This window comes from Grampus griseus (assembly GCF_964374135.1).
Source record: "Grampus griseus genome assembly, chromosome: 16".
Lineage (NCBI taxonomy): Eukaryota > Metazoa > Chordata > Mammalia > Artiodactyla > Delphinidae > Grampus > Grampus griseus.
In genome coordinates, this window is record NC_139010.1 from 74,521,431 (window position 1) to 74,593,519 (window position 72,089).

At 43.3% G+C, this 72,089-nt stretch overlaps 2 protein-coding genes, 1 long non-coding RNA gene and 1 pseudogene across 5 annotated transcripts; 1 reads left to right on the top strand and 3 right to left on the bottom strand.

Moving 5' to 3' along the window:
- Positions 1–16,559: 16,559 nt before the first annotated feature.
- Positions 16,560–19,891, bottom strand: LOC309834549. Of its 2 annotated transcripts, none has more exons than XR_014297866.1 (4): positions 19,753–19,891; positions 18,830–18,963; positions 17,528–17,633; positions 16,560–16,605 (listed from the first exon to the last, which is right to left on the bottom strand). It is a non-coding gene; the product is annotated as an uncharacterized lncRNA (long non-coding RNA). The 2 variants fall into 2 exon arrangements; XR_014297867.1 differs by lacking the exon at positions 16,560–16,605 and adding an exon at positions 17,373–17,402.
- Positions 19,892–20,621: 730 nt separating this feature from the next.
- Positions 20,622–22,643, top strand: NANOS1 (nanos C2HC-type zinc finger 1; the record flags this gene model as incomplete). The annotated part of the gene is made up of 1 exon (XM_082673477.1): positions 20,622–22,643. One exon carries the CDS (start codon positions 20,622–20,624, stop codon positions 21,495–21,497), a length of 876 nt encoding a protein of 291 aa, XP_082529603.1. The 3' UTR covers positions 21,498–22,643.
- A 2,522-nt stretch (positions 22,644–25,165) lies between these two features.
- LOC309834652 (non-selective voltage-gated ion channel VDAC2-like) lies at positions 25,166–26,048 on the bottom strand (annotated as a pseudogene). Its single transcript has one exon. The product of its transcript is annotated as a non-selective voltage-gated ion channel VDAC2-like (transcript).
- A 601-nt stretch (positions 26,049–26,649) lies between these two features.
- On the bottom strand, positions 26,650–60,177 carry EIF3A (eukaryotic translation initiation factor 3 subunit A). Its single transcript, XM_082673614.1, has 22 exons — positions 59,995–60,177; positions 53,118–53,308; positions 52,827–52,963; positions 52,266–52,429; positions 50,519–50,718; positions 49,112–49,320; positions 47,444–47,615; positions 43,763–43,867; positions 43,290–43,388; positions 41,674–41,790; positions 41,243–41,428; positions 40,276–40,623; positions 39,522–39,626; positions 39,322–39,435; positions 37,708–37,830; positions 37,011–37,164; positions 36,021–36,205; positions 33,529–33,617; positions 32,227–32,942; positions 29,640–29,841; positions 28,744–28,925; positions 26,650–27,886 (listed from the first exon to the last, which is right to left on the bottom strand). Exons 1-22 carry the CDS (start codon positions 60,041–60,043, stop codon positions 27,657–27,659), a joined length of 4,077 nt encoding a protein of 1,358 aa, XP_082529740.1. The 5' UTR covers positions 60,044–60,177; the 3' UTR covers positions 26,650–27,656.
- Between the last annotated feature and the right edge of the window lie 11,912 nt (positions 60,178–72,089).

Here is a 72,089-nt window from a genome sequence, read left to right on the forward strand (position 1 = left end):
TCTTAGGAAGTCACTACCCCTCAGCTCCAGCAGTGAGCCCATGTCCAAGCTCCGGTCCACCAGGGTGTCCAACTGTCTGGCCACAGTGATTGGTTCAGGGATGGGCACATGACCTAAGTCAGACCAGTGAGCTTCAGTCCTGGGATCTGTGATGAAACTGTCACAAAAGAGGTATTATCTTCCCACTGGGGCTCTAAAGCTGATTGGATGGAAGCTCGGATCCGCAGCTGGCCATTTCTGCTGTGAACAGGACGCATGTGCCTGAGGTTGCAGCCAGCTCAGAGGACAGCGGTGCTGAGAAGGGCAATGCAGAGAAGGGCAAAGTCCTGATGCTCTGGTTTGAAGCTCTGGATCCAGCCATATCTGAAGACAGCGTCCCAGGTTCATCAGCCAATCAAGCCCCATTTTGTTTGAGCCAGTCTGAGATGGGCTTCTGTCACTTGCAGCCAAGAGTCCTGGATAAAACTCCCAGATTCCTAACTTCCTTCTGGTTGACTGAGTACCTTAAAAATGCCACATACTGGGCTTCCCTGGTGGCGCAGTGGTTGAGAGTCCGCCTGCCGATGCAGGGGACACGGGTTCGTGCCCCGGTCCGGGAAGATCCCACATGCCGCGGGGCGGCTGAGCCCGTGAGCCATGGCCGCTGAGCCTGCGCGTCCGGAGCCTGTGCTCCGCAACGGGAGAGGCCACACAGTGAGAGGCCCGCGTACCGCAAAAAAAAAAAGCCACATACTGGGCTTCAAGGCAGCAGGCAGTGACGTGCTTAAGGTTATGCAGCTGCTTAGTGAGAGGGCTGAGACCAGAATTCAGGCTGCCTGACTCTTAGACCGTTCTCCATCTGACACATTGCCTCACCTTCTCCTCCACCTGGGGCCAGTTTGGACCAAACCCAAAGCCACCCTAAAGCCAACATATGGAGTGAGATGCTCATTCAACAATATCCCACCCCATTCTCAAGGACTGACAGTGTCTAGACCACAGACAAAGGTAAGAATAGAGCCACCCCCATAGCACTCAGGGCAGAGGCTGCTTCCAGCCTAAAGGTGGGCTTTTCATCCAGACATGAGTCCGGAGTCAGTGGGCAACCAGGGAGATAGCCAAAGATAAGACCCCTGAGGTGTCATCTCCAGTCTGTCCCTTGACTCAGTTGCTGCTGCTGCTGCACGGTCAGCCTCAAAGACTAACACGCCAGCTAATGCACCTGCTCAGTTACGTTGACAACGCACTCTTTGTCCTTGGACACACACACCAGCCCGGGCAGGGATGGTCTGCCTGATAATAACAGAGGGTATCAGCCCATAGCAGTAACTACCAGCCCAGCTCCCATGCCCGAAGTCATGATGTTGTGAGTGTGGCTGGAAATCCTGAGAATAATCTTTCTCCTTTTTTGGCTAACTTTTCACTATTGATTTGTAATTTTCTTGGTTGTGGCTTGCGAATGTGGTCTCTGGGATGGTAGTTCTTTGGTATTTGTTGAGATTTACTTTGGGTTAGTATGTGATCAATTTTTGTAAATGTTCCATATTTGCATGAAAATATGTATTTAAATGATAAATACAGGGTTCTCGATGTATTCATCCAATCAAGATTGATAAAGATGTTATTCTAAACTTCTATATCATTACTAATTGTTTTGTCTACCAGAGCTCTCATTTTCCAGAAAGCTGTGTTAAAATCTCCAAGACCGTAAAGGTTTCCATTTCTTCTCATAATTCTGTCTACTTTCTATATATATTGGAAATAACGTTGGTAGGGGATACTCATCCAAGTATATCTTCCTGGTGAATTGTCCCTTTTGCATGAGGTGTAAGGCCCTCTTTTTCATTAATTTTGCCTGATAATAACATTGCTACACTGGCTTTCTTTGGGTTAGTGGTTGTAGGATGTGTCTTTTTCCACCTCTTTCTACCCTTCAAGTCTCCTCACATTTTGGATGCGCCACTGATAGATGCTGGATTCAAGCAGCTGTTGTTTTACATTTTAATCCAGTTGGAGAATTTCTTTGAGATGTCAAGTGCAATCTGTTTACCTGTGTTGTGGTGACTAAAATATTCAAGATTTCCTACTGTCATCCTATTTTGTGTTTTCTATTTACTCCTCTTTTTCTTTGCTTCTTTTTCCTCCTTTCCTGCTTTCTATTGGATTAATCACATTTTCTTAAAGATTTAATTTTTTAAATTTATTTTTGGCTATGTTGGGTTTTCATTGCTGCACGCGGGCTTTTCTCTAGTTGCGGCAAGTGGGGGCTGCTTTTCCTCGCGGTGCACGGGCTTCTTGCGGCGGCTTCTCTTGTGGCGGAACACGGGATCTAGGTGCGCGGGCTTCAGTAGTTGTGGCACGCGGGCTCAGTAGTTGTGGCTCGCGGACTCTAGAGCGCAGGCTCAGTACTTGTGGTACACGGGCTTAGTTGCTCCGTGGCATGTGGGATCTTCCCAGACCAGAGATCAAACCTGTGTCCCCTGCACTGGCGGGCAGATTATTATCTACTGCACCACCAGGGAAGTCCCTCACCTTTTTTTTTTTTAGATTCCTTTTCTACTGATTTCAAAGGCATACCTGTTATTTTACTATTGTAGCTAGTTTCTATCATATTTTAATATGAATACTTAACAAGGTTTCAAGTTAAGCCACATCAGTATCCTCCACCTTAACGACACAAAGACCTTAGAACACTTTGCCTCCAGTCTCACCACTGTTTCTTCAGCTTGTTGTGATCTAGTACTTTTGTTCCAACTGTTTCTGAACCCCCAAAACTTGTTGCTATTTAATTGCCGGTTTTTATACAATCAAGGCTTATTTAGACTTATGTATGTAATTATCAACTTATTGTCTTACAATTACTTCCTACATCCTAACCTTTCCCTCCTGGGCTTAAACCCCTTAATGTAATCCACAGGTACAGAGGTCCAACTGTATTCATCACATGACACCATTTTATACGAGCATCTGCAGATTTTGGTATCCATGAGGGGTTCCTGGAACCAGTACTCCACAGATACCACAGGACAACTGTACATCCTGTAATCATCCTTTTAGCAAGGGTCTATGAGTGTTAAGAGTCTCACACTTTGTCTGAATTATGTCTCTCTCTTCTTTGTTTTTTTTCGTTTTTTTTTTTTTGCTCTCACTCTTAGTTGGCTACAGAATTTTTGACTGACAAGTATTTGTAGTGGCATCTTTATTATAAAGCTCCATTGTCTTCTGGTTTCTATTGCTACTAAATCTGCTGTCAGCCCGATCTTTCGTAGGTTTTTAAGTAGGTAATTAATTCTTTTGTAGGTAATTAAGTCTGGTTACTTTAAAGATTTCTCTTTGTTCTGGTTGTCTACAATTTTACTCATTGTATATAAGAGTAGAGTTCCTTGTTTTACCTTCACAGGACTCCTTGTCCATTTTCAACATGAAGATTCCAACCTAGGCAGGATTCCTACCTTAGTGCAGTAGGCAGCATGTCAGTCTCATAATATGAAGATTCTTAGCTTTCATCAATACTAGAAAATGCTCAGCCGTTGTCCCTGTGAATATTCTCTCTTATTCTCCCCGCATTATACATCCTGGAAGGCCTATTAGATGTATGTCGGACTTTCTCGTCCTATCTTCCATGTCTCCCAACCTCTCTTTCCTTCTCTTTATCATTTTGTATCGCATTTGAGATAATAACCTATCCACTGAGTATCTTTATTTCAATGGCTTCTTTTCACTTCTGTATTGTTCAATGCAGCTCTTTTCCAAATCTTCTTTTTCTCTTATTATATTCTGTTCTATCCTTATTGCCTTTTCTCATTTTTTTCTTTCTTTAGTATGCTCACATTTTCTCAGATTCTTACAATACGAATCCTGTACGCTGTCTCTTCCCCAGAATGATTCTTCACGTCATTTGTGATTCTGGATTCTGAGTTTATCTTCAGTGGGCCCATGGACCCTGAATTATGAAAGAATGTCTATGAAAAGTCTTATATTTGCTTCCACGAAGTGTCCCAGAGGGACTATATTCTACATTAATACCTCAACTTGGAAAGTCCTCTACCATATATTTAAATGCAGATTCTACACTGAAAAGTGTCATAGGCACAGGGCTTCAGTTTTTCATCGACTTGCTTGGTTGACTGAATCCTAGACCCAAATATGTGTATGTTGAAGGAGGCTGAGATGCCGAAACTTCCTTTGGATACTGTAGAGGAAGGTGTCAAAGGCTCGGGAGGTTGGAATACCCGCGTGGACCTGCTGTGTAAGACTTGCTCCCTCACCCCTGGGAGGATGACCGTGATCCCTCGGAGGATCCAGAGGACACTCCCCTCACCAAGGCTTTGAGAAATATTGTGGTGGGGACTGCACGGCATCTTTGAAGGTCTCTACAGTGGATATTCTCTACAGACTGGGAATGATAGCGGCATCAAACTGGGCTTCCTCAGTTCAGTAGAGAAGATGCAATCCTAGAGAAGCAGAAGCCAAGTGACGGTATTTAATTGCCAGAGACAAGGTTGGCATGATTTCTGTAATAAGCAACAGAACCAAGTGTTCCTGGTCTGACGAGCAGAGATCTTTGGTATTGGCTGAAGATCGTGGTGACCTTAGAGATGGTGAAAGAGATGGGCACTCTGCAACTTACTTGATTTGTATAAACAGAGATGTTCTAGATCAGGCGAGCAAAGGTTTCCCTTGAATGAGCACAAAAGAGTCACAGCCCTTCAACTCATTCCCATAGTTGAGCCAGTCCACAGACCTAGACCCTATAAATGATGCTGCTTACAAGCCATCCCAGAACTCAGGGCTTAAGACAACGTCGTGTATTCTGCTCATAAGTCTGCATTTTGTGTGGGGCTCGGTAAGAACAACTGATCTCTATTCTACTTGGTGTCGTCTGGGACAACTCAAAGGCTGGGGGCTGGTCATCTGAAGACTCATCCAGACGTCTGGCATTAAAGCTCAGAGGACTCAGACCTGAGACTGGAACAGCTGGAGCCCCCCAGCCACCTCTCTCTATCTTTGTTTGGCCTCCATGTGTGGTCTCTCCAGGATGGCAGCTTCAGAGTAGCCAGACTTCTTGTATGTTGGCTTAGGATTCCCAAGACACATGGGGGGAGGGACAGAGACAGAGGACACCAGACAGAAACTGGATCGTTTTTTATAGCCTAGGCTCAGATGCCAAGTAGCACCATTACTGCCATTGTATTAGTCAGGGTTCTCCAGAGAAACAGAACCAATAGGATATAGATAGATATAAAAGGAGATTTATTATAGGAATTGTATCACACAGTTATGGAGGCCAAGAAGTCCCATAATCTGCCATCCACAAGCTGGAGAACCACGGAAGCTGGTGGTATAATTCAGCCTCAGTCCAAAGGCCTGAGAATCGGGGCTGGGGTGGGGGGTTAGGAGGGGGGAGCTCACGGTGTAAGTCCAGATATGAGTCTGAAAGTCCAAGAACCAGGAACACTGTTGTCTGAGGGCAAGAGAAGATGGACATCTCAGCTCAAGCAGAATGAATTCACCCTTCCTCAGCCTTTTTGTTCTGTTCAGGCCCTCAACAGACCGGATGATGCCCACCTACACTGGGGAGGGCCATCTGCTTTGCTCAGGTCAACAATTCAAATGCTAATCTCTTCCAGAGACACCCTCACAGACACACCCAGAAATAATGTTTCACCAGCTCTCTAGGCACCCCTTAGCACAGTCAAATTGACACGTAATATGAACGATCACAGCCATGTTCTGTGTTTTAGAACTAAGACCAGACCATATTCAAGGGAAGAGAGCACAGACCCTACCACTCAGTGGAGAAGTCTCAACATCATACCATAAAAAGAGCATGTGAGATGGACCATATTCAACACAGCCATGTTTGGAAAACACGATCTGTTGCAGTCTCTTGAGAAAGAACTCTGCTCCTCCAACATAGCAGGTGACCATGTTCCTGTGCACTGGATAGGAGAAAATATCTATACTTTTTAGGAGTTACTGGGCATTGGCTCTGAACCTACACCAAAGTGGCCACGACACCACGGCTCAGCAATAGACATCCCCTCCTCAAGGCTACAGACACATCACCACCCCGCAAGAGGCCCAGCCAGTGATCTGATGGCAAGTTGATTACATTGAATCACTTCCATCAGAGGAGGGGCAGCACTTGTTTCTCATTAGAATTGAATCTCTAAATATGGATTTGCCTCCACCGACAGGTGACGGGTAAAGAAGATGTGGTACATACATACAATGGAATATTACTCAGCCATAAAAAAAGAATGAAATAATGCCATTTGCAGCAACATGGCTGGACCTAGAGATTATCATACAAAGTGAAGTAAGTCAGAAAGAGAAAAACAAATACCACGTGATTATGGTGGAATCTAAAATGTGACACAAATGAACATATCTATGAAACAGAAACAGACTACAGACACAGAGAATAGACCTGTGGTGCCAAGGGGGAGGAGGGGTTGGGGAGGGATGGACTGGGAGTGTGGGATTAGCAGATGCAAACTAGTGTATACATAGGATGGATAAATAACAAGATCCTACTGTATACCACAGGGAACTGTATTCAACAACGCTGTGATAAACCATAATGGAAAAGAATATGAAAAAGAATGAACATACATGTATAACTGAGTCACTTTGCTGTACAGCAAAAGTTAAGACAACACTGTCAATCAACTATACTGGAATATAAAATCTTTTAATTTAAATAAATATGGCTTTGCCTTCCCTGTTGTCCATGCTTCTACTAAAACAACCATCTGTGGACTTGCTGAATACCTAAGCCACAATCATGGTATTTACTTGAGAGCCAACGTAAGTAAGGAGGAGAAGGCGACTTCCACAAATCAAAATAAAATATGGGCCAATTGTAAAATGAATATTCTATCTTCATCAATTTCAAACTTATCAAGGATCCTCTCTGGCAATCTGAGGCCAGCAGATGTTATGTTTCAGGGAAGAATTATTTAAAAGAATCCTGCCCCGCCACAGCACAACTGAATTTATTATGAGAAATAAGTTGAAGGAAAAGTAAAACACTTTCTAATTTATTAGAAGAAAACATTTCTTCAACCGTCCGCCAGGCTTTCTACAAGCTGCAGACCTGGACACATGTTGATTATTAGATTCCATTTTCTAAAAAGCCCATCATCAGTTTTATTCTCACAGGCACAATGAAAACCATGCCCATGTCCCGGGGCACGGCACTGGGACACTAACTAAATCGGAACTTTTCCCTGGGAGTTGAAGCTGTGCATGGTTAAGATTCCTGGCAGGAAATCAGCTTTCCACCCATTTCAAGTGGACCGCTGTCTGGACCGTGGCCCCCACTCCCTCAAGGGACCCTGCCTCTGACCTTCTGGCCAGCTCCTGGCCGCCCTCCAAGGGGCTGAGATGAATCCTAACGTCAGCTCTGTCCCTGGCAGGTGCCAGTGCTATGGCTTCAGACTCTCTCATCCCCTGAGCAACAGTTCTGTCTGTTCTCTTGGCCTGAACCGAATCTTCAACGAACTGCCCAAGCCCAGCCTCACTCCAGAAGTAGGAATGTTGGCAGCTAGGGCTAGATCTCTTTGTTTTCTTTAAAAGTCTCCTTGTGAGGTAAGTTCAGACCCAGCCAGCCTGTCCCTGAGTAGAAGCATTAGTAGCAGCAGAAGGGGTCTCAAGGTGGTACCTGCACTCATCCCTCCCTGGTTCACTCAATCCCCCTTCACTGACCACAACCTATGGTCTCAGAGCTGTGGGCTGGAAGAGGAGCAGGGAGGCCCTGCTGAGGAGCAGGACAGTAGCAAGCAGTGACAATGTAGCACAGAAGTACAAATAAGAGTGACTAACTTCAAGGAGGTGCATGGCGGGACGGGGTGTCAGGGAGCTGTACTGATCAGGTCTCCTTCAGAGTCAAGGAGCAGAGCCCCATATCAAACCAGCTTGAACAAAAAGGAGATTTACCAGCTCACTGGGAAGTTTAGGAGTATCAGCTTCAGGTACAGCTGGATCCAGAGGCTGAAGCAATTATGTCCTCTGGGTTCTGTCTGTATATGGCTTTCTTCTGCACAGAGGTGCTCTTCCTATGCAGACAAGATAGCCACCAGCAACTGCAGACTCACAGCATCCCAAGTAAACACTGTCAATGAAAACAGCACTTCTCTCCTGCAACATGCTCACATCAATCTCAGGGAAGAGTCTGCTTGGTCCTGTTTTGGGCACATGCCCACCACTGAACCAATCTCTATGGCCAGGGGGTTGGATCCTCTGATTGGCCAGCCTGTGTCATATGCTGACCCCTGTGGCAGGGGCAGAGCTGTGATTGACAGCCCTACCAGGCCCACATGGCCTAAGGGAGTTCCTCAGAGGAACCCAAAGGTGGAGAGTGGGAAAGCATGTTGGGCAGACGGCACTCACTTCCCTGATCTACTGCCAAAGGCTTCACTGAAGAGCAGCATATGAGCTGGCTCTGATGGCTAGGCGAGATTTACTAGGGGAGGTGAAGGGCAGAGGGAACAGGTATGGGACAGCAGTGACCCTAGACAATGGCTGAGAGGGAGAGGGCTATAAACTGAATGTTTGTTCCCCACCTCCCCCAGATTCATATGTTGAAACCTAATCCCCAACGTGAAGGTATTTGGAGGTAGGGCCTTTGGGAGGTGATGAGGGTGCAGCCCTTGTGAACAGGATTAGTGCCCTTATAAAAGAGGCTATATGAGGACACAGTGAGAAGACAGCCAACTAAGAACCAGGAAGAAGTCCCCCACCAGACAGCAAATCTGCTGGCGCTTTGATCTTGGACTTCCAGGCTCCAGAACCATGAGAAATAAATTTTATTGTTTATAACCCACACAGTCTATGGTATCCTGTTACAGCTGCCCTGGCTAAGACAGGAAAGCAGAGAAGACCCCTCAGAACTCTACTCACCTATCTCACTCTAATCTAATTCCCACCTCTCCAGGACCATCATGATGTTTGAATCTAGGGGTGGGAGCAATGGGTGCAGTAGTAAGAGGTGAAGAAACATATAGGACCCAGACTTCCACTTGCGCTGTTTTGAAAACAGACTTTGGCACCACCAAATCCCAGATGAAAGCGTGCTCAGGTGTGCAACACAGGGAACCCAGAGGGGCAAAAGGAGGTAGAATGGGCAGGTGTGGCTACCAAGACCTTTCTGGCAGGTGGACCCGGTCCCTGCAATGAGCTGGCTGTAGCCTCCAGGGACAAGGAAGACAGCCACTGTTGGGCTTTAATAGCAGAGGCAGCAGCATCAATGAACCAGGAGCACAGAATTTGGAATCTAACATCCTGGGTTTGAATTTTTTGTATTAAAAAAAAATAAGTATAGAACTATACACCCTTAATTCCACTGCCTGGAGATGACCACTTTTTTTTTTTTTTTGGCCGCAACATGCATCTTGTGGAATCTTAGTTCCCTGACCAGGGCTTGAACCCGTGCCCTTGGCAGTGAGAGCAGGGAATCCTAACCACTGAGTGGCCAGGGAATTCCCAGATGATCACTCTTAGCAATCTCATATATATATATATATATATATATACTTGTACACGTATTTTCTTACATATTTCTATATTTTTCACACAAAATATATAACGGAAAATATACCTACCAAATGTCTCATTTAACAAGATAACAGGGGGGAGTTTGTACAGTTTTGAGACCCTGTTTAATAGTGACAGGTATGAACAATGTTCCATGCCTCTGCCTGTCTTCTTATTTAATGGGGAGGAATCTGAGGTCCAGAGGAAGGAAACCACTTGCGAGTTGCTGGTGGGTCAGAAAGCCGCCCCGATCCGGCTCACGTAGGACCCTTCCCAGCAGGTGACGCTGCTGCGTGGTGAGTTCCCTTCTAAAGGAGACACTTATGTTCAACATGGGGGTGGGCAGGGAGCTCTGGCCTCCGGTTGCAGGCAGCAGCTAGGGGGAGGTGATGCCATCCTACCTTGGCCTCCCCCAGGAGATTCTGGGGCTCACATAACCTCGCAGCAGCCCGCAGGGCAGCTGCTGTGGCTTCCTGGCCAGGACCCTGGACCCTGCCTCCCTCCCACCCTCCAGCCAAGCCCCGTCACTTGGCAGAGGGATGGCCCTAGACCTTACCTCTGGCCCAGAAACAGGTGTGGTCGGTGAAGCCAAAGGCCATGGGTACACCCCGAGCGTGTCCAGACAGTCAACATTCATCTTTGTGCTGTCAGGGGACACACGGTGTGCTTTTCCTGTGGCCAGACAGTGAATTTCCTTTGGCTCCAGGAAGGGAGCTATTCATTAGCAAATGTCACAGCAGTGGACACCAGGGGCGCTGACGATGCATCCAGCCTCCTGGGAAGCAACTCCATCACCCTGAACCTTTCCCTGGGAGCCAGGGCAAGTGGAGCGATTAAAGGACAGCAGGAGACACACCCAGCAGGGCTGCAGTCTGCTGAGGCAAGAGAGGAAAATCACAGCAGAGTCAGGGCCTAAGGGTTAAGAGCGCCGGCTTTGGAGTCTATTAACCTGGGATCAAAGTCCCTTCTAGCTTTTGCTGGCTGTGTGACACTGGATGCATTGCATTCCCTCTCTGAGTCTCACTGTCCACATCTATAAAATGGGATTACCCATAATACTAACCCCCCACCCCAAGTTGTTGGACAGTAAATGAGGTAACAGGGTAGAGTTCATAGCTGGACACATTAACCACAGTTATTATTTACCTGGTGGTTCTGAGAGAGGGGACAAATCATATAATATATGTGTCTACATGATAGATACTACAAACATCAAACTATGTGCTAATCATTTTCTAAACTGTACTATACGTTTCCTGCCTTCTTAAACAGTAATTGGAATTTAATATTTTTCTAATAATTCAGAATTAACATTACCAAATAATTATATCCTGCCATCATACGGTAATATCTATAGAGGTGACTGGATGCAAGTTGGGCTATTTGTCCAGGTGCTAGATGGTCCAGCACAAGGTGGCTCTGTTCTAATTGTGCCCACATCAGCTTTTTCTTAATAAGTTTTTTTTAATAAATTTATTTACTTATTTATTTATTTTTGGCTGCGTTGGGTCTTCGTTGCTGCACGCAGGCTTTCTCTAGTTGTGGTGAGCGGGGGCTACTCTTCGTTGTGGTGTGCGGGCTTCTCATTGCAGTGACTTCCCTTGTTGCGGAGCACGGGCTCTAGGTGTGCAGGCTTCAGCAGTTGTGGCATGTGGGCTCAGTAGTTGTGGCTCTCAGGCTCCAGAGCGCAGGCTCAGCAGTTGTGGCGCACGGGCTTAGTTGCTCCGCGGCATGTGGGATCTTCCCGCACCAGGGCTCGAACACATGTCCCCTGCATTGGCAGGTGAATTCTTAACCACTGCGCCACCAGGGAAGTCCCACACATCAGCCGTTTGACAGTTCACTGGTCCCCTCTCTCACGTCTGGTTTTCAGCTACTGCTTTTCATTGCTTTCAACAGGTATCGCCCACCCCATCACCACCACCTTACAGTCTGAGCTGAGAAACCAGATAAAGGAGCCTGTTACAAATGTATGTAAAGCAAGAGTTAACAGGTTCCCAGAGAGCAGCTGACTCTTTTCTGCGCAGCAAAAATGCTTTCGTAGAACTCTCTGAGATAATCACCCAAGCCCTTCCACTCACTTCCCACTTCTCAGCCTCATCCTGGATGGCTGAGGTTTGTGGGGGTCAGACCCCTAGAAAAGTGACCATCACTGTGCTCAGATGACGTGACTTCCAACATGCAAGGTGCTCCAAGGTGCTTTGTTTTTCAGATACAGGTAAAATCAATATCACGGACACAACTGCCATCTGCCTTTAGTATTTTTTTTTAGAAATTAGACAAGATTTCATCTGAGTTGAACTCAAGTCTCTGATGCTCTAAGTGTCTTGTTCCAGCCTGAAAGGACCACTTTGATGACAGGAAGTCACCCTGAGGAAAGCCCGTGGCTCCTAACCTCACAGCTTCTCAGCTCTTCCATGGAGCACTCACCTCTGCTCACCTGCCTGTGCCCAGCGCCTTCATCCTGCTGTCACAGAGCTTCTCGCATCCAGTGGACATTTGCAAAGTCCCACGATGTGCCAGACACTAGGATGGGCACCGGGGGTCCTTGCCTCCAGAAGCCCCCACCAGGTGAGGGGAGCAGACAGGTAGCAGTGGTTGGTCCTACCTTGTGACCAGGATGTAGCAGGTACAGAGCTTCTGGGCACTCAGAGAAGAGAGTGACCAACTCGTCCCCAATGGGAAGCGGGGGAAGCTTTACCCAAGAGGGGCCATTTGAGCTGAGCCTTAAATGCAAAAAAAGGAAAAAGGAAGGGTATCCCTGGCGGAAGAAACAGCTTGTGCAAAGGTGTGAACATTCACAGCTTGTTTGGAGCCGAGGGAGGGCTGGGCAGAGGCTGAGGCCAGAGTGTAAGTGTCCCATCAGCATGCAACCACCATCATGGAGACAGTCTGAGCAGGACCAGAAAAGGAGCCAGGAATCAATCCCCTGGGGTCCCTTACGTGTTGGCTGTGGCCAGTCTCAGGAGACTCCCAGCCCTGCTTTCAGATTCAGGGACTCAAGTTCCCATCAGCTTCCAACCCAGGCCCAGATGTATCTTCAAGAGCTTGTGACCGCCTTCTGGAGGCAGCACGTGCAGACAGGCCCTGAGGGAGCGTTTCCAGAGGGCAGCTGATCCCCTGGCCAAACACACTAACAATAATCTTGGGTAGATTTCCAGACCAGACTCTGACGCACTCAAACCAAAGAGACTCAAAGATTTGCATAGGTGATGAAAACTAAAACATCAACAGGCTCCTCCAGCTTGGGGAGCACTTTCCCCAATCAGTGATTCAGCAAGAGATATGTGTTCACCTGCCAGACACAGGGAGGACGGCGGGGAGTTTGACACCATCCCTTAAATAAACCATGGTTCATCTTTAGAGCAGCTAAAAAGAATGAGGTAAAGAGAATGAGGTGGTGCTATATATACTGAACTGGAAAGCTCCTAAGACGTATTAAATGAAAAAAGCAAATTGCAGGGCTTCCCTGGTGGTGCAGTGGTTAAGAATCCGCCTGCCAGTGCAGGGAACATGGGTTCGAGCCCTGGTCCGGGAAGATTCCACATGCCACAGAGCAACTAAGCCCATGCGCCACAGCTACTGAGCCTGCGCTCTAGAGCCCGTGAGCCACAACTACTGAAGCCCACGCGCCTAGAGCCCATGCTCCGCAACAAAGGAAGCCACCACAATAAGAATCTCGTTCACTGCAATGAAGAGTAGCCCCCGCTAGCTGCAACTAGAGAAAGCCCGTGCGCAGCAATGAAGACCCAACACAGCCAAAAATAAATAAATAAATAAATTTATATTTAAAAAAGCAAATTGCAGAAAATACATAGGATCTCAGATACACTAAATTTAAAAGATGCACACGCTGTTGTTGCTTGGTACTTTTGTTGTACTTGGTTTTTGTTTGTTTTAACCACAAATTAAATAACATCATCGCCATCATTATGTTTTAGAGTACCCCACACATATACTACTTCCTTTGCTCACCATCCCTTCTTGCAACTCAGACCCTAGGCAATTACCTTCCATCTGCCTGAGGGACACACACATATACTGCGTAGGGCTTCCTCACCCTACAGGGTCAGGTCCCAACAGGCAAAGGAAACCTCAATTCACCAGCCCAGCTGACCTCTGGATATTCAAAGGTCTAGGGACCCATGACACATGGGTCCCCTGTGTATTGGTTGGATGCCCCTTGCCAAGGGGTCCCACAGTCCTCTGTACTCTTCCTGTGGGAAGCAGAATAATGGCCCCCAAAGATGCCCACATCCTAATTCCCGGACCCGGAAGACTATGTTACTTTCCATGGCAGAAAGGAATTAAGGTTCCAGGTGGAATTAGGATTGCTAATTAGAGAGCATTAAAATAGGGAGAGTACCCTGGATTATCCAGGTGGGCCCAATGTGATCACGAGCATTCTGAAAAGTAGAAGAGGGAAGCAGAAGAAAAACTCCTTTGAAGAAGGAAGGGGGCCACAGCCAAAGGAATGCAGGCGGGCTCGAGAAACTGGAAAAGGCAAGAAAACAGATTCTCCCCTAGAGCCTCTGGAAAAGAACACAGTCCTGCTGACACCTTGATTTTAGCCCAGTGAGACCCAGTTCAGGCTTCTGACCTCCAGAACGGTAAGATAAGTTTGTACTGTTTTGAGCCACTATGTTGGTGATGATTTGTTGCAGCAGCAAAAGGAAACTAATATGTCTCCCACCAAAGTATCATCATCTGTTTGCTTGTCTGTCCACCCCCATCAGAGTATAAGCTCCATGAGCTCAGAAGTAGGCACATCTTATTCACACTCAGCCCAAAGCCCTGATGGTGAACAAATAAACCTGAGAGCTGGAAAGGGCCAAGAAATCACTTAGGCCACCTAATTATTTTACATGAGAGAAAACTGAGGCCCAGAGAAGGGCAATGACTTGCTTAAGCCTACTCCATCTATAACAGCCTGGGCCACCACCCTGCCTGCTGGTGCCTAAGCCATAGAAGCCCCAGGACAGGCACAACTGCCAACTTACCATCATGGACAGGCACTGTCAGGGCACAAGAAACCCTAGGGAACTCGGGACAGCTGGGAAAGTCAGGTAAGACCGAGAGAAGATGTCTAAAATGACTTGAGCGATCTTAAAAATGTTAATCCCAGTGGAGCCCCTGGTCCACCAGTAACTACTAGGGCAGAACTGTGCCCAGCACCCGCCTGATCAGCTCAATTAGAAAGACACTTTCACTTGAAGCTTCAGAAAGACCCATGGGCATGTAGTTAATGGCAAACTGAAGGCCTGCTTTCAAGAATCTTATTATACAGCAGAAACTAACACAACATTGTAAGGCAATTATACTCCAATAAAGATGTTAAGAAAAAAAAAAATCTTAGCATTTCACTCTTCTGGCCAGAGTAAAAGCTTTGGGCAAATTAGGAAAAGGTACTTCTTCCACAAGACATCTTTTTCCATCTGTCAGAATATTGTCATAATATACCATTCCATTAGAAAAAGACACTTTACTCCCGATTTGCCAGAAAACTATCAGAGATTCACTCATACATGTATTACCACGTCTATGAAGTACAAGGCACCCCCTTAGATGCAAAGCCCTTGCACAGTGCACAACCTGCAGAACCATACACAGCAGCCCTGCTCGGCAGTCTGGTCTCATCCCCTTCGCTGACCTCATCTTCCTGCACCTTAGCCCTCAGGCCCACTGGAAAACAACCTTGACCTCATAGTTTACCGTTTCATGTCTAACTCCTCCACTAGGGGCCCCAGCTTTTACTCCCTTCCCCTTGCAGACAGCAGGGGTTGAGGATGAGCCTGATAGTCCCAGTCAGAAAGAAGGTGAGGACGTAGGGAGACAGGAAGTAGTGAATTCTAACTGAATGTCTATGGGCCAGGAGCTGGCTGAGGAAATATGATAGCTCCCAGCACAGGCCTTGGAGAAAGCCCACCCACTACCTACCAGGGAGATGCTGAGTACACTTTTTTAGCCTCCGAAAACCTCATTTTCCTTTCTGTGAAAAGGGTATGATTGTAGCACTGCCGGAAGAATTTAAGAAACTATGAGCTCATGCTGGTGCCTGTAAAGGCTCTGGACGTGCGAGCTGTTATTTCTATTATTATCAGCACCATCAGCCCAGGGACATCTGCCCTTCGGGCTGTCAGCTTCCAGGCATATCTTGCTTTAAACAAAATTGGGATGATACGTATGTCTAAAAGCAAACCGCATGGCTAGAAGGAGGGAGGGTGTGTTACAAAGAGAAACGATTACTCGTTATACCAAAGTACCCATTAGATAAATAGATCGAAAAATCCACACCGCTTCTGAGTGGAATTGGTTTTCTCTGGGAACAATCCCTGACACGCTGGATGGGCCCACTTTGGCCCCAGGCGGCTCCTTATACCGTCCCCTCCTGCCCCCTCTGCCTGCGCTCCTAGCCGTCCTCCCCCAGGCAAGCCCCAGAAGCCCCATGGCCAGAGGATGACCGGCTGCATCCAAGTAGGCACAGCCCAGCTTTGGAGAGGGACACAGGTTTAAATGTGAGCTCTGCAGCCTCCCCTCACGGACAACACGAGGACAATCACAGCACCTGCCGCGTGCAGCAGTCGTGTAAGTGGTACCAAGACGACGCTATAAAGCACCTGGTCTGATGGTCGTGGTGTTACCATTACGAATATCAGCTGGGAGACTTCAGCGCAAGGCAGGGTGGGTAAGAGAAGAGCCACCACAAAGCCCCTGTTCTCAGTTCTCTGGATTTTCTTCCTGCCCCCGTTTATACACACACACAATTCTGACATGGTTGTCACCTCCATCTGGCCAGAATGTTGTATCCCACCTTTTTGATAGAATTCCCAAATGCATTTTTTTCATGTTACTACGTCTCCATTAGAGTGAATTCAGCTGCAAGTAAAAGAATACCTGACTTGTAGTGGCTGAAACAACAAAGATGTTTAATTATCTTGTGTAACAAATCACAAGACTTCAACAGAAATGTCACCAAGGCTTCATTTTTTTTTTTTTAATATAGCTTTTCCAGGCGGCCATCACCAGTGTGCCAGCTTTTTCTCCCTTAAGACTTCTGTCACCTCTGGGCTGCCTCAGCTCCACAACCTGTCAGTGACCAGAAGAAGGTGAGGTTCCTGATCTTTTCTTTTTTTTCTTTTCTTTTTAAAGAAGGGAGCAAACTCCCTCTCAGAGCCCACCTAACAGACATCCCCTTATATTTCAGGGACCGGACCTGGGTCACCAGCCCTCTCCTAGTAAAATCAGGGAAAATAGGCTGTTTCTGCTGGTTCACACCCATCACAGCTCATCCACACAGGGCGAGGGAGAGACTGTTCCAGTACAAAATTAAGAAAGCAAGAAGGAGAAAGTGGCTGTCACTTCACACGATTAGCCCCCTCGCTGATCGAGGAAGGAGCTGGAGCCCAGAGTGGTAAAGTCCCACGTCCAAGGCCACAGGCGACTTTGCAGAAGGACCAAGATAAAAACCCAGCCCCTGGCCCAGCAAGCTCCCGCCACTTCACCACGTGGCTTCTCAACCCACTACAGCTGCCTCTAACCCCCAAAGGGCAGAAGCCCCGTCCCTGGGACCCTCTGAGCTCGGCCAGAGGCATGACATGCACAAAGTCGACACCATTACAGAAGTGAGCCCCTGATAATACCCAGGCCCCAGGGCGGGGGGAGCCAAAGCACTTCCTGTCCCTCGCGAGAGCTTGGCAGGCGCGTCAGCGGGAACCCAGAGCCTGACAAACAGCGCCTCTGTAGCTGCCTGGACACCCGCCAAGCTGCCTCATTCCCTAGGGCTGACCTCATGTTTCTGAAGAGCCTCAAGACGCCTGAGGTCTGTGTGTTGCCTCTCATGGTTCAGTTCTGCTGCCAGCAAGGGAAATGGCCCAGAATGGCGGCTGGGGGCCACGTGGAGAGGTGGAAACTCAGAGCCCAAGCGTCCCTCCCCACTACCCACCCCTGCCCTGCCCGACTTGTGCCACACAGGCCCCCTTCCAGAAGAAACTGAGCGATGCTGTCTAACCTCTGAGATGAGGCCCGTCCTGATCTGTCTTCCTGCCTCCATCAATCTGAAGGTATCCCTCGAAGACACTGTCACACTCTGACTCCTTCTGTTTCATTCCAGACTTCTGGAAAGGGAACAAAAAGGCAGTCAGACTTCATCTATCGGAGCATCTAAGAACATCTCAGAAGTCAGTTCCACTGCCTCAAAGGGAGCTGGAGAGCTCATCTGAGGCCTGTGCTTGGTGACAAAAGTAACTCCTGATTTACCCTAGAGCTGGACCAGGCAGCCACTCCAGGCTTTCTGCGGTCACTGACGGTGTACTGAGGCCCAGGGTGTCACCCGCCAAAAAAAAAAAAAGCCTTTATGAACTTGGCCTCCACTTCCAGGCATTCTTTCAGGGCAAAACACCTACTGTGGGCAAGGCAGCAGACAAGGTGAGCAGCCTAGGGAACAGAGCACAGAGCCAGGCCCCAGGACACACGAGCATCCTTTCACTTCTCTCCAGGGCATCTATCTGACCATCACCACAACCCACCCACCCAGGTTGTAGCTCCGAATCAAGGCATTTGTTTCCATTCATGTTCACTTAAAAGTGTTTATTCCCCTTGCAAAACCACAAGGGCTAAAAAGTCATGTGAGGGAGGAAAGAAGGCCTCGCTTATTTGCCATCCTCTCTTTGGCCTGACCAAGGGGGACTGGGCCCAGCAGCTGGCGGTTTTAAACTTTCCTTGCAGAAGTTTTTCTCAGAATGGTAGCTCCAGTCTTCAGAACTTGAAAAGCCTGCATACCTTGAAAGTATGCAGGCTGCAGGAATTTTCCATTTATAGAATAATATCCTTCATACCACTCTGGGGGCCAGCGTTCTCGTGGTAAGAGCTCGGAGTTCAGTGTCAGCAAACCCGCCACACTTCTGCAGGAGCTCCACGCCATCTGGGCCCTTTTATTTATTTTTGGTGGGAGACGGGAGGAAATAAAGGAATAGCTTTTTAACTTGAGTGCCAACACAAACTTGGAAAAGGGACTGGGTTGGCAAGTACAGAATACCACTGCCTGGTTGGGGACTTAACTGTTAGGGAGTAGTAGGTGAGGAAGAGACTGAAAAACATTTCTTCCACCCCACATGCAGACAGGTGGCCAGAACAGGCAACACGTCACCGCCTCAAAGCCTTCCCCATGCCTGCTACATGGCCTCTGGATTGCTCCCGAGGGCAGGGGCGCATGCCAAAGGCACGAGGCCCCATCTCACTTCTCTTCTTCCAGTTTTCCCTGTGTGCTACTAGATTTCTGCTGATGCATGCACAGACTCAAAGTCTGAAATACCTCCAGGTTCCATGATAGAGTGGGAAGGCCACCATGCCAGTCATGAAGAGGCCTGAGTCCTAGTTCTGGCTGTGACAAATTCACCGCGTGACTTTAAAGGAGCCCTTCTCTTCTCTGGGTCTCGTTTTCTTCATCTGTAAAGTAAGATCGGAGTGAATAATCCCAAAGATCCCTTCCACTGCTAACATTCTGACTCACTCATTCATTCTAATGTTAACCTGTGCCAGCGCTAGGTTCTGGACATCCCCTCCTGGGCTATTCGAAACCTGCTGGGCACAGCCAGACCCATCAGCATAGCCTAATGACCGCTAATGACGGCTGCAACACCAGCCTCCCAGTCCTTGTTTCAATAGCCACAGCTCCTCCAGAGAGAGGAAGGAAAACCCTGCCCTGCCCCATGAAGCCAACTCTGCCTGCCAGCTCAGCCACCAGAGGAGGTGTTTTCCCTGTCCCACAGTACCCTACAAGAATCCTCCCAGTAGCTAATACCTTCCCTACTTTCCATCTTTTTAAAAAATGTATTGCCGCTTCTCCTGGGAAGGACATAACAACCTTGGGGCCACCTAATCAAGTCTTCTGATTTATTTTCCAAGTTTTTAGAAAAAAATTTTATTCATTTCAAAGTATTCAACTGTGACGCTGAATACACTGTTATTCAAATTGCACATACACCTAAGATTTTAATACAGCCCCCCGCCCCGGGGTTGGGGGTGGGGCAGGGAGCATGGGGAGCTACACACACACACACACACACACACACACACACACACACACACACACACCAATCACTGTCCTAAGGCCGGAAGATTATCTGGCCCAGCCCTCATCCCCACCTGTCACCAGCTAATGGCCACCTAGTCTCGGAACACCTGCTGGGAGGTGCGTCGTGCTGTGGAAAAGTCCTGCGTCCTTCCACTACTTACTAGGTAAGAACCAAAACCTCTCTGAACCTCTCTGAGGTTTGTGCGAGGATTTCACCCAGTTGAAAGCTCTCCAAAACGCTGTGCAAACGGAAGTTACTTGATTGCTGGGCTGCTCTGACTTTAAAACTGCATCCTTAGGTCGCGCCAAGTCTTGCCTCCCCACGTCTTTTCTTGCCGATGCTGGTGAGGAGAGAGGAGAGATAGGGGTTTCTCAGAAGGCAGAAGGCTAGCCCAGGGCACTAAAGGCTGGGAGGTGGGTCTCACCACCAGGCCGAGGGAGATCCAGGCCTGGTCATCGGTTCCAAACCCAGAGAACAAGGCTCAGGCTCAGGCGGGCCCCAGCAGCCGCCCCTCCCGTACTCCTCTCCCCTACTTTCCCCTCCCCTACCAGCTGCGCGGTAGGGCACGCCCCCTCCCCCGATTCACCAATCAGAGTCCGGAGCGGCGCCCGTGGCGCAGGGGGCTCAGGTCGGCAGCCAATTAGCGCAGCGGCCCGAGGCGGTGCCTCGCCCGCCCACTCCCAGAATGAAAGCCGCCCCGCAGCTGGCGAGGCTGGCGCAGCGCGTGGGGCGCGGGAGCCGCGCGGGCCGGAGCTGAGCGCGCTCACTGCCCGCCCGCCCGCCCGCCCGCCCCCCCGCGCGTCCGTCTCCGCTCCGCCTCGGTCCGGGGCACGGGCGAGGTGGCCGGGGCGGGGTAGGGCAGGGGGCAGGGCCGAGGCGACGAAGCCGGGAGCGGGGAGGAGCGGGGCGCGATAAAAGGCGGCGAAGCGGCCCCACCCCGAGGCAGGCCGGCGGGCAGGTTTAGCGCGTCCCTTCCGTCCGGCCCGCGCCGGCGGCGGGGAGGCGGCGCGAGCGGCCCGTAGCCCACCCATGGAGGCTTTTCCCTGGGCGCCCCGCTCGCCCCGCCGCGGCCGTGCACCCCCGCCCATGGCGCTCGTGCCTAGCGCCCGCTACGTGAGCTCCCAGCGCCCAGTGCACCCGCAACCCTTCAGCTCGTGGAACGACTACCTGGGGCTCGCCACGCTCATCACCAAGGCGGTGGACGGCGAGCCGCGCTTCGGCTGCGCCCGCGGCGGGGACGGCGGCGGCGAGGGTTCCCCGCCCTCCTCTTCTTCCTCGTCGTGCTGCTCCCCCCACGCTGGGGCCGGGCCCGGGACACTGGGGCCCGCGCTGGGGCCGCCCGACTACGACGAGGACGACGACGACGACGACAGCGACGAGCCGGGATCCCGGGGCCGCTACCTGGGGGGCGCGCTGGAGCTGCGCACGCTAGAGCTATGCGCGGACCCTGCCGAGGCCGGGCTGCTGGAGGAGCGTTTTGCCGAGCTGAGCCCGTTCGCTGGTCGCGCCGCCGCCGTGCTGCTGGGCTGCGCCCCCGCCGCTGCTGCCACCGCCGAAGTGGCGCCGCGCGAGGAGCGGGCCGCGGCGTGGGCGGCTGAGCCCAGGCTGCACGCCGCCTCCGGGGCGGCCGCCGCCCGGCTGCTCAAGCCCGAGCTGCAGGTGTGTGTGTTCTGCCGGAACAACAAGGAGGCGGTGGCGCTCTACACCACCCACATCCTGAAGGGACCCGACGGGCGAGTGCTGTGCCCCGTGCTGCGCCGCTACACGTGCCCCCTGTGCGGCGCCAGTGGTGACAACGCACACACCATCAAGTACTGTCCGCTCTCCAAAGTGCCGCCGCCGCCCGCCACCCGCCCGCCGCCGCGCAGCGCCAGGGACGGCCTGCCCGGCAAGAAGCTGCGTTGAGGACCCGGGCTCCGGTCTGCTGCTGCCACCTGACGCCACCAGGGTCGCCGCCTGCCCACTCTCGTATTTGGTCTGCGCACTCTCTCTCCCTTGCTGCTGGGGAGCATGGAGCTCAGCAGTTGGCTCAACTTGGGATGTCGTCTTGGTTTTCTCAAAGGAAGCCGACGGTACTGAGTACTTTCCTGTCGAAGAGCGGTTGAGAGTAGACGCTAAAGTCTTGATTTATCTCTGGTTTGTGCACATCCAGACGGTGAAGGCTGGGTATTCCGCTAACTGAAATGTGGCAACTTAGAGGCGCTGTTTATTTATACGTCGACCTATTTTAGATGCGCATCAGTATGAAATTGTCTCAGTCTAATCTTGGATGTTTAATTTTATGAATGGAGGCACTTTATTAGGTCTAGAATATTTTTTTAAAAGCCTCTTAACTGAACTGGCGATTTTATGGAATGTCAGCAAAATGACTTTTATTGTTTGAAACAAGTAATATTTCTGTTGTCCTTAATCAGTTATTATAATTCCAGGCGAAGCAAGCCCCCCTGCCTGGTAGCATCATTAAGTGAAGGCTTAGTAAACTTTCCAGTATTAGTTTGGGTGGGTGTTCCCTCCTTGTGGCTTGTTTCTGTCCTAGCTGGATGTAGCAGGTAGAATACAGCTCCTTATCCTTTTATGTACCAGATCTTTTATTACTGAACGAGCAACTAGTGTTTTCCACCTTTAAAAGTCGTGCCAAGTTATAATGTTGTGTACACACTTGAAAATGGTGCTGTTTAAAAAAACTTGTGCATTTATACAGTATGTTAATTCATTAATCTTGCCTTTAACTCTGGTACTTGGCCTTTTGTCTATGCCCCCCACCCCATTCCAGTTTTGCAAAACATTTGTCATCCTTCAGATCAAAAGGGAGTAGTATTAATTCACTGTCTGAATTGCTCAATTTCAGGGTTCCTGAATAGTGGAAAGCTCATTCCAGCTGTTGCCTCTCAAACTAAATATAAGATGGAATCCTTTGAGCTCTGGAAGGTCAATGTAATAACCTGGGTTCAGGAAGGTTCCACTCTGGGCTGTGTTGGCTTTAAGCATCAGAGGCAGTCCTCAAACTGGTATAAGCACTAATTAAAGGAACTATTGTGGGGGGGGGCAGGAGACAAGGAACACAGCCTCTCTGATGTTCCCATTCTCACTGGAAGATTATCCTTCTCTTTCTGGAATCCCACCAGTTATCCATAAATGAGATTAAATCTAATCCTTAGCAAAGGTGCTTGACTCCTACTTTAACCTCCCACCCTCATTTTCAAATCCACTGTAGTGAGCACCACGCCATATCTACCATCAGGACAGACACAGAAGGCAAAAATGGAAATGAATTAAGATGAAGTCATCTGAAATGTATAAAATCACTCTCTGAAAATACCAGCAAGAGATTTAGTCTTATAGAGGTTCCAGGAGAGCTTAGCTAGGTTATTAAAAATTAGACTGCTTTCATGGTAAACAACTAACTTCCTTCACAGCCAATTTGCCTGATTTGAACATCCTTTGAAGCTGCTGTAACACTGGGGGGGCTTCCCTGGTGGCGCAGTGGTTGAGAGTCCGCCTGCCAATGCAGGGGACACGGGTTCGTGCCCCGGTTTGGGAAGATCCCACATGCCGCAGAGCGGCTAGGCCCGTGAGCCATGGCCGCTGGGCCTGCGCGTCCGGAGCCTGTGCCTCCGCAACGGGAGAGGCCACAACAGTGAGAGGCCCGCGTACCGCAAAAAAAAAAAAAAAAAAACACTGGGGATAGCTATGAGCCTTTATTGGTCAAAGGAAGGTGCATGGGCGGGGGATGGACAGGACGATTTCTTGGTCAGGAAAAAATAATCCACTTGACTAGGCCTAAACTCAAGTAGCTTAATAAAACCATGAAATTAACTTATTTTCTTCAGTTTTGCTAGAAAACATACCAGTTTAAATTAGACTTGCTTTTTAAGGAGTTTTCAGGTCAACATGAATTCCTGTTACCTCTTGCCACTGCTCTAACTGTACCTTTTCAAGAGTCATTATTAACTGAGAGGTGCATTCTCCAGACCAGAAGGTATGGTTAAGGTGACTTATAACCATATCAGCCCCCAAATTTGCCTGTTCTCCAGCTAACTTTAACTCCCAGTATTTTACACATGAACAGGGAATATCAGTAGTTTTGCAGAGATCTCTTACGAAAAGTTTACTAACCACGCTAATACATTTAAAAGCAACTCTCAATCTGAAACATGTTTTAAACACTTGAAAAAGCTAAATTTAGGGTAAAAGAAACCCAATTTTTTGAAGTGTTAAAAAGTATCCACAATAGTGTCATGAAGTTGTTTTCATAAGAACAGACTGCATATTTGGCCAAAAAAAAAAGTATGGAATCCTCAAAAGAGCTTCACCAACTGTGCAGGCACAGACTGCTTTATATTTTAAAATTATACCACAAATACACATGTACTTCAAAGAAAAATTTCAGTGTTAGTCCTAATTCTCTAATCTGTTCTTAGCTACAATATGAACATTCCATTAATTTCCTGTATATTTCAATTAGACGTATGAAATCATGAATCAGTCTACAGCCAAATCATGCCACACCATATAGGCGCCAACCTCCTCCTGGTAGCCACTATGGACAACTACTAGGATGTCGAGTCTTTTTTGGGCCATTGTCTCTGCCCTCAGACCCATCCATATTGACACAAATAATATCCCCAACTAAAAATGCAGAAATCAGGCTTCCCTGGTGGCGCAGTGGTTGAGAGTCCGCCTGCTGATGCAGGGGACACGGGTTCGTGCCGCGGTCCGGGAAGATCCCACATGCCACGGGGCCGCTGAGCCTGCGCGTCCAGAGCCTGTGCTCCGCAACGGGAGAGGCCACAACAACAGTGAGAGGCCCACATACCGCAAAAAAAGTAAATAAATAATAAAAATAAAAATGCAGAAACCACTGGCAACATGGAAGACAGTGAGTAGGTTGGTCGTTCAGCTTTCCTTTGACACCTGTGAATAAACAGTGGGGGAGGGGGTAAGGTGGTGAGGCCTTGAGAGTGGAAACCTAAGAGCAGCATCACAGCAGCTGCAGACTATTCTGCCTTTACCCTGTGCTCTGATTCCAATACCCAAGACAAAGAACTTGGGACACGCATCTGTAACTCATCTAAACAAACCAGTGTAAATGAATCGTCTGCTGCGGCCTATCTGTGATGGCCCAGGCACAGTCCTGTTCTAGTAACTTAAGACAGAGCAGGTTACTGCCCCAAGTTTTTTCACTTGTTACAAAAGGAAAGACCCTCTCCTCACAAAAGAGGACCTTTTAAGACTTTCACTTGTTTGAAATCCAGATATTAAGAAAAATGTTTTTTAAAGTGTTTTTTTTTCAGTTTTCATAAAGGTCTATTTCATTATTGGTGGGTAGCGCATTTAACAGTTAAATACATTTAAATAATGTAGAGGTGACTGCACGACTGCAGCATTGGTAACTAGATAGCCAATTCAACTAGAAACCAGCTAACAAGTAACTGCCTAAATATTTAAAACACAGCTCTTTAGATCATCCTTTGGTTTGATCACCTTCCTGGGTGGAGGCGGGGGAAGCCTGCTGGTGACACTGGAAATATATTAAGGCCATGTCTTCTGATATCCATTCCCAGAGGTTTCTTTCAGCTGGATTAAAGCCTCCAGCTCCAGGGCAAGCCCAAGGTTGTGGCCCCCAGCATTAATGCTCTTCCCATCTACCAGAGCAGACAGTTAAGTTTCACACCAGGCCTCAGAGTCTGAGTGTAGCCCATTGCAACTGAACTGGAGTTGTTGACTTTTGCAGAAATGGAGGCAGTGAGATCCAAACGATATTTGGCTGTAATGCCAAAGCGAGTGCAGTTGGTTCCTGATGTCAAAGCAAGGTTTAATGAAGTGTCAAGATCTTCACATACTTTTTGATAAACTGATCCTCCAAATTCCGTCCCATCATTGACCTTAGTGTGTAGCTGGAAGTCCCCAGTCCTGCAGCCCACTGCAAGGTTATTCCTTGTCAGCTTTGACTTGGCACTATCAAAGGTCATCTGGTACCCAGCAAGCCAGCCCTCATAACCAAAGACTGCTGAACCGTGGATTGCAGGTCCAGCAGAGTCAACACCACAACCAAGGTTTATACATTCCCTCTTGTAAGAAGACTTGATTTTACCACGTTTCTTTCCTGTGTTTGGTGAAAAGGTGGTCTCAAAGGTCAGTTTCAAACCTTGACAAATCTGGTCTTCAAGAGCGATTTCAGAGTATTATCAGTGTTGCACTTTTCTGTGAAAGTCAGACCACACTCACACCATTTATATTTGGTCTCCAAGGTCCCGGTAACTTTACCAGTGTCTGCATTAGATGAACCAGATGTTGAGAATTCCACGCCACTGCATGACTTTGTTTTCACATCCAGTTTCACCAACCCAAAACCAAATCCTTGGTTGAAAATATCTCTGGCAGCTTTGCCAAGGTCAGCATATGATGGAGGAATACACATTGGCCGCGGGCAGTTCTGTCCGTAGGTCGCTATGGCGAGGCCAAGGGGAGAGGTGATCCGGTGGTCTCCTGGGGGGGAGGGGGAGGCGCCGCTGCCACCCCGCTAGCAGCTGAGGCTGCTCGGCTCGCTCGGGGTCCGGCTGCAGCTCTAAAGTGGTTTCTATCATTGTTAACGTCGAAAAGGAGAGGCTGCATCTGATTAAGTTTTAAAAAAGCATCAATACTCCCTCTTCTGGCCTTAGGGCTATACCAACAGAAATTCTCACCACTACTCACACCAGGAAGAATGTAAGTGCCTACAGCCACTATAAATTTGCAACTAACATTCTGTGAAACCAATTATGATTTTTCTAATTTCAAGGGAAAACCCAAGATGTACTGCACACACACTGTACTCACAGAGAGAACAGCTTTACAAGGAAACTAAGGGGTTCATCAAGGAACAGAGGAGGACGTTTTAGTGGAAACATCCTAGCCACGTTTGCTTTCTGTTATATTTAGGTTATGTTCTTTGATACCCAACAGTGAAAAATTTAACAGCACTGGTAAAAACTCAAGTGAAAAAACCTCAACTGAATACGCAAGCTCAGCATTATAAACAAAACACTTTGACTGTAACCACAAATCAACACTAAAACAAATTCTCTAAGTATTTTATTTATCATTGAAGAAAAAACACAGCAGCAAGTTCTGTGTTGGCTTCAATAAGACCAAATAGTTAATCTTTAACATAGCTACTACACTCCAGAATTGAAGTCAACACAGTCATTACTACAAATTACCTGGTGAAAGAATCTATCCCGAAGAGAAAGGAAATTAGGAAAAACAATTTAAACAATTCCTCCAAACCACACATTTATAAATATTGTCATATTTAAAATGCTTGAAAGGCATGAATTCTCCATAAATGGAAAAGCAGTTTGCTATTGGCAACAGAAAAAAACTCAGCAACAGTTTACCAAATGCTTTAAAACGTAAAAGCTGTATGTATCTGTTCTGGATTCACACTTTAGCAGTATTCTTGTCATTACAATAATGACTGCAAATTGGTTTATACTCACCTTCTCTCAAGTAAAATCTACCGAAAATTCCTTTGTATCCGGTGTGTGTAATGCTTACTGCACTTACAGTAAACCTAAAAACTTTCTAAATTTAGTAAATAGTAAATACCTCAAAATACCTAGAGGTACGTCTCAACCGCTAGTGGTGTGAGAATTGTTTCAGCTCTCTGCTTTAGCGTCTTCAAATACATTTTCTATAACAGAATCTTACTCCATTCCAAATTAATATCAGGTACTTCGAAATCAAAGAAAAAAGATCAGTTCTATACCAAGATACGGGTGTTACTGAATACCTGAAGAATTCCCATTTTAAATTTATTTTTTAGTTTTTCTTTTTTGTAAACAAATGATTGATGAAACAATGCAACACCTCAAATTCCAAAAAATGGCATGGTTTTCCAACCTTCTGTGGATACGGTGCATGATCAACCTATTACATAGGGTTAATACAAGTTCATGCTTTTTGTGTTATGGTGAGACATTAAAGAGTCCAATTTAGATTGGTTGAAGCACAAGTATAATAATTCCTTGAATGTGATCAAACCTATGTGAAGACATGAGTCTGAGTCCATTATCTTGAGATTTAACGTCGTACTGTGGTCCATCCATCTTCATCAGTCTCATTTTTAGTGCGACGAAGAGATTCCCTATCTTTCTCAGCTCTCCATGAGGTCTTCTCTTTTTCACCCTCTCTGTCTCGGTCTCGATCTCTTTCTCGATCTCTTGAAAGAGCTGCAGGAGGAACACGACGAGGGGCATCCCGCTCTTCTGCCCGGTCATCTTTCCTGTCATCAGCACGTCTCCAAGAACTTACTTTTAATTTAAAAAAAAGGAGAGAGAATAAATTTGTACTGTATGCTATTAGCTCAGACTAAACAGAACTGAAGCAAAAGGAATGCCTCAAATTACTTGGAAATCCTGTACTGAAGATAGTGATAGAGAATCATTTAAAAAAAAAAACAAAACAATAAAAGCTAAATAAATACACTTTAATCATTTTGATACAATTTCTGAAAAACCTTCAAAACAATATACAGACTTAGAAATATAAGTTGCAAGCAAGAAGAAATCACCGGCCTGGGAAGTGTCCTAATTTTTTTTTTAATTTAGGATAAGGTGACAAAAATCTGGCTGAATAAAAATTTTTTAAAGGATTTTTGGCTCCTGTTGAAGAAGATTTAACAGAAAATAAATGAAACAATATATTTCATTATGGCTATCAAAGAAGAAATACCCTTACAATCTGGTTTGTAACAAACCAAATAGTAAAAGCTTGTGAGGCAACTACTAAACAAAGCATTTTTTTACTAAAGCTTCCATTGTTACAATTCCAGAGAAAGAATGTTTTACACTTTGTGCTTATCTACCAGGACCTTACTTCTTTCCTTCTTTACATAAAATAAACTCTTTCTGTAAAATCAATATAGGTATTGCTTACTACACCATTGAATTAGTCTACTACTATACTTTAAATTTAAAGATGAGCTAAACTTCACAAAGCAACCAGTGAGTAAGTTTGTGAGAACCTTGAACTCTAAATGAAATAAAAGATCTACGTGTCCATCTTGTTTTTGGTGTTCATACAAATTTAAGACATAGCAAAACCCCAAATTCCCTCATATATTATGGCTCTCCAGGGTTCAGCGGTCATACAGAAAGAACATCTCTACCTTCCTCACGCTCTGGTCTGAGAGGAGGTCCTCTTCGGTCTCTGTCATCTCGCCTCTCTCTCAGATCACGGCGCTCATCCCTCTCCCGACGGCGGTCATCCCGCTCCCTGTCGTCACGACGACTTGCATCTCTCCAGCTTGAAGATTCCTCAGCTGGTCCTCTTCTCCAGCCAGCTTCATCCCTGTAGCCATTCAAAATGACACGTTAAGTTCTGTCATTAGACTCTACGGGTTAATTTTAAGTGAATATATCACATCCAAGTTAGCAAATAGTAACAGGAATAGTTTCAACTCGTGACTTGACCTCCAACTGATGCCTCAGGCATGGAGGTCAAATGAGAACACCTGGCTCTGCACTGTCCAACACAGTAGTCATTACTCACTCCAAATGCTCAACAGTCAAACGTGACTGCTGGTTACCAGACAAACATTACATATACAGGACATTTTCATCCTTGCAGGAAACTGTACTGAACTGTACTGGTCTAGATTAGTACAAAGCCACTTTGACCAGAGGAAGTAAGCTAGAATTCTTACTACTAATAAAAGTAAAGAGGCTTTTAATAATTTAAAGGCAATAAACTGACCTCAACCACAAGGGAAAAGCAACTGGCAGTGAAGAACCTCGACTGGTTCCACTGCCATAGAGCTACACAGCCCACAGCCAGCCACACAGCTCCAGCCTCCATGTCCTCACTCTGTAGAGAGGGAACTGGTTCAATTAAGATGACCTCTAATTTTTTTAAAATCTACACTATGATTCTACTAGATAAATTGGGGGAAGTGAAGGGGATGAGCACCATTTTTCAAAAATAGTTGGGAACGCATAAGAGAGCATTAAAAGAATCCTAACTGTAATGCCACAGACACTTTTTTTTTTAATTAGAATATCAAACCTTGGCCGTCTGAAGCGGTCCTCTCGATCCCCATCTCTCTCTCTGTCTCTTTCTCTCTCCGGATCCCTGTCGTTCTCATCACGATCTTGATTATCTCGGTCTCTCTCTTTTTCCCTATCCCATTCACGGTCTTCTGATGGTCTCGATTCTCGAGGTGGACCCCAACTCTCTTCTCTGGCTTTTTCTTTCTCTCTCCATCCACCTACGTTTTTAAAAAAAGAAAAAAAATTTTCCACTCAAGAAACAGACTGGCAGCCATAAATCTTGACGTTAACCCATCACCATTACAGATGCTAATGAAGACGCTCTGCCTCATTTTAAAACACCAACTCAATTCATTTACCTCATTTCATGGAACCACCAACTCCTATTTATGACTACCTATTATTGTTTTTCTAACATATAACATATAGGAACTTTTATAGCCTGGGTTAAATGTTCCATATGCAGAGATTTCAGGGATAAAAATCTGTTCTGACGGTAAAGACAAGTCATTTAAGCAGAAAACTCAAAGGGTAAGGGGTAGGATCTAGACCTCTGAGAGGCAGAACCCCAACTACTAGTTCATTTATACCTTGCAACATTTTCAAAACCTTTCTAACTAAAGACTCTTTCCTTTCACATTCATGCCCCTCACCATTTACCACCCATAAAAAGTCCTGAAATAAGGATAAATCCTTTGGCCCTGCTCAATATCTCACACTTAGCCATGGGATGTCCAAATCCAGAAACAATATATACATGTACACACACATACGCACGCATGCACAAAAAGAAACCAAAGGAAGCAGAGATTTCAATGAAAATGTATCACAGCTGCAAGGCTAATAATTATTATTGTCACTAACATTTATATTACTGTGTGCCACAGAACTAGTCTAACGCCTCTGCCTGTATTAGCTCATTCAATCCTACCCATAGTGCTGAGCTAAGCAGATTATTCCATACTTGCTAATTTGCTACTTGCTAAAATCTATAATCCCAAAATTAATACTCTAGCACTTTTACAAGTCACTCGCAGACACATACAGAGTGGCAAAATATTTGAGTCGCCTGACGGGCCTGTTCTCAGCTGAGGACAAACAAGACAATGCTGTTTTCTTGCTGCAGCTCTCCTACTTTAAACAAGTAGCCTTTTGGTGATCTAGTTAGTACCACATTTTTGTGCTTTCTGTTGGTGACTTCAGTTTTTAAGTGCACCACCAGCCCTACGCCCCAGCAGTCCCAAGCACAAGAAGGCAATGGATATGCCTTAGGGAAAGAGTAAATGTGTTAGATAAGCTTCTTTCAGGAATGAGTTACAGTGCTGCTGGCCATAAGTTCAACGCTAATGAATCAATAACATACATTAAATAAACTGTCTTTAAACAGAAAAATAAAACAAGGTTATGTGTTGACTGCTTGAAAAACTGACCAGAGGGCTCACAGAAACCTAACCTGGTACTTCCCTTAAGAGCAATGGTTCAGTATTCACTGACTTTATATTACATTAACTATCACGAATTAATGAGAATCTACTATACTGTTATCCCCATTTTACACAAGGCACAGAAAAGTTAGGTGGCTTTCTCAAAGTCACAAAGCTTCACAGTGGAATGAAGTGAGAAGAAGCACAAGTATGCCACAGAAAGCACTAAGGATAAAGGGCAGGAAGCTGCTCAAATCTGCATTTAGAACAAATTACAATGGTTACTGAAAAGATGGAAGAAAAAGGATGAAAGAGCAAAGAACTCCCATCTTATACAATTAGATGGACAGTGGTGCCCCTGAAGTGTGTATGTGTGTGTGTATTGGAGAAGGCGGGGGTTCAGTTTTGATGGGTTGAGTTGGAAGTGTCAGTAACACTTACAGGTGCAATATAAAGTTGGAAACACAGGTCTGAAGGTAAGGGGAGAAGTCATCTGGAGAAGACAGTAGCAGAAGTCACAGACCTGTATACATTACTCAAGAATAATAAAAAGTATGAAAGGATGAGCAGGCCTAAGACTGACAAAGTAAAGAAATGGGCTCCTCTCATGAACATAATCCCATGGTTGGCAAGAGTACAGATAAATGTTTAGTTAAGTATATTTTGTTTTTCATTATTTATATGAGGAGGCTAGTCCAGGACAGAACCTGAAGAACACCGATACTTAGGGACGGGTACAGAAGGAAGGGCCCTCAAAGAAGCAGTCAACAAGGAAGAAGGAAAACAAAGTGCATGTATCACTAAAGCAGTAAAGCGGGTGAAGCCAGTTGTTTTGGTGTGAAAGATCTCAGAGGCAAGCTTTTGACATAAAAGTCACTGCAGAAATATTCAAGGAAAGATAAAAGACCAGTTTATCTAAAAATCGTAGTAACATGGCCCAACCTCTGTCATAAGCCTGTTAAAATTTCACTTTTTGCATTTGAAAAGAACGCTTCTTACTTAACAATCAAACTGTAATTTGTCACCTGAGATCTGATCTCCTTGTTTGAAATAACTTGCTATCCTCTACAGAACAGTGGAGATTAGCTGGTGTAGAATTTCACATTGTATTTGCAAACAAATCAAGCAGATTACATCTATAAAGCATCCAATCTGGTTTCTTGAATACCAGAATTTTACCTGGTTTGACAAATGGTCTCCAGGGACCAGGTCTTGAGTCATCACCCCTTCTGGGAATCCGATCGTCATCAGCCCGTCTTGAGATCCGATCATCATCCGTGTTTCTCCAAGGCCCCCTGTCATCATCTGCACCGCGCCTGGAAAATCTGTCATCATCTGCACTGCGCCTGGAAAATCTGTCATCGTCGGTATTCCGCCAAGGTCCTCGATCGTCATCCAGCCCACGCCTGGGACCCCGGTCATCATCCACGCCCCGCCTGGGACGGTCGTCATCAGCGTTCCGCCAGGATGACCTCTCCTCATCCGCACCTCCTCGGCGCAGCCCCCGGTCCTCATCCAGCCCACGCCTAGGTCCTCTGTCCTCATCAGCTGTTCGCCAGCTGCCTCTGTCCTCATCCAGTCCTCGTCTAGGTGGTCTGTCATCATCCGCCTGACGCCAGCTAGCCCTGTCTTCATCGCCAATTCGTCTGGGAGGCCTGTCGTCATCTGCATTACGCCAAAAAGGCCGGTCATCGTCTGCCCCTCGGCGAGAGAACCGATCTTCATCAGGACCACGTCTTGGGCCTCTGTCGTCATCCATGCCACGCCGGGGAACCCGATCATCATCTGGTCTAAGAGAGGACTCTCTCTCTTCTTCATCCCCCAAACGCTTTGGTCGATCTTCATCTCTTCTTTGAGGCCTCTCTTCATCCCGCCCTTCTCCACGTCTCCACTCCCTACAGAGTAACAACCCAAACATCTTTAAGAGTAAATTTTCTTAAAATCAGGTGATCTTTTTGGGAGTGATGTTACTCACTTCTAAAAATCACTTCAGTCTAAATTCATTAATCCTACTCCTAAAAGAGTATGTTCCACTAAAAAACAACATGAATCCAAAATCTTACATCAACAATTAATTAAACCAATAAGCAGACAAGTGCCTTTAAAAGGTTATCTGCAAAAAAAAAAAAAAAAGGTTATCTGCACTTTATGAGGAATACCTTAGCAATTTCTAAATCTATTACTACAAGCTTTCAAAACGATGAGAAAAATGTTATGGAACTGTTCATTCTTACTCTAACCTCAATACTATTAGTTTAGGGAATTAAAAAGAAAAAAAAACTGAAGCACATATTTCCCAAGATATTTATAAGTCAGTAATTACAGCAGCACTGAAGCAAACATTTCAGTAACAGACATGTGTACAATTCTTCATGACTCCCTTTTCCCCACCCCTACAAAATAAACCAAATGAGAAAAACACTGATAAGATATTAACAGGATCTATGATTTGTTGGTACTATTTTCCTTAACTCTACTTACTTCTCTGGTGGGCCTCTTCTCCACTCAGAATCTACTTCAGGTACTTTTCTCCATGTGCCTTCTGCATCTCTATCACCCCAACGAGGGTCCTACATTGAGCAAAGGTAATGAGAGGCACTACATTAGCAACACTACTGATCAACATATAAACTGAGCAGGAATCTCAAAGAGCCAGTAACAAGAGGACAAAGAGATGAAAAGAATAAGTGAAACTTTAAAAGAGATGGACTGTGAAAGGCCAGAAGAAAAGGAGAAAAAATTTCCCTAAGTTAAGGAAATTCTATCTGCTCTAAGTAAATTGAATCCTGACTGACAGGGCACACATGCCAAAACGGGTGAATAACAGACCATATGCTCAGAGCTTCCAAGGAATAAAGCAGAGTATCTACAAAAGTAACACGAACAAGACTATTATCAAGAACCCTCCTCCCATTATGTACTAGGACCCTGAGCACAGGTCTCTATAAACTTCTGGAGGAGGATGACTTTGAACTGGCCAAACCAATGAACCATTATTCAACTGAGAGAGAAAAACAAAACCTCTTTTGAGACATACACAAAAATACTTGATAAAATATACACTCTACAAAACAACTTATCTGCAAAGGGGAAAAGGTGATAAACAGTGTAAACATATTTTAAACTAAATCATGTTGCCAACAAGGTTGTAAAACTGTTAAATGATTTCTAAATAGAGAGATTAGCATTGTTTTAATGCACTGGAGGCAATAAAACTTAAGGTGTGCTCAAAATTTTGTTCTGTTCTGAAGAGAGGGAAGAGTTCTCAAAATTTACACACTGCAGTTTAGACTTTGAAAAGAACAGATGGTAATCACTAAAAGAATAGAGAAAAGCACAACAAATGAGCTGAGAAAACTTCTGAAGTTTGGCTTAAAGAAAGGAAGGGGTGAGTGGCAGGGACATGGAAGCAAATAAAAAACACCAAACCAAATGTCAGGAATAAAGCCGCATATACTAGTTACCATGTTAAACATTAAGAGATAACTAAAGACTCTCCAACTGAAAGGGAAGAGGGGGGCCCACAAACAGAAACAACAAAAAAAAGGACGAACACAGAATTTCAAAAACTAATGAAAAGAAAAGAATTAGAAACCCATAACCACGGGTGATTTACCTCATCTACTTCAGAAGATGAAGCAAATTAACAGGATGTAGCAAATCAAACACTGTAACTCTGATTTCACACATACAGCACTTAGTGCCCAACAGAAAAAGAATACTCATAGGAATTAGCAACAAGAGTAACAAAACTAAAAATTTATCTATATATTATAAAACAAATTGAAGGCTACAAAGATAACTAGTAGCAGGTCCTCCAGTAAAGTTAAGCATTTGATACAAGTGTGGCACACATACCTCCAGCTACTCACCTCTAACCTTAAAAAATAAGCAGTATTTTATTTAAAGGGCAGCATGGACACATCCCAGGAAAAACAAAGAGCATGCAGGCAGATGTCACAGACACGATAAAGCATAAAACTAGCTCAGAATAGCTAAAGTATAGGTGACTAAGAAGAATATGGTGATAGATGAAACTAATGAAAAAAGCAATAAACATAAAAGGCCCTGACGGCTAAGGCATGTTTTTTACCTTTGGCTCTAAGCAATGAGTACCACTCAAAGGAAGGTTTGAAACCAAGAGCAGGGGTAACAATCATATATGCATTATGAAAAACCAAGCAGGCCACTGTATAGAGGAAGATGTGAAGCTGGGGAAGATTACGATCAGGGAAAATAGTTAAGACGAGTAAGTAATACAGGCAAAAGAAACAATCTGAATTAAGGCAGGAGCATAGGGACAGAATGGAGAGGGAGGGGTTCAAAACACTGTGGTTAAGTAGGTACAATGTCACCACCAAAAGAGGGGATTAAAGAGATACCCCCCTTTACACAAGATAAAGTGAGAAACACAGGTCAGTTTTGGACATGAATGCATATTAAAAATAAACATTTAGACCAGCATTTGAATCACCTGGTACTCTTGCTAAAATGCAGACTCTGAATCAGAAGATTTGGCATTGGGCCTGAGATTCTGCATTCTACCAAGCTCCTAAAGGGATGTTGAATACTGCTGGTCCCCCAGATTCATCTTTGAGTACCCTCACATCATCCTCCTAATTCACAGTAACTCCTTTCAAGGAACCAAAACAGTCCCTCTTCCATACGACTGTGTTACTTTTTGTCAAATACTTAGTTTCATGGGATTAGTTCTTACTGAATTAAGTATTCTAAACTGAAGCCTATTATAAAATCCAAACTTTGCTAAGACAACTCTAATCCCCTCCCCACTGCCCCTAGGAACCTTCTGTCTTTGGGAAGACAAAGCAATACCAGACTTAGAAAAAAACGTGAATAATGTGATTTAAAACACCAAGCCCAGACACTGACATGTGCATTGACCAAACGCATCATGCAAGAGACCTGGCTGATAAACACACATCACATAAAAACAGAGTGATGTCTATACTTACCTTTCTAGAAAGTGAATCATCACCAAGTCTTCTCTCCTCCTCTCTACGACGTTCCCTTTCTTCAATTTCCAACTCCCTTTGGCGTTTTTTCCTTTCAACCTCTTCTAATTTCTTTACCCGCTCCTGATATTCTCGAAGCTCCTCCTCACGTTTCGCCCGTTCAGCACGCTCTCTCTCTTCCCGCTCTGTACAACGTATCAGGTTATAAAGTGTGCCTCCTACCTGCGCGCTTCCCCCAGTGCTAGGTCTACTTCTCTGGTATTAAAGAGGCAGCATAATGTAGAAGGAAATTCTTTTTAAGAATTTTAAAAGAGTTTACAATCAGTTAAACTTGAATATCAGAAATATTCAAGAACACAAGTATTATGCCGCTCAACACAACTAAAGGAGCAGCCCTCCCCCAACTCCTGAGCATCTGGGATGCCAGATAAAGGATCATCTGAGAGACTTCATCTGGCATGTGTTGCTCAATAAATGTTAACACTATATAGACTACAGTGATAAAAAATAAAAAGGCAGAATTTTCAAAAGAACACCAAAAATGTGGAAATAAGCTGGCAGAGGACCTAACACCCTCACAGATAACAAACTGCAGAAAACTACAAGCTGGGTTGTCAGAACCTGAAAACTAGTTAGCTGCAGTTAAGAAGCCAGTCATTGGGCTTCCCTGGTGGCGCAGTGGTTGGGAGTCTGCCTGCCGATCCAGGGGACACGGGTTCGTGCCCCGGTCCAGGAGGATCCCACATGCCGCAGAGCAGCTGGGCCCGTGAGCCATGGCCGCTGAGCCTGCGCATCCGGAGCCTGTGCTCCGCAACGGGAGAGGCAACAACAGTGAGAGGCCCGCGTACCGCAAAAAAACAAAAAAAGGAAAAAAAAGAAAAGAAGCCAATCATCTTGGTTCCACATTCCTCTATTTTCTAAGTAAGACTGTACAAACTGTACCTATCACCACCCTTCCCATATACCTCCAGTCTGTCTATATAGTTTTACCTTTCAGCATTTTTTCTTCTGCCCTCCTCTGCTCCTCCTCTTCCTTTTCTCTATAATAGGTTATTCTTCGTTCTTCTTTACGTTGTCTTTTACGTTCTTCCAAACGATTATGCCTTTCTTCTGCTAATCGCTCTTCAAACTGTTTAAGTTTTTCCTGTAATTGAATGGTTACCAAAAAATAAAAAACAATCAAATTTTCAAGGGCTACAGACTGGCAGTAAGTTTTAAGTTTACAAAATCATTGCAAGTTTCGTGGAACCACAGAAAGCAACCATTAAGTATAAAAGTCAAATTTCCAAATGACTGAAGTTCTCGCATGTCGAATTTTTTAAATTTTTAACTGACAATATTACCTATACCCAGTGGGTTTATTTTTATACAATAAATCAAATGATTAAATCAGAAACTAAGAGCAGACACTTCGATCTAGTTTTTTCCTTTCTGAATCAAAGAATAAACAAAAGCTTGTACCAAAAGCAAATTTTATCAGTCTACTTTCACCTTCAGAAAAATTTGTTCACAGTGATGGTTACTTGGCCTATAAAATAATTTCAAGATACCTCTATTAAAATATTATTTGAATGACGATTATAAATGTTAGCTCAAGACAGAATGTACCACCAAGGTTAAAGAAGAATCCTTAAGGTAAAACCCAAAAGCTCATGAATAGATGTTTCCCTGAAACCAGTAAGTTCACCTCATAAACAGACTGTCGTGCTGCCTTGAGCCGCATTACAAATAAATCTCTGTCTTCAAGCATCCGTGACATTCGGTTCTTATGTTCAAGAGCCTTTTCCCGTTCTAACTGCATTGTAGTAATCTGCAAATATATGATACAAAGTTAAATTTCAAAGTATTCATTATCTGCTTACTAACTTATCCCCAATTCCTGACAAATGTTCTTGAAGAATTACAGGAAGTTCCTTTGCCCCTTCCATTCTGCCATAAAAATGGAAGGGTAACACATCCCTAGGAAGACAATCAGGGACAGAAGATGGGTAAAGACAACTTGGAGCATCTGTAAGAAACAGTTTTAACCCCATGGTACCACAACATTTATAGAGGAAAAACTGAAATGTATATAGTAAAACAAAATAACAAATACCTCTTGGTATAATAGGCACTATGGCTTTATTATTTAACGCATTTTCTTCCTTAAAAACAACTGGAGGGCTTCCCTGGTGGCGCAGTGGTTAAGAGTCCGCCTGCCGATGCAGGGGACACGGGTTCGTGCCCCGGTCCGGGAAGATCCCACATGCCGCGGAGCAGCTAGGCCCGTGGGCCACGCCGCTGAGCCTGCGCATCCGGAGCCTGTGCTCCGCAACAGGAGAGGCCACAGCAGTGAGAGGCCCGCGTACCGCCAAAAAAAAAAAAAAAAAAAAACCAAAAACTGGAGGTTAAGGCACGATGAATTACTCATATAGGAAAGGCTTTTCCTTTGTGCTCCAAGTGAAACAATAAAAGGTTTCAGGGCACATGGAGCAAATCCTCTTAAGCATTTTAGCTGGTCTGTAACACTTCTTTTTCTAATTTCATACATTTTAAGATTACCACACAAATTACAACTTCTAAAAAAACTGGAAAAACTGGCAACACTAGGCCCAGAATGACAACAATCCAATGGAACCAAGAAGGAGGGGCAGCCTCCATAGCTGTGTGTTGTCTCCTGCCTGTGGTTATTTTTTTAACTGGAATGAGGTCACTCGTTTTTACTACAAATGTGGCCGCTACAAGCATTTGCAAATGTTGCTTTTGTATCGTTAGGTAAATACATACAATACAGACTAACAAAACTATAGAAGGAGCTGTTTAGTCACAAAAAAACAGACTGTATGACTCCATCTATAAGAAATATCCAGAACAGGCAAGTCTAGAGACAGAAAGGAGATTAGTGGCTGCTGAGGGAGTGGAGAGAAAATGGAGTGACTGCTAAGGTATGAAGTTTCTTTTGGGGTATGTTCTAAAATTAGGTTGCACAATTCTGTAAATACACTAAAACCATCAACTGCACGCTTTAAATTGGTGAAATACATGGCATGTGAATTGTATTATGCGGCATGTGAATTATATGGCATGTGAATTGCTGGGTTTTTTTAAATAAATTTTTCAGCTATCCTTTGTATTTTACAAGTTTCATTTTTTAATCTCTATTCTGAAAATCTGTCTGTCTACCAATCTGTTAGCATGCAGCCATTAAAGCACCGTATCTGGCAAAAGAATACAAAAATCACTTTGAAACCCTGTTCCCATTACTGGCAGAGGACTTCATTATAGCTTACAGTCTGAAAATATAATTAAATGAAAACCTTACTCTTTCTTCTTCTTGTTGTTCCCACAGATCCATGTCTTTAATTCTCTGTTCTTCATAAGCACTCTTTATCAAAGGGATTTCTTCCAAACGTTTAGCTCTTTCAAAGTAGTCAATCTGAATGTCATGAAAACAAGTGTTGTTTAAAAAAAAAAAATTCTTTTAAACTTGGCATGTTAAAGTTCACCAGTTCTTTCATTTACCTTTTTTTCTTGATTCTTTAAGCGTTCCTGAAGTTCTTTCTTTTCTTTCTCCAGTTGTTCAACCTGTTTAGCCATGATGAAATCGGGATCCAATTCTTCAAGGTCCTGAAAAGTAATACAAACGCACCATAATTAATAAGAGTATAAAAGAAGTGCATAGCAGTCAATATGGAGCACCATTTCTTTCTAGAAACATATGCTAAATTACTTTCTTTATAATGGGCAAATGTTTGCAATGGGTAAATTCAGGCAATATAAAAATGTTTTAAAATAGCCTTATTTCCACTTGATTGTAGGGAAAAACAATGTAATCTTAACATCTATTTCTTATTCCTCCATTCTACCGTATCCAAACTCCACTTCAACAGTGGCTAAAAACTGTAGCATCACTAAAAACAAATGCTTACTTCAGAGATTAATGAACTAGCTGTATCAAAATGAGTGAAATAACCAAATAACCCAAAATAAACCAATAAATGGTAAAGAACTGTGCTTCTGGGTTTCCCTGGTGGCGCAGTGGTTGAGAGTGCGCCTGCCATTGCAGGGGACACGGGTTTGTGCCCCTGTCTGGGAAGATCCCACATGCCGCGGAGCGGCTGGGCCCGTGAGCCATGGCCGCTGAGCCTGCGCTCCGCAACGGGAGAGGCCACAACAGTGAGAGGACTGTGTACCTCAAAAAAACAAACAAAAAAGAACTGTGCTTCTAAGAGACCCGAATAAAAGTGAAGTTTTTAATGCATAATATGCTACATACTTCAATGTCAATATCTTTGAACGCTTTGGCTCCCAGTTCTGTCTTCTTGATCTGCTCCAAACGCTCACGAACAGTTTTCTTCTTGATTTGTTCATGTTCCTGTAAGATACGCTCCTTCTCTCTCTCCTTTGCCTCCTGTCGCAGCCTCTCTTCTTCAGCCTTCCGTACTTTCTGGAGTTCAGCTTCCCTCTGCTCCAGCTCTTCTTTCTCACGCTGAATATTCAGACTCTCAAGCCGCTCTTTCCTTTCCTCAATTGTCTGCCGGCGAGCCAGGATACGCTGATGCTCTTTCCGTGAATTTTTAAGGTATGCAGTAACAGCCAACTGATGCTGTTCTTCTTTCTCTTGCTTCAAAAACAAATGCATTAAAAAAATTTAAGCGACATACCATGGTATCAGACATCAAAAATATTACATAATCCTAATATATTATCCTTACATGCATCTGCAGTTAATAACAGACGATAACATTATTCAAGCTACTGGTTCCCAGTACCAAATACTATGGCGCTACTCCTACTTGAAGTCTTTAACAGTAGCTGAAGAACGTTTATCTGCTAGGTTGACTTTTCCCTGAACCAAATCTACTTTAAAGTGTTCAAGCCAAGGTGGAATACTAACAGAGCTCACAAACAAGAAACAACTGAAGCAGAAAGGAAAAGCCCAATCATAGCACTCCCCTATTTGGAGGGTCATCACATGTGGTCTGTTATTGTACGGTTTAACAGTACTCCTTTTATCACATTACCCGAGTAGTGTTATCATTTTATCCCATGGAAGGAAGCTCAAAGATCTGTATATCTGATAAAGATATTTGATAAAAAATACCAAAACTATCAAATACAACTAAATGTCAATAGGAAATACATAATAAATCCCTTCTCTCAGACATCGTCTCAAACCTTTTTGTGAAAGACATAAGGGCCCCTCAAAAATTCTGTAGTCCATTTCTCCCAAAGATACATACCAGTATATGAGCTGGCTTAATGACTTCAAGGGCTTTTGCAAGTACTGAGGACATGGCTGTCAGCTGATTTCTGATCTGTTCTGAAGGCATGCTCTGCAGATGAGGACCAATTGGAGCATCTTCTCGAGTAGCATAATTCAAATCAGATCCAAAACTAAGGGTCCGAGATGTGTGGTCAATACGAACCTTTGAAAATTAAATGGTATTATCAACAGTTAAATTTACATGCAAATATAGTCATTCTACAAATGAATAACTTGATTAAAATTTCAAATAAAAAATTAACTGAAGAATGTCAAATATAAAAGCTAGAAGATTGATTCAATAAAGCTTTACAAGGGTGCCACTGTACCAAAAGCTGAGAAACAAAGAGTATGCGTTTTTTTCGTCCTCAAAGGCCTCCAACCTCAGAGTCCCCTTGCAGCACCTACCTGAAGGTCGCAGTGCCTGGCTGCATCTACTATGGCCCGTTCCAGTTGGAAAGCATCAACAAAAGGAACCAGAGAAGTCAAACGAGAAAACTCAATGCTCTGATAAATTTGTGCCACCTGCATAAAAAACACAAGGTTAGTAATAACAGCTATCATTTATTCAGCAATTTTTATGTGGAGTCTCATGACAACCATGGAAAGTAGAAATTTAGCCTATTTTTCAAAGAAAAGAAAACTGAAGCTCAGAGTATGTTAACAGTACATTGCTGGAGCTGGAATTACAATCCAAGGCTATTTCAAAGGATTATGTTATATTTTGAACCATCACATAATCCTTTCATATCCTAGTTTCATTAAAAAAAAAAACACCTAAATGGTCACATATTTGTAGATAGAGACCTGCTACTTACCTAATTCATCTGAACACTTAATAAAATTGTTTATTTGTCTGAAGGAGACTGGCAGTATTACTACTTAGTTATACTGCTAATTAACCTTCAATTATTTGTATAGCACATAAGAAATAACACTGCTCACATACAGGAGAGAAAGCAGGTCAATGAAATGTGCACAAATATGAAAGTGAACATATAGTAAAAGCCCCCCCCCCAATGAAACAAATGGAAGACAAAACAGGATCATTAAAGCCATATTAGAAACCATAATATTCAAACTTAAGTACAAAGGTGGGCTAAAATACGTTAAAAGACTGACAATACTGGGACTTCCCTGGCGGTCCAGTGGTTTAGACTCTGTGCTTCCAACACAAGGAGCACGGGTTCTATCCCTGGTTAGGGAACTAAGATCCCATAGGCCGCGCAGTGCAGCCAAAAAAAAAAAAAAAATACTGATAATACTTAGTGTTAGCAGGAAAAAAGGCTTTCTATTTCTTGTTCACTACTGGTGGGAGGGCCCATGAATCCGATCTTTGAGGATCTATTAGCTTTAAATGTGTAGACCATGACTAATTCCACTTCTTAGCTACAGGAAATCACAGAAGAATGCAAAGATACAAGTACAGAAGATGCTCACTACTGCAACATTTTATGACAGCAAAAAAACTAAAAAATTTCCATCAGGGCTTCCCTGGTGGCGCAGTGGTTGAGAGTCCGCCTGCCGATGCAGGGGACACGGGTTCGTGCCCCGGTTCGGGAAGATCCCACATGCCACGGAGCGGCTGGGCCCGTGAGCCATGGCCGCTGAGCCTGCGCGTCTGGAGCCTGTGCTCCGCAACGGGAGAGGCCACAACAGTGAGAGGCCCGCGTACCGCAAAAAAAAAGAAAAAAAAAAATTCCATCAATAGACTGTATAAATAAATCATGGTACCTTTAGCCAATGAAAAACTACGTAGGTATTAAAAGGAATAAGACATAAACAGCTAACAAGGAAAAATGTACGAAGACAGTGGTCAACAAAAAAGAGACAAAAGCAGTTATGAATCACATAATTGTTTTTTCAAATCAAACAGATAAATAATAAAACTAATTTTGGTGGAGGGTAGAATTTGGGGAGGCTTTCATCTTCTAGGCTATTCCTACATTTTTAGTTTTGTGATCAAAACAATCAAGAGAGAAATTACAGTTCGTCCATAAAACATTCATATTTTTCATCTTTACCTGCTGGAGAAGCCGGAGTATGGTGTTGTTTTGCAGCTGTGGGACATACTGTTGTAACTCTGGCTCCTTTTCAGGTTGCTCCCTAACCCAATTTAAAACCTATAAAATCCATTAAATTGAAAAAGAGTTATATTTTCTACACGACAAATACTAAAACACCTGAGATTTTTTTTTCAATTTTCTTAACATACAAAACCACCACACAATGCAAAGAAATACAAAAGGTAATATGCAGCTATTGACTGTTGTCTGAAGGTGACTGACAGCAATGGCTAAATTAGTCATGCTGCTAATTTACCTCCAAAGGTTTATTTAGCACATCAGAAATATCTTTTCTCTTGACATAAAAAAAAAAAGACAATGAAATGTGCACCAAATTCAGACACACAGGACAACACTTCTCTCTTAACAAATAAAAATACAACCTAAAACTGCAACAGGGCTGGCTACGTGGTAATGTAACCAAAGCTTACCTTTGTGACTCTGTCACAGAGTTTTAGTGGGTTAAATTCGACTTCTAGCCAATTGTAAAGGTCTTTTACTTCTGGGACAACATACTGTAGCACATTGAATCTGACCTACAGTAAGCAAAACAAAAGGTTTAAATGCTGAAGGTGTTTTCAACTGGGATTCTGAAATGATTATAAATTAAAGAAAAATATAAGATTGGAAATCTGGGATATGACTCTAAGATTATCTAGCCTCAACCTCACCTCCTTGAAATTTATGAAAAAGAAATCCAGGACCACTACTCTGAGTCTCCTGCCCCAAATTATGCAGCTCTCTACAGTGAAACCCCAAAAGAATTTACAAGGGAAATAAAAACTCATCAACACAATCAAAATATTTACAAAGACAATTTCTGTGGCCAACATCGACTAATTTATTATCAGTAACAAGTAAAATACCAGTTTACAAACAACTTTATCACACAGAAGTTATTACAGCAGCGTCACTCCTGATAGCCACAAACTCAAAAAAAACTCAGGACAAAAAGGGATAGGTTCACATTATATACAGAAACGGTCAAAGAAAGCACAGCTACATTCAATACATGAATAAATCTCCCAGATGGTGAGGAAAAGAATTTCACATATTATTCCATTTATGTGAAATTTAAATTTCATATAAAATATACAAACAGGCAAAATTAATCTGTGGTGTTATAAATCAGGACAGTGGTTCTTCTTGGGGGAAATGGGAGAGTGTTGACTGGAAAAATCTTTTGAGAATTTATGCAATTACATTTATGATTTGTACTTTAAAAAAAGTTACAGTTTAATACATTTTAAGTTTATATTTGAATAGAACTCAACTTCCTTTCACAATAAAGATGCTGCTTGCATAAACCGCCCTCACAAAGGAGACAAAAAAGTGGTATAATTTTATAAACTCCAAAACTGCCCATTACCAAATCCTATCTTACCTGTGCTCTAACTACATGCAGTGCATGTGACCTTTATCCTTTACTTGTTGGAAACTGCTAACCCAAAGAAAGAACAACTGCAGCCAACAAACCAAGACCCCCAAAGCACAGGAGCACGTACCCCTACAGACTAGGTTCCAAACTGAGGCAACTGTCGGCAGATCCCATCTCCAAGACAGGAGGATGTCCACACTCTCGAGCACTCTAGGTTTATCTCCAGTGCAAAATGCGTGCATGACTGATGTCCCACAGCATTTGAATACTTCCCTTGTAAATGCCCTTGTATGTTTATAGGAATAAGATGTGATACAAGCATTCAAGTAAAATTCCCCCAGTCCTGATTTCATTCCTATCAAGAAATTATTCTATAGCCATCATCAAAAAGTCTACAAATAAACCCTGGAGAAGGTGTGGAGAAAAAGGAACCCTCCTACACTGCTGGTGGGAATGTAAATTGGGGCAGCCACTATGGAGAACAGTATGGAGGTTCCTCAGAAAACTAAAATTAGAATTACCATATGACCCATCAATCCCACTCCTGGGCATATATCTGGGTAAAACTATAATTAAAAACGATACATCACCCCTATGTTCACAGCTGCACTATCCACAATAGCCAGGACACGGAAACAACCTAAATTTCCATCAACAGATGAATGGATAAAGATGACGTAATATAAATACACACACACACACACACACACACACACACACACACACACACACTGGAATACTACTCAGCCATACAAAAAACATAATGCCATTTGCAGCAACATGGATGCAACCAGATTATCATACTAAGTGAAGTCAAAAAGAGAAAGACAAATACCATATGATATCACTTATATGTGGAATCTAAAATATGACACGAATGAACCTATCTATGAAACAGAAACAGACCCATAGAGCACAGACTGGCGGCTGCTGGGGGTGCGGGGTAGAGACGGACTGGGAGTTTGGGGTTAGCAGATGCAAACTCTTCCATACAGAATAAACAACAAGGTCCAACTATACAGCACAGGGAACTATATTCAGTATCCTGAGATAGGCCATAATGGAAAAGAATATTTAAAAAATGTACATATATGTATAACTGAATCACTTTGCTGTACAGCAAAAATTAACACAACACTGTAAACCAACTACAATTCGATTTAAAATAAATAAATTATTCTTCTAGATTTTCCATTTAGCACCCCCTCCAAATAGGGAATGTGCTAGACAGGCTACCATAATCTATTAAAGTACATTTCTCTCTAAAATTAATAATTGGCTTTCTGACCTAACAATACCTTATGAACTTGATTAATTTGAGTCTGTTCCTGAGATATAAGAATCATTCTCTTGGTGATTATGAATTTAGTTATATGAGCCCAAAACTCAGGTCTCGACCTTGTACATATGGTGAACTCAAGTTTTGTAAAATGCCTCTTGACAGTTAGCTATTCTATTCATCTGGCACCAACCAGTACCTTTCTTATAGACTTAAACATTTATCTATGGGTACAATGAGGACCCAGATCTGGATGTCCTGGCTACTGACCCTGATCCCACCAATACTCACCCCTGAATAAGTACCTTTAACATCAAGGTGTGCTATGTACAGACATGGGCTCAAGAGAGATGGATTATACTTCCAGTTTGGCACATTTTTCAGTATTTAAAAAACTTTTTGCTAGTAAGACCTCTTCCTAAACACAATGCTGTTGTTTTATAATTTAATTCAGTCCCATAGAAACTTTCCAAAACACAAAGCTGATTTTTGTAAGTGGAAGCAGAATAAAACATGGAGGCATACAAAGACAGAGAAATACTGTTGTAGATATTAAGTTTTTTTATAAAAGTTGATCACAAAGGGAATTTGCCTTGCTACTATACAGAGAAGTATGTTACAAGAGAAAACTGTTGCCATATAAAAATTGTGTTAATTTTTATCTAAATTAATTGACTGCCAATAAAGTAAGGCCTATTCTCTAATACCTGTCCCTCCTTTTTCTCTTGTTCCAAAGTAATTTGCTGGAGGTGTACCACAATAACCACAAAGTCAGACTATTACTGTTAATCAGAATCTCTAAAATCTAAACTCCTCTAAGAGTGCAAATTCCATTTAAGCATCACTTGCCTGGCATGTAACAGACACTCACGTGATAAGTTTCCACTGAATTAAAGATTCCAATGTAAAACATTGTGAAGATACAAAATCTTAGGCTCCATATTCTGAAACTGATTTAGTGAATGCAGTGGGTGAAACCTAGAAATCTGCATTTTAAAAAGTACTTCACAAAATTTCAGTGCATAGCCCTGATTAAGAATCACTGCCTTAGTAACGTACAATGAAAGTTTAAAAGAAAAAAGTTGGAAACATTTTAATTGTCCAGAATTGGGCCTAATCTAACTCACATTCTTTCCTAGCCTCATTATCGTATTTCTAACACCTATCAGCTTGACTTTTTTCTCTTGCCCCTGAACATTCTTGCCCATCATCACTTCTCTTACCAAGTGGCCCATATTATTCCTTAAAGCTAGTCCAAGTCTTGTCTGCTACATCAAATTTAACCCCAGCTCACTCAAGACAAAACACCTCAAATGAACACAGTGTTGACTTACACCAGTGGTTCTCAAACTTGTCCATGCATCAGAATTCCCAGCATTTAATAATCATAAATTATAAAACCTGACCATATAGCTTTCTGTTCAAAGCCATAAGAATGCTAAAACTTATACCAACCATATCGTTAATAAGGCCAATTCGCGTTGGTGGGGCTTGCAGGCCTAGCAGTGTTGCAAGGCGACGCTGTTTTTCAACTATAATGCCGTCCATATCCAGAAGTCGAGCAATATCAGTACGCTCAGGGGTAATGGGGATGGAAAGAGTGGCCAAAAGGACTCTAGTAGACATTCTGGAGAACAAAGTTACAATCTGTTAAATATGTAAATGTTACTTGATAAGCAGAAAGACACTTCTCTTTAATCCTCTAGTAAAATATGCCACTGATAGAATATGTACACCACCATGGTAAACTGTACTCATAAGTATTCGTCAAAGCATGGGATTAATTAAAAGAGAAATGGACTATGCTAAAATGAACACTTGGAGAAGCAGAACTTCATTCACCCGCTTACTACCGTCAATGTCTTCTAGCTATAAAGACTGTGTGGGTAAAACGGCAGAACAGACACATTTGCATGTACCCCATACTTCCTTATAAAAACATTTAAGGCAGCTTTTAAAACGAAGGGAAAAATGACAATGAGAAAGAGGAAAAAATTACAAGGACCATAAGTGAACATAATTATGGAAGGTGGGGGTCAAAAGCTAAAGCTTCCTTAAAACACAAAAGGAAAGTCGGGTTGAATTCAGAGCACTGTAGGACACTAAGGATTGTGTGCTCTGGAGCACAAGAGTCTAGAGTTGGAATCTCAGCTTCACGATTCCCAAGACTGGAACCTTAGGCAAAATACTTCATTTTCTGAGTCACAAGGCTGTTGTGAGGATTAAGGAAAATAACGTACATAGAGCAAGACAGCTTAATGATTATGACAGTACTCTTACAGTATTTTCTAATGGGAGAGTATAGAAACAACAAAGGAAAATCAGGTTTTTTCTTATCCCAAACAGACATGGATTACGTACAGGACAGTGAATGACATAATGAACACTATCCTCAAGAGTTATTTTTTAAAAATACATACTAGAATAATTCATTTATTTGGTTCCATGTATTTCTTTAAAAGCTAAAAGAAAAACAATCTGGTGTATATATTTCTACTAGAGGCCAAAATAACATGGTCTACCAATAAGATACGGTATGTGAGTTGCCTAAGCCCAACTGAAATGTACAATAAAAACCAAACATGACTGAAAGAAAAGTATATATGTAATGTCAAAAAAATAAAATGGTCTTTAGATTGTTAGGTTATAGACTATCTACATAAAAATACACACACCAAATATTCTATACAGTTAATGTTTTATAGTTGGGAAAAAGTTACTTGATAGAAGTACTCATTTCTTTTGTCTAATTAGTTCCTAGATTCTAAATACCCATACGTGGATAGAAAGCTCATACCTTAACACTGACTTTTCTAATATTCCATTTTCTCAGTTGGAGAGTTATCAGATAAAAGATAGCTACTGAAGACCAAGAATACTGCCCAAGAAGAACCATGTCAAGATATTTTTGGTAGCTACAACTGGAAGGACTGCTACCGGCACCCAGTGGGTAAACCAGGGATGCTGCTGAAGATCCTGAACGCAGTCCCCTCCACAACAAAGAATGAACCAGCCCCAAATGTCAACAGTGCAGAAGCTGAGAAACCCTCATCAAACACTATGATGCCATTTAGAAGTTATTTCTTTCATAATTTCAATACTATCTGATAATAAGACTCTTACCTTTGCATCTCTTCTTGTGTAAGATTCTTTCTCATTTCTCTAGATAAATGATAAAGACGATGGAGTGTAGATGCATGAAAAAGAGCATTTCCAGATTTCCAAAACACAGTTGAGACTTTGTTATAATAATTTGCCATCAACTGAGGTTTGGGCGGTTTTTTAGACAAGGAGAATAGCCCATGAATATCTTCCACAGCTTTGAATGCTTCCTAAAATTAGTGGTACAAATTACAGTCATTGCATTCTAAACAAACAAACAAATCTAACTCAAATCTCTTTATGAAACTTAAAATACAGAACACAAGAATAAAAATGGCCAATAAAATGCCTTCATGTGTGGTTCTCTTTATTCGTCTATAATTCAATATCTGATATGTTTCAGAAAAACATCACAATTACAAAAACACTAAATTCTTAAACTGCTTAAAGTAGATTGCCCAAACTTTTTTAAAAAATATGCATATTATCATACCACTTGAGGGAATATATATTTTAATCTCAAAGGATATAAAACACAATATAGAGGTTATTTGAGTGATAAAGATAATGGATATTTTCTCCCTTTTACTTATCTATTTTTCCTATACTAAGCGTGTTTACTTGTCTTCTATTGAACTTTTTTTCCTCTTTAGTTCATCAGACAGTATTCCAAGGGTACACCCTACAGAAAAGGAAAATATGGGGAGAGAGCGGGAAATCACATTTCCACTTGGCTGAAAAACTACCGATTTTTAGTTTCTTCCTCTGCAATTTCAATTAGATTTGGTGGGGGAATCAAATATATAAAAACAATTCATGTGAAAATGTCGTTGCAGAATTCTTAGAGTAAAAAGGCCATGCTGAGGACAAGATTCCCAACACCACTGGGATCTCCAATGTATGATATTCACTGTGCATTGCTTACTAAGTCAGGGCAGCACTGAAACATCTAGGAGATCATCTAGTGCAGTGCTTCTGTAGCTCTCTGCGGTAAAGGACAAGTTCATCTTTGTCATTTCTAACCTGTTGCCACCAATACTTTTATAAAATACAATAAAATTACTACAAAAATAAGATGGAAAGATGAACTTAGACTTTTTTTTAATCAGACTAAACAGACACAAAACTACCAAGAAACTTCTTTAAAAAATTTTGTAATGCATATCCTCCAAGCATTAAGCCACACTTTGAGCACTGAGGTCTGAAAAAGATTACATGATTTGGCTCAGAACTGACAGCAGGCATCAAGAACCAAAATATCTGAGACTTCCTGTCCAGAACTCTTCCTACTCCATTAGACAACCTTAAATTTGTCACCTATCTATTGAAATTAACCAACAAATTATCAAGATGCAGATACTCATTAAGAAAAAAAAGGTAATATGGGCTGTTATTACTACAAAGAAAAGCTAACAGTTCACAACATACCTGCCACAATTCCATGCTGATAGCACTGTCCAACTGAACGAGCCTGGTTTCCAAATGCATGGACTGGCTCTCTGGATTATTAAGATTGATTGCTGTACTTTGGTTATGGTGGCGTTGAATCTGAGACAAGTGCATTCTCAAATTGTCACACAGCTTACGGAATTCAGCCTTACGGGTATATTGGAGGCAGAATTTGAAAGCTATAAGCATAAGTGTAAAATATATTAGGTACTTTCCACCATCAACTTAAGTATTTGAATAGGTTTTATTTCATATACTAAGGTCAGTTATTTTATCAAGATTTACCAAACTCACCATCAGTCTTTAGAAGTGATCAGAGTCATAACTCACTTCATGTGCCCTGACCACCTTTTGGACATAGTCATCAGTCCTGGTCTAGGACTAAAATACGGTTCTGGGAGAGTTTACAAAAGGAAGCGATTCAAATTTAGGTCTAGGAGGGACTCACCTTTCAAACACTTCAAACCCTAAAAGAGCAAAAAAATTCTGGTCTGAAATACAATGAACTTTCCTATCTAAGTTACTAGAAAACAAGCTTTTGCACTAATTAAAACTAAATAATACAAATTGGGGGTGTGTGGTAACCTAATTTCTACTGTGTACACAGATGTGCAAATGAAGTACTTGCTCCACCATTAAAATACATAGTCATTTTCTACTGTCAAAAATGCAATACTGGGCTTCCCTGGTGGCGCAGTGGTTGAGAGTCTGCCTGCCGATGCAGGGGACACGGGTTCGTGCCCCGGTCCAGGAAGATCCCACATGCCATGGAGCGGCTGGGTCCGTGAGCCATGGCCGCTGAGGCTGTGCGTCCGGAGCCTGTGCTCCGCAATGGGAGAGGCCACAACAGTGAGAGGCCTGCATACCGCAAAAAAAAAAAAAAAAAAAAAAAAAAAAGCTATACTAAAATAACTTTTGTCCTTCCCCTAAAAAAGAGTATTTCTATTTCAAAGGATGCAGTTTAACTACAAGTTAATATTTATCTCAACTGTTATCAAAAAGCCCTAGCTTGTGTTAAATGAAAATTCACATATGCTAGCCATAACAAAACAGATCAGCCAATCAGCCCCATATTAAAAAGAATGGCAACACCTGCCTGTGCCTAAGGCCAAAGTAAGAAAAAGCCAAGAGCCACTCTCAAGTCACTTACAGTTAAAAGGCTGCATTGACAGTAAGGCAAAAAGACAAGATTAGGAAAACAGACTTAACACAGTTCTTCAGATTAAAAGTGCATGCAGTATTAACTACTAGATACTTTTTATGATGATCCTGAGTCATCAAGGTTTAGTTCTATATTAACACTGTTTAAGAAAGGAAAAATATATAGTTTTTCATAGAATCATGTAAATCTTCTGGACCTTAAAAAGACTCCAGAAACCCAGTACATGGTTAAGTAGCTTGCCAAAGAATATGTTGTAGAGTCAAAAGTAGAACTCAAGTTTGCCAGAAAGCAATCAAAAAAGTTAAGTTTATCTTTTCAGTCACTTGGAAAATTCCAAAATGACTTTAAAAGGTGTTTCAGACATCAGTGGAATATAGAGAAATACCCTGATTAATGAAACAAATTTCTTATAATCATTTATATAATATTCAAATGAATGCTAATCATCTACAACAATAAAAACTATGTAAAGTAAGTACTACAGAGAAAAGGAGGTTAACTTTAACAGTTAATCTTTTGCAAAACCTATCCTTAAGTCAACTTTCAAATCAGTTCTTGTTTTACCTTGTTGGGCAATATCATGGTAGAGACGCTCTACTCTAGAATTGTTTCGAAGAAGGTCCAAACACTGTCTGTATGATTCCCACAGGAATTTAACCCATGGAGTTAAAAGTAATCTGTCAGTACGATCCTGAGTGTCTTCACCACTTACAGCACTTAGGAGAACACTACAAAAATATTTAAAAACATTGAAAACAATTTTAGACATGGTTTCCTACTTTGCCATATGATTATAAAACCAAAACCAAAATTGATCATTATAAAATAGTTTAAATTTTTACTACAACTCTGGACACACTGTAAAGCTATCACTTAGTGTCAAAGTATTTGGATTCCCAACCTGTATTACAGCCATTTAAATTAGTATACACCCTCCTATCTGATGGTTGTAATTTTCCACCTTTATGAACTTTGAATAGTACATGACTTCTTAAGGTTACCACACATTTAAAACTTCAAAGATAAGCATTCTTTCTAGCAAACACCTACTTCAAATGGGTATGATGGAGACACATGTAAAGAAAAACAGTGAGAAAAATTTACTTAGCAATTTAACCCACACACCTCTCAGGAGTCTGAATATTATCCAGATCTTCTATGTCTAAGACCATCTGCTGGGATTCTTCTTTAGCAGCTTCAGTTTTCTCCTCTGCCAATTTCAAGTATGCCCTAACAACATCCTCCAGAGATTTGATGTTCACCTAGACAAAACAAATAAATAAAACTTTCCCCAACAAACCATAAAATATTTTAAAAGCAAACTTTATGATATAAAACATAATAACTTTCAGAGGCAAACTCCTCTGAAAATTACTAAAAGCACTTAGTAAAACATAAAAACCCAGCTGTTCATACCTGTTGACAAATGTTCTTATACTGATATAAGCCTTCTTTAGCCAAGTGGCTCTTGCGAAGATCCACACAAAGTTCCAAGTATTTCAACATAATTGGCTCGTGTATCTTTTGCCATGTTCTATGTTTCTTACTTTTCATAACATCGTAAAGAACGTCCAAAGCAGGCTGCTTTTTGCCAACTTCAAGAAATTCTGGAAAAGTAATTCAGGAGAATTAAAATCAGTTATGTATACTATATAAATGCCTAAATCTTGCTTTTTAATTTGGCTGTTTTAATTTCTGAACCTATTACCATCTCTTTTGAGGTCAAATTTATTTTATTTATTTATTTTTTATATCTTTATTGGAGTATAATTGCTTTACAATGGTGTGTTAGTTTCTGCTTTATAACAAAGTGAATCAGTTATATACACATATGTTCCCATATCTCTTCCCTCTTGCGTCTCCCTCCCTCCCACCCTCCCTATCCCACCCCTCTAGGTGGTCACAAAGCACCGAGTTGATCTCCCTGTGCTACGCAGCTGCTTCCCACTAGCTATCTATTTTACGTTTGGTAGTGTATATATGTCCATGCCTCTCTCCCGCTTTGTCACAGCTTACCCTTCCCCCTCCCCATATCCTCAAGTCCATTCTCTAGTAGGTCTGTGTCTTTATTCCTGTCTTACCCCTAGGTTCTTCATGACATTTTTTTTCCTTCTTAAATTCCATATATATGTGTTAGCATACGGTATTTGTCTTTCTCTTTCTGACTTACTTCACTCTGTATGACAGACTCTAGGTCCATCCATCTCATTACAAATAGCTCAATTTTGTTTCTTTTTATGGCTGAGTAATATTCCATTGTATATATGTGCCACATCTTCTTTATCCATTCAGCCGATGATGGACACTTAGGTTGTTTCCATCTCCGGGCTATTGTAAATAGAGCTGCAATGAACATTTTGGTACATGACTCTTTTTGAATTATGGTTTTCTCAGGGTATATGTCCAGTAGTGGGATTGCTGGGTCATATGGTAGTTCTATTTGTAGTTTTTTAAGGAACCTCCATACTGTTCTCCATAGTGGCTGAACCAATTCACATTCCCACCAGCAGTGCAGAGGGTTCCCTTTACTCCACACCCTCTCCAGCATTTATTGTTTCTAGATTTTTTGATGATGGCTCAAATTTATTTTTGACTTCTAAAGCTATGCCAAAATTATCCAAGGTAAAACAATGAAAATTTAATACTATCTCAAATATGACCTACAGGTAAAACTAGATTTCACTCAATTCCTCTGTACCAATTATATCTTTCTAAGTTATTTTAAAGTTCCAGAAATTCAAGTCATGAGGGAAAACAATCTCCCCCTTGTACATGCAGAAAAATCAAGCATAACTTCGGTCACAGTGATCTGGCTGATAAAATTTTTGTTAGTTTATGTTAAGACTTGAGGCAGAAAAAACAAATTAGATTGACTTTTTTCCTTTACAATCTATTGACTGTGTGGGTCTATTTCTGGGCTCTATAGTTATCATTCTCTATTGATCTGTCTAGTCTTTTGCCAATACCTCACTGTCTTGATTACTGTAACCATATAGAAAAGTCTTCAAGTCAAGTAGGGTGAGTACTCCAACTTTGTTCTTCAGTATTGTGTTGGCTATACAACACCTTTTGCCTTTCCACATAAACTTCAGAATTAGCTTGTAGATACCTACAGAACAGCTCATGGGGACTTCCCTCGTGGCCCCGTGGTTAAGAATCTGCCTTCCAATGCAGGAGACGTGGGTTTGATCCCTGGTTCAGGAACTAAGATCCCACACGCCACAGGGCAACTAAACCCAAGCGCTGCAACTACTGAGGCTACACGCTCTGGAGCCCACGCACCACAATGAGAGAGAAGTCCACATGCTGCAAGGAAAGATCCCACATGCCGCAACTAAGACCCAGCCAAATAAATAAAATAAATAAGTTAAAAAAAAAATAGAAAGCTCACTGGGATCTCAATGAATCTATATAACAAGTTTGGAAAAACTGACAACAGTATTTACTCTTCCAATCCATGAGCACAGAATATCACTCCACTTATTTATCCCAGTCTAAACATGAGAAACATATTGAGACAAATCCCAGCTGAGAGAGAAAATACCTGACCAATACTGCTCAAAACCGTCAAGGCCATCAACAAACCTAAGAAACTGTCACAACCAAGAGGAGCCTAAGGAGACAACTAAATGTAATGTGGTATCCTAGATGGGATCCTGGAATACAAAAGGGACATAAGGAAAAGCTGAGGAAATATGAACAAAGTATGGACTTTCCTTAATAACAATGTAACAGCATTGATTCATTAATTGTGAAAAATATAACACACAGATGTAAGATATTCATTAATAGGAGAATCTGTGTGTGGTGTATATGGGATCCCTCTGTACTATATGATAATTCTGTAAATCTCAAATTTCTAAAATTAAGTTTATTTTTTAATTGGGAAAAAAAATAGAACGTAGAGCAAAGAAATGTATACTCTTTTAAAATTCACCACCTAAACGTGAAGGCATGTACATGGCAATATTTCAAAATCAGTTCCAATCTTAGGTATGTTGCTCGTTTTGAAACTCAATCAAAAGCAAAGTCTCCTCTAACACATTATTTCTGACCAAGGTTAAAATTTATATTTTTTCTCATCTTATTTTCTTTTGTACACTTAATAGACTAGGGGGTGGTATTTTTCTGGTTATGTTCAACTTAAAACTCAGTAACTGGCAAATTTCACACACAGAAAAATCTCTCCACTGAACATTTGAAAATAATTTGGCAGAACTAAACACTAGTTTACACTATAAAAAACTTAAAACATCTGTTTTTAAAAATCATTGTTTACTTTCCTCCTAAGGAAAAAAAAAAATCCTTGACAAGAAATTCTTTTAAGTGTTAACCTAACAATGTATAACATTATCTAACGTTAACTGTGCTAGGCACACATAGGTAAAAATGTCTCTTATTTGGAGGATTTACTAGATCTACAGATTTAGTGAGTAACTCTGTTATTTCTTCTTCCAATTATCACATCTTTCAGGAATGCTGTTTCTAAACATTCCTTCCTCCCGGAAAACTACAAACAATATTCCAACTCTAGTATATTAAAAAGCTTGCACAGGATAAATCACAAAACATACTGAACTTAGTATCTTTAACACAATATCCTACATCATCCCATATTATATCAAATCATATTCCTTACAGGCAAATGAATATAAACCCCTCTTCAATACTTCAACAGTCTCAATATCAAACCGGCCAATATGACAGAAAGGCCATTTTCAGTTGAGTCAATTTTATTACCTCCCCCCAAATAAAGCCTACAAAATTAAACAAAGATGTAATACAACTAGATACTTTGTTGAAATAAGCCTTTTCTATTTTAAGGGGAGAACCTACCCATCTTCTTCCTGGAGCATGCACAGATTATTTTAAAATCCAACAGTACTTTAAATGCTTTTCAAAACTGACATACACAGTTTCTATCAGCCAAAAATTGGGGAGTAAACGTTTTTAAATTTATCCTTTACATTAAGAATATCACAGCAGCACACCAAAATGACCTATTATAACCTATTATATCCAATTCCCAAACTTATGCTGAGGATTTAAATCCCATACTACCATATATAAACACCGTCAACACAATACAGAATAGGCACAAAGAGTCACCAGCATGATGTGGTGACAAAATATTAAACTGTCAAAAAATAATTCACTTTCCCAATCTTATTTTTAAATTCGTGTGGTATCTTAATGTCATTTAAAAAAAACAAAGTCTTGTTCAGTGATACAACTAAAAGTACTTTTCATTTCCTCAACAGCCAATCAAAATTTAGGATTCCAAATTCAATACTTTCAAACTCTGAAACAATAGTTTCATAAAAGCCAAAGCAAATGCATTAAAAAATAATTTTTCATAGGACCATCACCACCACCAAGAAAAAAAGGAAAACATGGATACCAGGCAAGGATGTTTTTAAAAGAAAACACTGAAATGGAAAGAAGTTTCTCATGATAATCCATGATGGTGAGTTCCTGTCTTTATCCCAACTGATATCTGAGGATATAGTTTAGATGATCCTCTGAATCATCTAATTAAGGGGAAAAAAAGTTTTTGAGGCTGGAAAAAACTATCACACACTAAAACCTCTACTGCAAAATTTACAGAAATGTTCATTTCCAGACTGATATTTTTGAAATAAAAATTAAAATCTGGAATTACCAACTATTACTAGGAGGGTGGGCATTCTGAATTTACCTTTAAGACATCATGACTGAAACTATGTGTCTACCTATAAAGAAAAACTTTAGGTCAACCCTTCAATTTTACTAGTTTATTTGTGCACCGGACCAAGTAGATAAGATATAATGTTACACAATTTGTAGGTTTATTAACAACTTCATTTTTAAGTCATTGGTTGTAGAGTGTAAGTTAAAAAGCTGTTACAGGGTCAGAAGCAACTGATTTGGCACTACTTAACAATATAAACCAGAAAAGGGCTTTTTCCAAATGATTCTGGGGAATGAATTTCTTGCCTGTAACTGCTGGGCCAAGTTCTCATTTTCCTGGATGATTGTTTTCCAATTGTTTCCAAAAATATTGCTCTGATAAACTATTCTACACTTAAATTTATTCATGTTTTATTAGGATAACATAATGGATGAGGTCCAGATGTGATTGAGATTACCAATGTTATAGATAAATGAGATTATTTCCATTAAAATAAAATGTGCTTTGATCATCCTATTTAAAGTTTTGTAAGCAGTGTCATTTGCCATCCACATTCTGCTCTTTGACACTAAGACAGGATCTCTCTGTTCACAAGATGAAAGGTACAGAAATTACTACTTGAGAGGTAAGGCATCTCTACCATCCTACGCTCATCCTACAGTTTAAAGGGGCCTTTTTGAAAAACCACATTAACAAAATTCAAGTTTCCACCTCCATCTCAGTGTCCCTTTCTCACCTTGCCTACTTTAATTTCTGACATTTTCCCCATATTGCCCTCCATGAATCAAATCTATTTCAACTTAGAAATTGTGAGAAAAGATTTAAGATTTGTTACATATCATATATCCCTTCTAATTTAAAAAAATTACTGACATATTAAGTTCATAAAAAGATTCAGAAGGGAGGAGCAAAGGAAACAAGGCCTGAACACATCAAATGTGTAATATTTAGGCCATTGAGATTACAGTGCTTTAGCCAATTAACATGGGGGAAAAATGTCTGTTGGTCAAGCATTCAAAGGACTGTAAAACAGATCTGCAGAAGCAATTACAGCAGTCATTTCACCCAAGTCATTTGGTATGCCACAATATAACTCTCTAAGTTTCAAAACATCAAAAAAAATTTTTTCCCTAACTTTGCTAGCTCATTTTGTAGGGTTAAATTTCCATCTCAATCTATTTTCTTTCCTATAAATTAATCAACATCTGTAAACTTCTTGCCTGTTCTGACTATTAGATGGAGAATTAAAATGGGTGATCAGGTCAAAGTTGTAGTTTCAATTGTTTTTAAAACAATTACTCTATTCCACAGAATATGGCACTATCCTATTTCACAGACTGTTACTTCTCCCCGAAATTCTTACTTCTAGTTAAAATAACAAGCATGTGACAGACCTCTGGTCCTGACAGATTATCAGTAGTATCAATTGTATGTACTGACTGAAATTGACCTTTTCCTAAGAGGATTTTCAAACAAACTAACAAAACAAGCTTCACAAGCATAAAAGCTTAACAGACACGGCATATCCACCTACAACATGGATAAGATCCAAAACTTGTTTGGATGGAAGAAGGGTGAAACTAAGAGCAATGAACGCCCTTAACACTTACAAACCCTAAATAAAAAAGTGTTTAAAGACCAGAGGTACGTGTAATACATTTGCACCCCCATAATGCCAACGTAATAAATGCCTCTTGAATAGACCGGGACAAGCACAAGGTTTCCCAGAAGCGCCGTAAGTTTTCCCATAAGTACACATATGTAAATAAAAATCGCAAGTAGCAGCGCCGTAGTGAAAAAATCGACTGATCTGGAAGAGACCTTGGTTTTAGGCTCCTAGCTCAACAACTAACTCCCAGAGTGACCTTGGGCAAACCAGACTCCCTAGGCCTCACTTTCGTTATCTTTGAGAGAGAACTTGAAGTCCCTCTTACAGTATTAACTCTGTTCCAACTTCCTGTGATTCGGAGTTGGCTTCTGAGCTGCCAATAATCAATGCCAGAAAAAATAGGAAACGGGTTAAATGGGTCAGAGTCCCCGAAGCGGAGATAGTGGTCAGAGGAGAGGGTAAGTGGACCCTGACCCCGCAAAGCGCGGGGCTGGATTCAGGGGGTGCCGAGCTGTCTGCGGGAGGGCAGGAGGTGGGACTGCCCGGCTCCGGGCCCGGCGGGAGGTGGAGCCGAGGTTCTGGCGTGCATTGTCCCCGGGAGGGAGCCATGTTTCCTCCTCCCCGGCACTCCCAGATGGCGGCCGGGGGCGCGGGGCCGAAGCTGAAAGCCCCGTGGTCTGGAGGACCAAGCGGAGGCGGGCGGGAGGAAGAAGCTCAGGCCCGGGTACGGCTGTCTCGGGAGCCGCGGCCCCGAGACTCACCCGGCGGCGGAGGCGGCGGGAGGAACGAGCCCTCGAGCGACGGTTCCCTGCTCCGCGCCTCCCACCCCCCACGTCGGTTGGAGTGAGAAGGGACACCATGCCCAACCACGGCCTGAGTCGGCGGCGGGCAGGCCGCATCGGCCTCCTGTGCAGCCGCAGCTGAGCGGCGAAGCAGCGAGAAGCTGGCCCGGGCGCCTCGACTTCCGAGGCCTCGGGCCGCCCCAGTCCGGCGCGCCCTGATCCCCTACTCACCGTTGGCGCGTTTGAGGGCATTTTCCGGCCTCTGGAAATAGGCCGGCATCTTGGCGGCAGGCTCAGCTCACCCGGCGTCAGCGAACTCCTTAGGGGCCCGGGCTAGGAGAGGAGACGAAGGGGTAGCAGCGCAAGGCTCCACGCGCCTCGCCAGCAGTAGCCCGCGCCCAGCCGGCCAGAGACGGAAAGGAAAGAGACACGTGACCCCCGCGCGGCGGCACCGCCGCCGCCTAGGCCCCGGATGTAGGGGCGGGCCTTCGCCTGCGCACCGCCCCTCCTCGCGCGCAGGCGCGTTGGCCGCACGCCTGTCGGCTGACGTGGCGCCAGCCGAAGTCTTCCTAGCTCTCTGGCTGCACCTGGGGACTCCGCGGAGAAATGTTAGAGAGCCGGTTCTCCGCCACCTCACTCTTCGAGCGACAATCTGGGTGGGAAAGGTGAGATTTGGGTCAGAGCTTCTGTCTGACGGGAAGGCACAGATTCTTCTTTTAACATGACTTGTGCGGAGTCATACAAAGTTAACTCTCAGGTCCCATCCGCCTAGAGAATGTCCTGGCTTGACTGAGTTAAAATGCCGAATTTATTCATTTAACACAGATGCTTTGAGCAGGTATCATTAGGGCCAGCGATGCTCATCACTGGAGATAGTGGTGACCTGTCACCGCCCGGACTAGTATGGGGAGGAGGGTTGTAATAAGTAACTTAAACAAATAAGCAAGCTTATTTCATATCTAGGTAAAATTTTAAAATTGGGGACACAGAGATTGCCTGGGCCCTCAGAGATAGATGAGTACACAATGAGGGTAATGAGGGTCAAGATAGGATCTTTTCTGGGCCTGGAGAAAAGCATAAATACTTGCTGTTGATTAATGCTTAGTAGAAAACAAGCAACCTAAGTATACTAAAAGTCACTCAGGAAGTGGCAAACGGAAGTAATCAGGGTGATAAAGGTTTTTTCCCTAATCAAGCTACTTTTGTACTATATATGACTGGATAATTTCTCTAATACAGTGTTTTGGAGGGCTTTTCTGACTTGAGTGGAATAAATATGATTCTCAAAAATACAGTTGTTGGGCTTCCCTGGTGGCGCAGTGGTTGAGAGTCCGCCTGCCGATGCAGGGGACACGAGTTCGTGCCCTGGTCTGGGAAGATCCCACGTGCCGCGGAGCGGCTGGGCCCCGTGAGCCATGGCCGCTGAGCTGCGCGTCCGGAACCTGTGCTCCGCAACGGGAGAGGCCACAACAGTGAGAGGGCCGCGTACCGCAAAAAAAAAAAAAACAGTTGTTAAGGGCACAACTGAAGTACTACATTATACATATTTGCAACATAATGTCTTACAGTTTTAAAACAAGTATGACGTTTTACAGTTTACTGAAATGCTTTCACATTCATTGTTTTGTTTACAAGAATGCTGTAATGAAGGTATTTATAATGACGAACAATAAATTCAGGGGTAAACCAAGGTTCACATTTATACATTCGTTCAACAAACTATGTCATGTTATCAACAAACCATTACTATGTGCCAGGCTGAGGAGGTAAATACCCGATAGGTAGGTACACAGCAGTTGAACAGGACAGATTTGGTTCCTGCCTTCTCAGACTTTGCAGTCTAGAGAGAGGAAGATTTGAACACTCACCGGAAGCTCCGTGGAGGGAATTCCTTGGCAGTACAGTGGTTAGGACTCCGTGCTTTCACCACCCAGGGCCTGGGTTCAGTCCCCGGTCAGGGAACTAAGATCCCACAAGGCTGAAAAAAAAAAAAAGAAGCCACGTGGAAACGGTGACACCACTCCAGTCCAGGTCCCCATCGTCTCTCTAGGCCCATCTCTCAGCACACTCAGTGTCTTTTCAGTGCCTGAAACAGCCCTCTCCTACCTCCAACCCAGCGCATGCCATCACTTCACTTGGAAATTCACCACTGCCCATTCCTTGCTCTGGCAACAATCACCTATACATGTCACTTCTGCCAGGATTCTTCCCTGGCCCCCAGATAAGTTTAGGTGCCAAGGCATTGAGCGCCAGTAACATCCTCTCTTAACACTGACCATACTTCAGTGTAATTACTTGCAGACAGTAAGTTCAGAGAGGGGAAGGACCATATTTGTGTTGTTCACCACTGTATCCCCAATGCCTGGCAAGGCATCAGGTAGACAAGATACTCTCAAAAAATAATGGAGAGAGAAATGAATAAATCCTTACATAAATATGTATCTAATACATTTTCCTACCTTACACATGGGGAGGTAACAAGTTTAAAGGCCAACGTGTGTCACGCTTCATTCATAGAGCATCTCCCCATCTACACGGAGTGCTCGATATCCCTAAGCCTCAGCATGCAAATAGTAAAGAAGAAACAAGAATGTTCTTCACCCAAAGCTCCTAATGGCACTGCTTCTGAACCTCCAGTTGTGCCAAAGTTCACTCATGATTTTCTGAGGTCAGTGCTCAAAGATACCATGCTTTCCTGCACATATATATACCGCCCCTCCCCCACCCCACCCCCACTGTTACCTGACTAACTCCTGCCAGTACTCCAAGCTTCAGCCCAAAGGCTTCCTCTGCAAAGCCTTTTCTGCCAGCGGGAGCCCTACCCAACTTCCCCTTTGCCTGTGCTCTTTGTTCAGGCCACCGTTAACTCCATCACTGGGGCCAGCCCTGAGCACTCTGCTGCCCCTGCCACCTTGTCAAGGGGTGGCTGTGTTCCTCCATCAAACCACTGGTGCCTGGAGGTAACCAGTGACCGACTAGCTCTTCCCACTAGCTACTTCCAGAGTGTGCTCTCTCTCTTTCTCTCTCCTCCCTTAAATTCTGAGCTTTGACATTCATGCCATCAGTCTAGGCCACATGTGATTCCTCCACACTGCAGTCCTCTACAGGCATCTTCAGAACCCAGGTCACATTCCCTCATTCCTTGGCTCTTAGTTCTGGCTCCCTGTCACTCTCTCCAACACCACCATCGTAATGATTCGTGGGCTCTATACCCTTGTATCAGTAAATGATCCTGGCCACCTGGCCTTCACTATGTGTCCTCTACCTGAGCTCAGCCACTCACACGTGGTGATACCCTAGAGTCTAGACCAAGAGTCAGCACACTTTTTCTATAAAGGGCCAGGTAGTAATTATTTTAGGCTTTGCAGGCCAGGAAGCAATGTCTTCAATTATTGGAGCAACTGTTCTTACTAAAAGGATAATAGTCTTTTTTTTTAATATATTTTAAAATGTGAGAAAGCATTCTTAGCTCAAGGCTGTATAAAAACAGGCAGCAGGCCAAATTTAACCCACAGGCCATAGTTTGCTGACCCCTAACCCAGACCTTGTCACACTAACTGTCTCAGTTCCCAAATCTTGTTTTCAAACATCTTATTTTCTGGCCACCACCACCTATGGTTAATTCTATCAGATCCCAACTTGAACAACCCTACTGCCTGACTGGGACCTGCAATCCATTCATCAACTGTACTTCCTTTTCACTGCTCTCATCCCTCTTGTTCTCTGTTTCCTCCAGACGCAACTTGGACTCCATCATTTAGTTATTTTCTTGCTCAGTTCTCCCTTTATTCTACCCCAAACCCTGGCCAACCCAACCCTCCACCCACTCCTTGCCTAGAGCCTAATGTGGCTGGAGAAGAATGCACAGCCATGTCGACAAGTCTCACTTTAAGTTCACGACCACCAGCCTCAACAAGCACTGTGTTGCTGTTCAGCCACCCTACTCCACTTCTCTGGGCCACACTCCCACTCTCCCAGATGACTAGTTCATACTTTTTCCCCTCTCTAATTCTCCAGTACGTCCTTTCTCTACTCTCAGCCGATGGCCAAAACAGTGGAAAAATTAGAGAACTTTGGCACTCTGCCATCTACCACCCATCTTCATCTGTGCTCAGACCCTCTGCCTTCCCTCCTGTTACTCTCCATCCACTATCCTATCTAGAGCCAGCCCCTACCTACCAATACGTTGGATTCCATCTCCTCTCACACACACAGATGATCACTGCATCCTCCTTGAAACACTGTCTTCATTTGGCTTCCAGGATCACCCTTTCCTGATTTTCTTCCTACCTCTCTGTCTGCTCCTTACCTCTCTGACCTCTAAGGTTGAAAAGTTCCAGGGCTCAGCTGCTGGACCTCTTCCCTCCTCTAACTACCTTCATCTCTTGGTTCTAGCTCGTGCTTCTAGGTACTTTCGCAGGATGCATCTTTGCCATAGGCATCTTCGCCACAAGCGTTTTGGCTCCATATGTTTTTTGCCGCATAACTAATTGGCCTTAGGCAATTTTTCCCTAAAAGATAAAATAACGAAAAGTAAAAGAGGGACCTCATCTGTCAGCTCGATAAAGCCATCCATAATATCACTAACCAGAAGAAATGCTAATACATTTCAACCAGTTGAAACCAAATTGTCAACCAGTTATTATATCCTTCATAACAAAATTGTCTTACGGCCAATTAGTTATGCAGTGGAAATGCTTGTTTATGGCAAAGGTACCCGACACGCTAGCTCATAGCTTTAGAAATCACATCTGTGCTTATAAGTTACAAAATTGTATCATCAGCACTTGATCTCTCCCCTGAAAGCCCATCTCACATCCATTAAATGTTTGACACACAACGTACACCCAGCCTGTCCCAAACCAGACTCTGGGTCTCTTCTGGCTCCAACCTGTGCCTCCTGCCATCGTCCCCCAGTGAACCATTACAACCCCTTTCTTCTGGTTGCTTAAGCCACAAAAGTGTTGGAGACATCCTCGACTCCACTTTTTCTGTCATATCCCCACGTCCAGTCAACCCATCAACAAATCCCACATGTGCTACCTCCACAGCTATCACGCTGATCCAAGTCGCCATCATTTCTCATCTGGAGTGTATAAGAACCTGCTAGCTTGTCTTTCTCTTTTCACCTGGCTCCCTTCTCTTTTTTCTCCACTTAGCAAGGAAGGGGATCCTTTTAACACAAAAGTGAAGTGATCATGTCAGTCTCCTAATGAAGACCCTCTTGTGGCCCCCAGATCACCCTGTGAAAGTCAGTCCTTATAATGGCCTACAAGGCCCTACACAATCCCTTCCTTTCCCTTGTGACGCCAGTGTCACCTTTTCAGTGCTGTCTTCCCTCACCTCTTTAAAGTAATAATAACCTCCCTTCTTCCCATACAGTACTTCCTAGCACGCTTCTCTTCTTTATTTTCCTCCATAGCATTTATTTCTTTATCATCATTTGATCCCTGATATATTTTATGAGTTTCTTTCTTTATTGTCTACTCCTCTAGAATATAAGCTTGATGAGGGCAGGGATTTGTCTGTTTTGTTCAAATGCTGTATCTGCAGCACCAGTAAGAGTGCCCTGCACAGAGTAAGCACTCGATAAATCTTCGTCGAAGAAATGACAATTGGTTAAAGCAAGCCTCCTATATTATAATTGCCCGTCTGCATGGTGGTCTCCTCTATGACCCTGGAAGTCCTTTGAAGGTAATGATTGGGACCATTAATCTTTGTGTCTGGACAGTGCCTGGCTCATGGTCACACCCAAGCACCTTGGTGGTTCCAGCTGCACCGTAACAGACTAGGTCCAAAACCTCACAGCCTTGAATTCCTAACCATGAAAGTGTCTAACCGGGGTTGGAAAGCTTTTAGGCAGTGGGGTACCAAAGGCAAACGTGGGGTACACTGTGCTTGTGCCAGACAGTTCTCACTGAGCCTTTGGGTTCTGCACATTTAAAGCAGGAACTTGGAATGCAAATTCAGTTGAGTATGCTTTTTAGCAGAAACATGTCCTGGCAATATACTGTTATTTATTGGGTAAAATGCATCTTACACTCAGGAGCCTTCAATTAATATTCTGCTTGCCTCTAGAAGAAGGCTGAGGGAAGAAGAAAGAGGGGCTTGTTTGTGGGAATTGGCACACGTGCTCACACGTGCCATTGTTGGCACGCCATGAAGCCCAGCTCTTGCTTGGGGATTGAGGAGATTATGCCCAAAGCTACACAAACCAACTACAGCCAAGGAAGCAGAATGAGTAAGATACTGTGCATAGTGGGTTTGGATGTGGTTTGAAACGGGGCTTCTCTGTGAAATGTGTTAAACATGATTAGAAGGAACCCTAGAACGTGTGGGCTTTCATCCTGGGTTTGTGGATGTTAGACTATCTTCACATGGACCTTTTCATTGTGCTCTCTTCTCAGGGAGCAGCTAAAATAGTCCCTCCTCAGAGAACCCTTTCCTGACCACCCAATCTAATCTAAAGACCAACCTGTTTTAATTCTCAGAGGAGCAGTCAGCACTAACTGGGAGTTTTCTTTGTTTCCTTGGTTACTGTCTGTCTTAACATACTAGATGGTAAGCTTTAAGAGGCCAAGTTCATCTTGTTCACTGCTGTATCTCCAACTCCTGGAACTATGCCCAGCACAGGGCAGGCATTCCATAAGTATGAGATGTGTGAATAAATGAAGGAATGGAGACTGTGGTAGACAGACTTCCAAGACTCCTTCTCAGTGGTGTACGCATCCTGTTTAATGTCTGGGACTGTAAATGTGATGGTGTATTACTTCTGTGAGTAGGTTCGTTATATGTCACAGTTGACTTTAAGAAGCGGAGATTGGGGCTTCCCTGGTGGTCCAGTGGTTAAGACTCCACCTGGTTGAGGAACTAAGATCCCACATCCCCCCCAAAAAAGGGAGGGGGACATCATCTGGGTGGGCCTAACCAATCACATGAGCCCTTTAAATCTGGGTGTAGAGGTCAGAGGCAGAGGAAGTAAGAGATTCAAAGCATGAGAAAGTATATGGAGGGAGCCACAGAGCGAAAAACTGCGGGCAGCCTCTAGGAGCTGAGAGCAGTCCCCCAGCCAAAAGCCAACCAGTGAATGGAGGCCTCAGTCCTATAACTGCAGGGAACTGAATACTATCAACAACTTGGATGAGCTTGGAAACAGATTCTTCCCCAGAGCCTCCAGAAAGGAATGCAGCCTGGCAAGACCCTGAACACAGACCCAGCCACACAAATCTACAGAGCTGGGAGCTAATAAATGGGTGTTGTTTTAAGCCACTGCTGGTGGTAACCTGTTACATAGCAAGAGAAAACTAATACAGAGAACTTAACAGTGTTCTCCATATTAACTCACAGAGAAAAAAGAATGAAACACTATGGAGTCTTCGCTTTGCAGGAAGTGAAAACCAAGGTACAACTCAATGGAGGAAAAGGGCAAGACTGCGTAAGGTGTAACTATAAAAATTGAGACAGGTCTAGCGAAAGCCTCATGAGAGCTTTGAGACTCTCTGAGACTATGAACAAGTTACCATACTCCACATTGGTATTTTTAGAACTAGGGGCATGTTACATTTCCTAAGGAGCTAGGATTATGAATACATCTCAGTTATTGCTATGAGCACGCCAGTTTTGGAGTTAGTTGTGGCTTCAAACCACAGCTTTGCCATTTTACTTGACATCCGGCAAGTAATCTCTCTGAGCCTCAGTTTTATCAACTGTGGAATAAGCACGATGAGGTTGTTGTGAGGTTGAGTGAGATACTATGTGTATCGTTCTTAGCACCATCCCTGACACAAGCTCTCTAGAAATCATTTCCACGTATATGCAAGACGGATAAAATAATCAATGCTTGAAATATTCACAGCCTCTTTCTGCCCCCTCAACTGCTAAACTATTCTGATGATGACTAATGAGCGTTTCCCCGTTTCCTTCCCCCTGTTTTCCACATCCTGTATTCGGGACAGGAAGTAATCAGTCAGGAGGACAGCTGGAGAAGTTGGGTAGGAGATTCAAGTAGGAAGGGGCTTAGATGAGAGACAGAGGGATAATAGAGGGGTGGGAAAAAAGGCTAATGGGGGAAAAAAGGAAAGAGGAGAGAAGATGAAGGTAACAGAAAGAGTTATTTCTAAGGAGAGTGGAGAGAGATATGAGAACCTGTGCCAGATGAATGAGAGAGAGAGTTTACAAAAATACAAGGGAGTCTGTGCCGACATAAATACATGATTGAATAAATAAATTGAGCAAATAGAGAAATTTCCCGTGGAGAAGAATTCCACATAATTTATATAGATACTTTGCCCTCAAGAGAGTGGAGCACATAAGCCTCCACTCCTTAAGTGTCAGCTGTGCATAGTGACTTCTATCCAAGAAGAACAGTATAGAAAAAGGAGAGAGGGAGTGACTTTACAGGAGAGAAACCCAACAAACACAACCTCAGCCAGGTGATCAAGGTGTCATACGATGAGATGAGAACTGCACTTGACCACTGTGGTCTTCCTCCTGCTAAATGCAAAACCCAGTCTTTTTTTCTTTTTTTGCGGTACACGGGCCTCTCACTGTTGTAGCCTCTCCCGCTGCGGAGCACAGGCTCCGGAAGCGCAGGCTCAGCAGCCATGGCTCACGGGCCCAGCTGCTCTGCGGCATGTGGGATCTTCCCGGACCAGGGCACGAACCCGTGTCCCCTGCGTCGGCAGGTGGACTCTCAACCACTGCGCCACCAGGGAAGCCCAAAACCCAGTCTTACCGTGAGAAAAACATCAGACAACTCCTAACTGAAAGACAGTTTATAAAATAACCTGGCCACTACTCCTCAAAACTGTCAAGGTGATCAAAAACAAGGAAAGTCTGAGAAACTGTCACAGCCAAGAGGATCCTAAGGAAACATCCTAAGTAGAAACCTGAAACAGAAAAACTCATTAGGTAAAAATTAAGGAAATCTGGATAATATATAAACTTCAGTTACTAATGTATCAACATTGGCTCCATAGTTGTGACAAATGTACTATACCTTTTTTTTTAATATTTATTTATTCATTTGGCTTGCACCGGGTCTTAGTTGCGGCATGTGGGATCTTTTTAGTTGCAGCATGTAGGATCTAGTTCCCTGACCAGAGATCAAACCTGGGCCCCCTGCATTGGGAGCATGGAGTCTTAGCCACTGGACCACTAGAAAAGTCCCACAAATGTACTATACTGATGTAAGATGTTAATAATAGAAGAAATCGGGTAGGGAGTATATGGTAACTCTCAGTATTATTGCACCTTTTCTGTAAATCGAAAACTGTTCTAAAACAAAACATTTATCCCAGATTTCAGTACCACATTTTTTAATTAAAAATAATACAATAAAATGTTTAAAAATATGAGAGGAAAGGAATTTTAAGACATATTACTGTAGGTAATGAATTCTGTCATCTTTAATGCTCTTTGAAAAATGCAAATAAGGATCAGAATTAATTTTAATTGCATTTTCCTTACTGAAATGTTTCTTTTAATGCAACAATGTTTATTTAAGGCTCCAAAGCTGGGCTTCCTGGGGCCTAGGATCTATTCAGGTTCCAATATTAGCATCCTAAAATGTTGGAGAACACAAGAAGGATGACTTCCTCTTGGGAATGTTCTGGAAGTCTCGAATAGCCTGGAAGCCAGTTAACCATCAAGACAGGGTGTCAGGGCAGTTGACTGAATCCCCTTCCAGAAGTGACTTTCCAGTCCCCTGGCAGGCCTGGAATCCCTTAAAAGAGCTGCCACCCCGGGCTTCCCTGGTGGCGCAGTGGTTGAGAGTCTGCCTGCCGATGCAGGGGACGCGGGTTCGTGCCCCGGTCCAGGAAGATCCCACATGCCGCGGAGCGGCGGGGCCCGTGAGCCATGGCTGCTGAGCCTGCGCGTCTGGAGCCTGTGCTCCGCAACAGGAGAGGCCACAGAGGTAAGAGGCCCTTGTATCGCGAAAAAAAAAAAAAAAAAAGAGCTGCTACCCCAAAGAAGCTCTTGGCTGACTACATGCCTAATCTCTGATTAAATCCAGTTATGGAAACAGATGAAAAGAAGAGCCACACTTGCCTCACAGGAGCCTGGGCATTGGAACATCTGTGGAAAATATTGGGTCCCTTATCCACATACGCAGACAGTTTGGGCATTTTCCAAATCCACATCAGTGCCAACAACTTCTTTATCTTTTCCTGGGGAGCAAGGAGGTGGCTGCACAAACCAGTCATAGCGGGCCAGAGACTGTCACCCTTAGAAAAGCCTGCCAGGAAGGTAGGCCCTTGGCGGGTGTCGGGAACTTGGATTTCGGGATCACTCCCACCATTCCCAGAATTGATAAGAGTGACCAACTATGCCTAAACGATTCGTACACACAGTGGGGTTCATGCTGAACACCTGTTTCCTTGTGAGAGGCTGGAATTTTGGTATGTGCTGGGCAGAAGTTGCCTATGTGACCGGCACCTTCAATAAAAACCTTGAGTCTCTAATGAGCTTCCCTGGTCAACAATATTTCACATGTGCTGTCACAACTTGTCGCTGGAGGAATCAAGTGCATCCTTTGTGACTCCACTAGGAGAGGACTCCTGGAAGCTTGGGCCTACTTTGCTCTGAACACCAGCCCCTGTGCCTTTCCCCTTTGCTATTTGGCTTTGTATCCTCCAGCTGCAATAAATTATAGCCATGAATACAGCTATATGCTGAATCCTGTGAATCCCCTGAACAAATCATTGAATCTGGGGGTAGTCTTGGGGACGCCCTACACAGGCTATTCTTCTTTTGGGGGGATATCATTAGTTTATTATAAAAGAGAAACATGGAAATTATTTACATGATGAAATACCTCAGTGGAATGGGCAGCTTCACGTGATGCCATTTCAGTAGTGACTTATTTCAGTCTACATACTTTCCAAGAATGTCACCATCTCTAAGTAAGAAATAATCCTTGTCTAGAACTGCTTTGGTGCCTTAGAGCCCAGTCCGGTAACTACTACTGTTGTTTGCAATACTTTCCTTGAGATTTTTCTGGAAGCATAATGCCTCTCTTGGTTACAGTTTCCGCTGCACTCTTTTCAACTAATACTTGGTCAAAGAGGGGGAAAAACTTTCTAAATGCCTGTCCTGCCCTGACTCTGGCCACCGTAGTTTAGTTCATACTCTCCACAAGGCTACTCTTATCTATAACATTAGCATAAAGATTTTTCTTGGTCCAACCCTTATTAGGATGGGCACAGAGGAAGATATAGTTAGCTGCATTTGATCACTGAGAAAACAAGCCCAGAGAAGACTGGTTTAACAGCTAGGAGGGGCAGAGCTGGAATTAGAGCTCAAGTTTTCTGTTTCCACACCCAGCAGTCAATCTTCTTGCCAAAGGTTGGGGTGCCTCCCCTCTCTCCACCCTCTACTTCTCCCCCTTAACTCTGGAGAACCTGTCTGGCAGGTCTGACAGGGCTTGGGGGTGAAAGGGGAGGGAGGAAGGCGTCAGTTCCAGTCATCCTCCCACCTTCCCAGAGATAACCTCTCCAGCCCTACCCTCTGTCCCACTCCATCCGAGCCTGGCCACAGCCTTCTTTATCCTTCCCTCCCAGGACCCACCACCATCTCCCTCAAATCCTTTGTTTTAGTATCTATCGGTCATCATCTTCATCCTCATTTATTTTCTGAATGCCTCCAGAATGTGCCAGAGACTAAGATGACACCGATGGGCCTTGGCCACAGGGGGCTGTCCCTAACTTACTCTTAGAGGAAGTACTTAGAGTGCCCACCTTAGGTCCCCACACCCAGCAGAGCCACCCAAGCAGGGCAAGGAGAGGCAATGACTCGGAGGCTCTCATCCTGTTCCACCTCTGAGACTTCTCGCCTTTTTCTCTTTCCGCAAGTGTGGATCTCTAGGTCTGAAATCCCAGAAACAATAGATCTGGTCATGCGTTCCCTCTCCTCTTTTCTGTTTTCCCACCTGTTGTAAGGTGGTCACAGGAAAGAACTCTGCTGTGCTTATGTCTGTACCCTCTCCGCAGCCTTTATCCCATGTCACAGTCTGTTTTGCAGATGCTAGCACACTGAGCAAAGGAAATCAAGTCTGACTGATTCTACATTCTTGCTAATTTAATGGAAGATGATTACCCAAGCCCAAATACCACATAAAATTATAAAGTATTTTGGGCTAAATGTTTCTCTTTTAAGATTCAGCAAATGACCTTAGTGAAGTTGAAAAGACAGGATATCTGGGGTCTATGAATTTAACATATTTTCTTATTTTTTCTGTCTACCATGTTTCTTCAAATCTAGAAATGCCATCAGTGATTAAACACATCATTTTATGAGAAAAAAAAGCACTCCTAATTATAATTTTA

What these genes read in the sequence shown, in the direction of transcription:
- EIF3A (XM_082673614.1), bottom strand. Translation starts at nt 60,043, where the DNA reads ATGCCGGCCTATTTCCAGAGGCCGGAAAATGCCCTCAAACGCGCCAAC. An exon ending in ATAAGAACATTTGTCAACAG is followed by an intron (nt 52,964 to 53,117) that starts GTATGAACAGCT and finishes TGTTTTGTCTAG; the next exon opens with GTGAACATCAAATCTCTGGA. An exon ending in CCAGGCACTGCGACCTTCAG is followed by an intron (nt 41,429 to 41,673) that starts GTAGGTGCTGCA and finishes TAATTTTCAAAG; the next exon opens with GTTCGTATTGACCACACATC.